Source organism: Chiloscyllium punctatum, chromosome 36, assembly GCF_047496795.1.
Source record: "Chiloscyllium punctatum isolate Juve2018m chromosome 36, sChiPun1.3, whole genome shotgun sequence".
Lineage (NCBI taxonomy): Eukaryota > Metazoa > Chordata > Chondrichthyes > Orectolobiformes > Hemiscylliidae > Chiloscyllium > Chiloscyllium punctatum.
The window spans coordinates 44192064-44264152 of record NC_092774.1 but is presented as its reverse complement, the minus strand read 5'-3'; the positions used below and the strand labels follow the sequence as shown (position 1 = coordinate 44264152).

Below are 72089 nucleotides of genomic sequence, written 5' to 3'. Positions count from 1 at the left end.
ACATTTCGTTAAGAATACTATGACGTTGGTGAGGTTTCACCTGGATAAATGTGTCCACTTCTGATCTCCCTGCAGAAGAAATTATGCTGGGGATGATTCAAAAGAGATTAACCAGACATTGCCTGGAATGCAATGTTTGCGTTCGCAGAAGAGGCAGCATCGGCTGGGGCCTTTTTCTCCCCCAAGGGCTTGAAAGTTGCAATTACAGAGGTGTACAAAAACATGAGGGATATGGATAAGGTTAACAGCAGATGTATTTTCTCTTGTGTGGTGGATTTCCAGACTAGAGGACATTTTTTTAAGTTGAGAAATTAAAGGTACTAAAAAGATATGAAAAGAAACTCATTTACACGAAGACTTGTTCACGTGTGTGATGAATATCAAGAGGAAGTGATGAATGATGTTTCGAAGGCATTTAGATACGTATACGAACAAGAAATGCTTGGAGGGATACGGGTCGCGCACGGGTAAGTCGGCTCGTTCAGAGTGGGATCATGTTTTTGTGGACTGATTGGAATGAAGGGTCTGTTTCCATGCTGTCTGACTCTCTGACTCTACGACTCTGACTCTACTAATATAAATGTACTGGTAAACTACAAAGGCAATATTACAATCTGAGCAAACTTTTCTAAACTTAGACTTCTCATTCTATTCTTTGTATGTCAGCCCAACTGACCCGAAAACAGCTTATCGATTGTTTGGTAGGTTTGCTGACTGGTTGTTTTTGGCTTGTATCTAAGTTCATCTTTTGTCTTTTTTCCCCCTTCATACTTTCTCCTCCTTTGTTTCAACAAAAGTATTCTGAATGTACTTTTCCTGATTTGAAGGGGGCTCGTTCATGCATTCTGGTTTGGAACTACTTCTGCCAAGTTTTCAAAAGTGCCACTTTCTTTCTCTGCACCTTGTTTGAAAGCACTCGTTTCCTTTTGTAAACTTATTGTAATAGCCAAGAAGACCATAAGTTAGGTCATTACGCCGACACAAAAAATATCCTGTATGTAGAATCTGAACCCATCAACCATACACAGCCTATTTACGAGTATGAAAAATGTGCTGCTTTCTTGGAAATTCAAATTCATCCGCCGATGCATTGCCATTCAAAAACAACGACTAGCTACACTCTTGTCATATTCCAAGATAATCACCAAAGACATGCCGGCATGATATCCTCCCTTCTTTGCAAGGAATCTATCTTTGTACATTGATATATCGTACCCCACGCAAGTCAAAACTAATTCAGGTTCATAGCTCAATCGATTGTGAAGAAATGTGAGCGAAATCATGATACTTTAAGAAGTCCTACAAATTTGCAAACGCGCGTTGCAAAGCTTATACTATATCTCAATCATCATTGAAAAAATCAAAGGTCAAAATCATTTCTTACAGTTCCACTTTTGTGCAATCGCTTGAAATTTCATATTTCTGTATCTGACCTGTTCAGTGCGTAAAAAATTCGGCAGAACAGTTTCTTTTTTTCTTCTTCAGCAAGACACAAGCTTTTACTTAACACTAGCTAGTCTGACTTTTGTGTACACCGAAAAACGCAACACTTCGACCAATCTGAAAAATTGGCATGCCCACCATTTCTATGATCGTTGTGTTATTTTCCCACGGGGAATGGTTATTTTTATTCCGACATTCTGACCTTTTTCCTTGAAATATGAACCTTCCTATAGTAAGAAAGCCACATCGTAATACCAATTCAGAGCACACAACTCTATGCTCCCTTCATAAGCTTCCTGTATTACTTCATCAAAATGAAATCAAAAATAGTTTCTCAAGCATTGTCTGCCTTTTGCAAACCTGACTTGCAATTTGCATTTCAAGCTAATCTACGGTGTGTTTGTTTTATTTTCTCCAAATATTGGTTTTAAGTATTTTTGCACCACTGATATTCAACGATGAGCCTGAAGTTGTGACGAGTGACGTGTTTCCCTTTCAATTGTCAACCTGCCAATTTATTGCCTTCGAACTAATTCTGTAATTCTCCGTTCTACAATTATTTCAATTTGACACCAACTCATTGTCGCTACTAATACATTTCTACATTTTCGTTCTTAGAGGGTCCATTTCCTTTGCAGGTATCTATACAATATAAGCATTAAATGCATGACAGTGCATCTGAAAACATATGTCATCTATATATCTGATCTTATGTCATCTACTAAACTGTTTTTGCATCATTAGGATCTGACTGCCATCTGGATGCTTTTCTTTTTTTAAAAAAAAATCATTCATGTTGACCTCCTTTCCACACAGATATGTTTTGATGCAACGAGGTCATCTTGAAGTAGGTCATTTGAGATGCAGTATAAAATCGCATCTTCTTTTCCTCCTTAGAACAACAATACTACAGATTTAACAGGTGCATTTTGACCCTTTTTTGTGAAACAAGGTTGAGATCAGAGGTGCCATCTGACTGCTTCAAAGTCTATCAGGTTAAAGGCTTGTGAAACCTTAAGGCGATATTATATAAGGGTTGGAACAATAAAAGTAGCCTGAATATTTTTGGACAAGCTTCCACAGAACCAGGATTTTCTTGTTTGAGTTTTTCAGGAGAAATTCTAGCTGGGGTCTTGAAGCTGGGTTTGGAGCCTGCAGTACAACTCATCCTACTACTCTTTCTTTCAGACATTTTTCTTGATGTTTACTTTCTTGAAAAGGAGAATTGCCTCGAGAAATTCGATTGCTGTGTACTTGGCCGAGCCAAGGTTTTGGTTTTGGGATACTACGATTTTGGTCCAGTAAACTATGAATGGTTAACATATTTGTTGTTGTGTTAAAAACTTCACTACAGTCACAGTTAAGCGAATTATTTATTTTACTTATATTTTATTTTCATTTTAACGGAACTGTAAAACTCAATATCGTTTAGCTGGACCAATTGAATTTTATCTAGAGTGCTTGAAACATCCATTTAAAAAGAGAAAAAAAATTCACGTGTCGAATATCTTCTCCACGTATATTTGAGGGAGTTTGGTGTGGTCCATTACAAATTCCGGCTGCTATCGGAATCAAAATCCTAAACGCCAGATTCCATTTAGGATTGCTGGACTGAAAGGTAATAAGTTTTGCGAGTTGGCATCTTTCATTTTCGAAGTTGCTTTCGGTTCGTTTAAATAGACATTGAGTAATCATTGCTCTTTCAGTCGTCAAGTGTTTCCCGGGGGTGGAGGAGGTTCACTTACGGTGTTTTGCATAAAGTGAGCGAGGCAAAGCTTTCAGAATTGGCAAACGACTTGGAACTGGGTTTGTCAGTGTCTGTGGGGAAAGGGGCGATGATTGTGATAACCACGCAACGTCTACAATTTCCAGAGTATACAACTGGAATCGTTAGAAATGGCGACTATTCAACTGTAAGTGTCGCAACCTGAATTAGGAGCAAAGGAAAATGAACTAACAACACTGGCAATTGAAAGAAAATAAAATGGACCCATTCAATTGCAATTTAAAGCAAATGAAAATTAAACCGAAATGGAGGCCCGAACATGATACCTTGGTTCCTTGCCAAGAAAAATCCTTCCCACTAGCTGGTCGACCTCTTGCTACTGCCTCACCTGCATCGACTCTCATCTCCATTATACAGCTCAGGTCACCACCCCCCTGCCATACGAGTTTAAACCCTCTCGAACTACTCGTGCAGAACTTCCACCCTGGACATTGTTCCCCTTCCAGTTCAGATGCAACCCGTCCTTCTTGTACAGGTGCCACCATCCCCAGAAGTCATCCAAATTATCTACATATCGGAAGCCGTCCCTCCTGCACCAGCTGCACAGCCACGTATTAAGCTGCGCCCTCTCCCTGTTCTTGCCTCGCTATCTCGTGGCACCGGTAGTAAACTAGATAACACTAATCTGTTCATCCTGCTTTGCAGCTTCTATCCTAACACGCTGAAATCACTTTTGATATCCTCGATCCTTTTCCTGGCTGTATCATTAGTGCCAATATGTAACAAGATTTCTGGATGTTCGCCCTCCCGTTTTAGAACCTCATACACCCGATCGGAGACGTCCCGGACCCTGGCACCAGGGAGGCAGCAGACCTTCCGGGAATCCCGATCCTGAGCACAAAATCTCCTGTCGATTTCCCTCACTATTGAGTCCCCTACCACGAGTATTTTTCTATTCTGCCCCCTCCCCTTTGCCACAGTGTCAGGCTCAGTGCCAGAGAACTGACTGCTCTGGCTTTCCTCTTGCAGGTCACCCCCCGGCCCCCAGCAGTATACAAAACGGTGTACTCATTGCTGAGGGGAATGTCCACAGTGGATCTTTGCACTGTCTGTCTGTCCCCTTTCCTCCCCCTAACTGTAACCCATTTATCCTTGTCCTAAGCCTTCGGAGTGACCAACTCCCGGTAACTCCTCTCAATTACCCCCCCCAACATCCTGAATTATCCGCAGTTCATCCAGCTCCTGCTCCAATTCCTTAACACGGTTTTCAAGGAGCTGGAGTTGGGTGCACTTCCCACAGATGTAGCCAGCGGAGACGTGTGCCATGACCAAAGTAGGAATTGATAAAATGCCGCATGGATTATTGACTGCTGCATTGATTTCCTGCAGTCTGTGTGCTTTTTGAGCAAAAATAGAAAGTTATCCGTAAATACAGTTCTGCAAATGTAAATTCACCACATAAACCTCCGCAAATACAGTTCTACAAATATAAGATTGGGATACAGACAGACTCAAACCTCTCACGTTTATTACATTGCCCTGAGCTGAGATGCCACTTTTTAAAATAAAACCTTAAGCTACCGTGAGAATGTGACTTAAAAGAAGTTCTGCAATCTCCATATTCATGATTCGAAACCTGCAACACATTCTAAAAGTTGGAAGACTTAACAACAATCAATGTTTGCTCAATATATCGTTTTCATTGCATGACACTATGATCTTTTTCTATGACTTCTGCGTCTTGTGATCCTGCCCCACTAGGTTACCCAATGGATGAGCAGCGCTCTGAAAGCTCGTACTTCCAAACAAATCGGTTTGACTATGACCTGGTATTGTGTGATTTTTAAATTTGTCCACCCTAGTCCAGCATTGGCTCCTCCACGTCACAGTTTTAACATAGATACTGAAAAATAAAGGAGATATGCAGAGGTTTAGGTGCTAAACTGGAGAAGGGCCAATTTTGGGGCCATTTGGCATGATCTAGCAGAGGTTGATTGCGTGGGTCTGTTTCAAGGATAAGTAGCGACTGGCAAATTGGAAGCTTTTAAATGTGTGATATCAAGAGTCCAGGGATAGGGGTTTTGAGGCTCTGGTCAGGAAGAAAGAAGACATAGATAGGGTTTAAACTCTCACGCTCAAGTGAATCCGCAGATGACTATAAAAAACTACAGGAGTACACTTCAGTGGGAAGTCAGAAGAACAAAAAAGAGGATATGAAATGGATCTGGCAGATAGGATTAAAGATATTCACAAGAGGTTATATTGCTATATTAAGAGTAAAAGGGTGGTTAGGGAGAGAATAGGTTTTCTTAAATATCAGCATGGCATCAATGTGTGGCCCCACAGGAGATGGGGGAGTTTTTTAATGAATATCTGTCCTCAGTGTTTATTGAGGAGAGAATCGTGGATGGTAAGGAAACAAGGGAAGCAAGGGATGATGTTTTGGAAACCATGCATATTACCAGAGAGAAGGTGTTTGCAACCTTAAAGCGCATTATTGTGGATTAATGCCCTGAGCCTGATCAAGTCCATCGTCGGGATCGTAAGAGGCAAGGGAAGAAATTGCCAAGGCCTTTGCAGAGATTTTTGCTTCATCATTATCCACTGGTGAAGTTCTGGAAATCTGGAGAGTGGTTAATGCTCTTGCATTGTTTAAGAAAGGAGACAAGCCAGGGAACTACAGGTCAGTGAGCCTGCCATCAGTGGTAGGCAAATTGTTGGAGACGATACTGACGGACAAGATCAATCAACATTTCGATAGTCCAGGTCTGTTAGAGACAGTCAGCGTGGACTTACACATGACAATTCATGTCTGGCATACCTTTTAGAGTTTTTTGAAGAGTAACCAAGAGGATATATGAGGGTAGCGCAGTGGCTGTTCTCCATATGGGCTTTCATAGAGTCTTTGACAAGGCCTGCACAGCAGGCTCGTCATTAAAGTTAGGTCACATGGGATCCAAGGAGAGCTAGCTAATTGGATTCAAAAATTGGCTTAATAGTGGGAAACAAAGAGTGATTGTTGAAGGTTTTTTTCTCAGACTGGAGGCCTGTGACCAGTTGTGCGCCACAAGAATGGGTGCTGGGATATATGTCATTTGTTATTAACATAAATGACATGAATGTTCAAGGCATAATCAGTAAGTTTGCAGACGTTGCACAATTAGTAGGTGTCATTGACAATGAGGAAGGTAATCTAAAATTACAGGCAGATCTTGACCAGATGGAGAAGTGGGCTGAGCATTGGCAAATGCAATTCAATCCAGATAAGTATGAGTTGTTGCAATTTGGAAAGTGAAATCAAAGTAGGTCTTATACAGCACACGGTAATGTCCCGAGGAGTTTTGTGGAACAGAGGGACCCAGGAGTACTAGTACATAGTCCATTGAACCCGGCATCACAGGTAGACAGTGTGGTGAAGAAGGCGTTTAGCATGTTGGCCTTCATCTGTCGAGACACTGAGTGTAGGAGTTGGGACATTATGTTACAGTTGGAGAAGTCATTGGTGAGCCCGCGCATGGAGTATTGTGTACAGGTTTGTTAACCCTGTCATAGAAAAGAAGTAGTTAAACTGGAAATAGTGCAAAGACGATTTTTGAGGATGATACCAGGACTCGTATGCCTGAGCTGTAGGCAGAAGTTGCCATGATAGGATTTTATTCCTTGGAACGTAAGAGAATGAGGGGTATACAATCATGGGGGACATAGATAGGATGAATGCAGATAGTCGTTTTTCCCAGGGACGGGGAATTGAAAACTAGAGGGCATAGTTTTAAGGTCAGAAGAGAAAAGTTTAAGAAGGACATGAGGGGCAACGTCTTCACGCAGAGTGCTGTGTATATGGAAAGGGTTGCCAGAGAGAGTGGCTTCGACAGATACAATTGCAACAGTAAAGAAAAATGTGTTTAAATAGGTATAAGGTTGGGAAGGGCTTAGAGAGATATGGACTAAACGCGGGCAAATAGAATGAGCTGAATGGGCACCACAGTCAGCATGAACCTGTCTGGACCAACGGGCCTGTTTCTGTCCTACGTCATTCTATGTTTTAGATTAGATTACTTCCAGTGTGGAAACAGGCCCTTCGGCCCAACAAGTCCACCCGACCCGCCAAAGCGTAACCCACCCATACCCCTACCCCTACATCTACCCCTTACCTAACACTACGGGCAATTTAGCATGGCCAATTCACCTGACCTGCACATCTTTGGACTGTGGGAGGAAACCGGAGCACCCGGAAGAAACCCACGCAGACACGGGGAGAACGTGCAAACTCCACACAGTCAGTCGCCTGAGGCGGGAATTGAACCGGGGTCTCTGGCGCTGTGAGGCAGCAGTGCTAACCACTGTGCCGCCATGCCTCCCACTATGGTTCTACTGAAGACATTTTCTTTGGAAATCCCACTACCCTCGTTGAGCTTCTCCAGTGCAGTGGCAACGCTAACACCCAAAAACGTGGAAGCAAATGCCCATGTACGTCCTTTCCAAAAAAAAAGGCAGAACCAACTCACCCAATTGCCAAATGGTCAGTCTCTCCTGTTCACTGATGCATGACGTCATCAATAGCGCTATCCAGACGCACCTGCTGATCACACTAAATTGCTCACTGGTGCTCAATTTTCATTTAGCTAGGATCATTCGTCTGCTTGCTACATCACAGCCCTGCTTTACTTACTCACTGATTCCACCTGCTGAAACCAGTAAATTCACACTAGGGACAGGTTGTTGACCTGTTTTGCGCTTGTGAATAAGTTTCCTCATTCATTTTTAATACTTCCTCATTTTTAATACTTCGTTTAATTTTCATTTTTCTTAAGTTTAGCCTTCATCGCAAAAATAGTGTGAGTGACACAAATACATATAATTTTCAACCAAGGACACCAAAAGCACACACAGTACTCGAACTGTGCTCTGCCCAAGGCCGTGTACGAGGCATAATTATTTTTGCACTTTTATTGTGCAACAGTAGGACACATGTTGCCACTTGCCTTGCTAAGCTGTTGCAACACCAGTATGATAACTTTTTGTGGTTCCTGTATCAGAGTTCTCAGATTCCACCGTACCTCTGAAATTTACAATCTTCCTTTAAAAATTAAATAGTGAAATGATGCCCGTTAATGTTCCCAGCAGAGAAGTCAGATCCCAGAGTTTCAGAAAAATATACTATTGTCACAGTCTTTCATGAACTACAAACATACAAAGCAGCAGATTTGGCCTCATTACTAAGACAGGAATTTATTGTATAAACGCATGAAACAAAAGAAAACAAACTAAGCTATCCAAAACATAGCTTAGTAAATTTCTATCTGCTTCCAAACACTCTACAATTAATCCAAATACAGGTACAGAACAAAATCCCTTCCCTATCAATTCTGTGGGTTGAATTAAACAGTCTTTTTCCGGTTCTCATCCGGTGAACTGCGAAACCCTTTTCCTTAACTCACACAACTGCCGTTGAGTGAGCCCTTCAGCCCTCCTAGGTTGCTCCACCATTCCAGCTGATCATGGCTGATCATTCAGCACAACAACTTTACCCCATTTTCTTCATCCCTTTTGATCCATTTAACCTTAAGAGCCATATCTAGCTCCTCGAAAACATTAAATATTTTAGCTTCAATTGTTTACTGTGACAGAGAATTCTGTCGGCTCACCAGTCTCGAGAGAAATAAATTTCTCCTCATCTCAGCCTCAAGTGGCCTTCCCCGCGTACTTCGACTGTGATTTTCCATTCTGGACACCCCAGTCACCGGGAAGATCTTTCTTGCATTTCCCCGTCTAGTCCTGTTGGAATTGCATTGATTTCAGCATGAACCCCTCTGATTTTTCTCCCTCAAATATCGTCCTAGGCAATCCAGTGTCTCTTCATGCATGAGTCGTCCATTCCAGGAATCAGTCTGGTAAAGAGTCAGTGCATTATATTCAGGGCCAGAGCACCCTTCTTCAGGTAAGGAGACGAAAATGCGCTCAATACTGTTGGAGTTAGAGTCATCAAGGCCCTCCAACTGCAGTGAAACATCTCTGCTCCTGTACTAAAATTCTCTTGTTCGGCGGACCAACATACCATTTGTCAGCTTCACTGTTTGCTGTAGTGATTCTCGCTTTCTCTCCTCAATTTGTCTTCTCAGTGTTATTGTTTTTTAGTCTTGCACGTCAGCTGAATGCCTGAAGTGTCATTAACGTCATGAATACACACAGGATTCCTCAACAGTGCGGAATGTACCTTTTCTTTCCAAGGTGAAAAGCTGGTGACATTTAGCGACTGACGAATTATGTGCCTCTATTAGCTCACTGTGTGTCATTTCATCCACAAAATCTTCCTTTGCAACATTCTGGAAAACGAATTGAAATCAGAAATGAGAGCGGGCTGAGAAAACACAAAGGCAGCTTGTGAAATTGATTAACATGTATATGATAAGTCGGAAAAAGCAAGCGCAAAAGCTGATGCATTTCCAGAAAGCCACAGTTATTCAATAATATCCATGAGGGAAGGTAATTGGTTTGATCTTCCACTTGAATGTTAGATGTGCAGAAGAAAGAGAAAGGGAATAAGTGTGAGAGAGGGAAAAAGATTGTTGGAGACGGGCAGAATGAGGGGCATGAGACAGAGAGAGAAGGTGGTAGAATGAGAGCGAAAGGGAGAAAGGAAGCAGTGAGAAATGGGAAGATGATGAAGAGAGAAAGAGAGAGAAATGAAAGGAGAGACATCAAAGAGGGAGGAGGGATGAAGGGATGAGCTTGAGCCACGCACAGAGAAAAACAGAAAGAAATGAGAGTCTGTAAGCGTGAAAGAGAGAGAGAGAGAGAGAGAGAGAGAGAGAAAGACAGAGAAATGAACAGTGAAATGAGATGAGAGCGAAGAAGATGTGTTTCATAAATTTGGAATTCAATCAGAGCTTCTGTAAAATCTCTCCAATGTCTATGCACTGGAAATGAAAGGCAGCAAACACGCATGAGTGCAATCATTTCCAATGTTGCTTTCAAGTTACTGAGCATTGTGCCTTGCAATAAATAATCTCTGGTCCTTCTTTTGCTGAGCCACAGTCCTTGAACGTAGGATGTTGCTGAATGAAATTGTCGAGGTACCTCCACCAGATGCCGTCCAAGAAGAAGGTGATCTCCCTGAATTGTTCCGTCGAAGACTGTCCGGGGATCAATGATAGCGTTTCTATTAAAGCTGCACGGGAGATCGTGAGGAATAGAGACGCTGGAGAGTCAGATCGATAAGTGTGCCACTGGAAAAGCACAGCAGGTCAGGCAGCATCCAAAGAGCAGGAGATTTCAAATTTTGGGCATAATCCCTTCATTAGGAATGTCAAGATCACATCCTTAGAATTAAAAGCCTTCACTGCATTATTTGTTCAAATACAAATTGCCACTTTACGTTGTTTGGATCGTGCCTGTTGATTCAACTATTTTCCCCTGAAACTAACAATGTTGGGAATGCTTGGCAGCTTCTGTTGCGAGTAAATGAGCTCAGGTTTAAGGCTTTCATGGTTCGTTAAAATTAACATGATACAAAACGGCAGTAGGGGTGTTTCACACAATCATATTCAAGCATTTTCAAATGTCATTTATTAATATTAACTCAAAAGTTTGACTCCACTACCAGTTTTGTGCAGAATCCGAAACCGTGAAACTCCACTTTCAGTTAGGAATAGATCACAGTTTTACACGAATCTCGGATTGGAAACCCAATTCCAGAATTTCCCATTGTCCAGTTGTAAAGGAACCAACACTGAAAAAATGCAGAAAATCAACAAGTCTGACACATCCTAGAGTTCTGAAGAAGGGTCATACTGGATTTGAAATGTTACCTCTGCTTCTGTCTCCTCAGATGCTGTCAGTTAACATTTCCAATCTAGTAATCTTTTATTAAAGATAAATGTGGTTGTTTTATTGTTGCGAGCTGATACTACATGAACGAGACTGCAACTGACTATCTGCAACTGGGAACATTAACAATTGGAAATTCTAATTCAAACCACTCACTATTCTGACTTGGAAATGCGTTGCTATTTCTTCAATATTGCAGAGTCAATATCCTGGTGTTCTCTCCCTAACGGCATTATATATCTACCGTCAACACATTGACTGCATGATTCAAGATGGTAGTTCATCATCCCCCCTCTCCTTTATGGACTGGAAATGACCACCTCAAAAGAGTTCAAGTAGATAACCTGGACCTTAACAGTTTATGTTAAAGGCAAATGTGAAGTGACTATTCCAGGTGTGATTCAGCTGGTAATAACAACTTCACTTAAAGTAAATCAATATTTTCTTTAAAACTATAGTTGAAACACAAACAAAAGAAAGCAGAACTTAGAATAACTTGTTGGAAAACAGAACCAATCCAACACAGCAACTTAAGTAAGAAACTTCTCCAATCAAGCAACAGCCCAAAAACACACCCGTTCGCAAAAGGGGAATTCAAACACAGGTTCTTACCAGTTGGAGAGAACAACCTCCAGAGATTTCAGAGAGGTACGTCAACTTGAAATCATCTTCTGAAGTTTGGAACCCTGTTACACTCCATCTGCTTCTGTCTGTTACTGTGAAACCGAAGTTCAAAAAGCTTGAACATGGAGAACTGTTAACTCCCTTGCGATTATTAAACTAAGCTTTTCGGAAGGATTTTGGTACGTCTGTCTTTACAAAATCTTTCAAAAGAAAACAAGGATAAAATAATCTTTTTAAAGAGACATCATTGTCACACCTCCACCTTCTCAAGGAGCAACGAGGATGGGCACTAAGCACTGGATCCAGATAGCGATGTCAAATTCCCATATAGTGAAGTGCTCCCCCAGCATTGTAAATACATGAGCACTGCCAAAATCAGCAATAACATTTGAGGTAAACACTGAGTATTGCACTCTCCAACTTCTTCCTTTCCGAAAAAAAAGACTAGTCACTGCAACTACAATTTTGTTTGGAAATTAACGCATGCCTTTCTGCCAGTACCCCTATCCTGTGAACAATTGAAAAGAAAAGCCAGGAACTTGCTTCCATTGAAATCCTACTATGAAGACAAGAGTTCCATTTTCCATGAACGGTGCAACTTGTAGATAGGTTTTTGAGTGCAAGGAATGAGGAGCAGGCCATAAAGACAATTAATTTTCTCAGTTAAGATTTGCAAACTGGTACTAACCACTGAATGTGTTAACTCATTGTCTTCCCCAGTGAGCAGTGAAGGCTGGCCAATTGCATATTTTTTGCATTAAAAAGGAAATCATGATTTTGGGAGAGCAGTCTGCAATTGGAGTTAGGCTGGAATCAAATGAGCCGTCGTCTTACCACATGGCAGAACAGGTTCAAAGGAGCAAATAGCCTACCGCTGGTCCTATTCCTTATTGCCTCACTTGGGATTACACAAATCCAGTCAGTTTTACAGTAATGTTACAGGTATGGCGGGTGAAGGTATGACTGTTGAATATGTGTACAAGGCAAATCAGGAAGAATCACTGCCTAGGTGTCTACACATAATTGAAGATCACAAAATTAAATATGCAGCTCGAAATGGTTGCAAACTCCCTAAGATCAAACGAAGGAGAAAGTTGCGCTGATTAATTGGTTCATTAAAAATGATGGTGGAGAAAATATTCTTTTTCACTCAGTTTCCAGGGTTCTTGCTCAATGAGATACAAATGTGCTGATTTGGCTGTATCAGTAGAGGGCGCAGTTTATAGACAGGCCCAGCTGTCGTCTAATTTTCGACTGTCAGCTGGAAGGACTAAAACGAGCAAGTATTATTTTCATTCATTCAAGAGACAGTGAGATTCAGTAAGTATGCAAGCATTTTATCGCCCATCCGGAGCTGAGATGGTGTCAATGATACACAGCAGTCTCTGGTCTTGAAGAGACACTGACAGTGGTGTTGAGAAAGTCGGTCAAAGACTGTACCCTCAGGAATGAGCAACACTGCTGGAGCTGCGATATAACTCCAAGTCAAGACTGTGAGGTGCTTGGAAATACATTGCATTTATGTGTGTTCCCATGCATCTACAGCCCCATCCTTCTCAATTGCAGAGGTCATTTGTAAACCATATATTGTAACATGTCTTAATGAGAACAAAGGACACAACATATTACAGTAAGGTACGGGGTTTGGTTACCTCGGTTGGCTGAGTGTTCAGTTTCTGATGCAGAGGGCAATAGCATTGGTTGAATTCCCTTGTTAAATTTGCATTTACTGTCAGGGAGGATACAATCGAGAATCTGATGGTCTGAACGAAGAAAAAAAAGAGGACTGAAAGGAAAGACATTTGACATATCGACGTTATACAACCAAGACAGGATGTATGCTATTTGAGAAGAAGGGACGTGAGGTGAGGTTGATGGAAATTCTGACCACAGTGTTCCAAATGTAATGTTTTGAAGGACCTTCCAGCAGGAATGGAGGATTGTAAATGTGAGCCTTTTGTTTAGGATCATGGAAGGGGCGTGCAGCAAGCACCCAAATGCCAGTAACATCAATTGGAAGCATGGTCACAGGCAACGTAAAGAATACTTGTACAGAATATGGGTAAAAACCAACATTTGTTGTTGACTTGGTACCGACCGGGATGTGAATTTCCAATGATATTTGTCATTTTGCAAGGGCTGAAACCTCGCAAAATGGGTTGGAATAGACCATCAGCAGTAAACCGTATTATGGCTTCATAGCTCTAACAATAACCCGATTGCTTTATTAATACAAGATTTATTTTGTCCTGTTAAAAACACGGAGGACATCAATCATTTCGAGACATGCAGTCATAGAGTCATGCAACATGGAAACTGCCCACTCAGCCCAACTGTTACATGCCATCAAGGGTTCCTAAACTGAACTTTCCCATTTTCCTGCATTTCAGTAAGTTAAACTCCATCTGCCATTCTTCACATCATTGGCCCAGTTCTCCTTGTAAAGAACCTTCTTGACTTTGTATTTAATTTGGAGTTGTTCACACACTCATGAACGATGCCTCAGATTTGCTTAACGAAAACGTTTACTTAACTTTTGAATAACAGTGAAACAAACACCAGTCCTTGAGGCACACCACTGGTCATAACCTCCAGTCTGAACCACAACCTCTATCACCACCCTCTGTCTTTGAGCATAAAGCCAAATTTTCCAATTCGCTACCTCTTCCCATTTGTTCTCATGTTATTATCCAGTCTGCCATGCGGAACCTTGTTAAATGCCTTGCCAATGTCCATGTGCACAATGTCTGCCATTCTGTCTTAATCTACCGTCTTGGTCACCCCTCCAATGATCTCAGTCAAATTAGAGAGACACGATGTCCCACGTGCAAAGTCATGCTGAGTGTCTCTCATTCATCCTTGCTGTTCCAAATGCTCGTGGATCTTTTCTCTCAGATTCCCCTCTAATAACCTGTCCACCACTGACGTCAGGCTTCCTGTTATATCGTTCCCAGGCTTTTCCTTTCTGAAACAATGACACAATACTTGAACCCTTCAGCCTTTTCGCAGTTCACCCGTCGTTGTCCATGTCACAGATATTTCTGCCAGAGGCCGCAATTAAATTTCAAGAGTCCCACAATATACTAGGATACACCTAAGCATGTCCCACGGATTCGGCTACTTTTATGCATTTTAAGGCCTTCAGTATCTCCTTGTCAGTGATGTGGAGTCTTCTCAAGAGATTAATATTGATGTTGCTGAGTTGCTTGCTTCCATGTCTTCCTGCATTCTGACACAAAATATTCGTTTGGGACCTCGCCCATTTCCTGTCGTTTCACACATATATGTGACCCTTTCTTTAAGGGGCCATATTCTCTCCCTAGTTACTTTTTCGCCCTTAATATACATGTAAAATCATTTTGAAATCTCCTTAATCTAAACTGCCAAAACTATCTCCTATCTCCTTTATGCTGTACTCGTTTTTCTCTTACGTATGCCCCTAAACCCCCTTTACTCTCAAAGGATTGACTGATCTCAGATGTTCATAACTGAAATATGCCTCTTGCTTTTTCTTGACCAGAGCGTTAACATCTCTCCTCAGTCAGCGTTCCCTACTCCTGTAAGCTGTGCCCTTCCCTCTCACAGGAACGTGTTGTCTCTGAACTCTTGTTATGTCCCTTTTGAACGCTTCCAATTTGCCAGATGTCCTTTTGCTTACGAAAATGCCGACCCAGTCAATTGTTGGCAGTTTCTATGTAATAACATCAAAATTGGCCTTACCCTGATTTAGAATTAAACTTGTGTATTAGTTGTATCATTTTCCATTACTATTTTAGGAGAATAAAATTATAGTCACTGGTCCAAACGTTCTCATCCACTTGCCTGACTTATTTCCCAAGAAGTAGTCGACTTTTGCCACTTCTCTGTACATCCATCTACATATTGATTAAGAAAACATTCTCCCTTTTAAGGTTAGCGTTGCTGCACCCGTATCAGTGACATGAGAGGATGAATAATAATCCATACGAATCACTCCATTGACAGTTGAACAGAATCATAGCACCATACAACACATCGATAGACGAATCTGTCAGTTGTAAATGCGTGCTCATTACCTTGAAAGAGACATCGAATTTGTAGCACTCTAAATCACTTGCACACTCATTATTTTATTTGCAAACTACCCATTCTCTTGTTTTTTTGAATGTGTTTTCTGTTGCCCCTTGTTTTAAAGCAAATATCTTACATTCATGTTTAGCTATTGACAGAACTGACAGAGAAAATGCTTTATTCCCATAACCAACCTATAATCTTTAATCCATCAATTAAATAGTCTCTGCAACTACAGAAATACGACAAGAGAAAGTAGAGTTGCATGTCGATAGGTCAGTGAAGAAGGTGTTTGCTATGCTTGCCTTTATTGGTCACTCCATTGAGTATTGAGTTGAGGGGTCCTGTTACGGCTCGACAGAACATTGGCTAATCTAGTTCTGGAGGACTATCCACAATTTTGGTCTCCCTGCTGTCGGAAGGATGTCGTGCAACCTGAAAGTGTTCACCAAAGATTTACAAGGATTTTGCCATGATTGGAGGTTTTGAGCTATCGGGAGAGTCTGAAAAAACTAGGGCTATTTTCCTTGGAACATTGGAAGCTGAGGGCTGAACTTACAGAGGTTTATAAAATCATGAGGGGCATGGACAATGTGAATACTGAAGGTAATTCCATGAGTTGGATGAGTCCAAAAACGGAGGGCATACTTTTAAGGTCAGATGGGAAAGATTTGAAAGGAACAAATGGGGCAACAGTTTCACTCAGACAGGTGGTGCCTCTATGGACTGAGCTCCAGAGGAAGTGGTGGAGGCTGGCACAATTGCAACATTTAAAGAGCATCTGGATGGGTATACGAATAGGAACCGTTTAGAGAGATATGAGCAAAAAGTTGGCACATAGCACTAGATTCATTGAGGTCATCTGGTCAGCATTGACAAGTTGGGCTGAAGGGTCTGTTCCTGTGCTGTACTTCTCCACGAATCCATAACTCTTGCTGTCGGATCGTTCATTGCAGTAATGTATTTTCTACCATTTTCAATATTTACAATTCTTCATAATTGTGGTAATTTCAATAAAAGTGACACTATCAAGGGCACGATTTATAATGGCAAAGGCTGTGCACTGGCACAAAACAGATCTCTGACTGATTCAGTGATTTGTGAAGAATGACCATGGCTTCATGATGTACTTTCTCACTTCCCCTTATAACCAGACCAGAGGTTTTAGCTATAGCATTGAAAAGTCTCCTGTCCCTTCTCAGATTTGTTCGGAAACCTCAAGGTTCATATCTTTGAAATTCCTTTGCAAATTATTCGCAAAAGAAACAAAAAATAAATCTTTCCTTCATGTCGCAGAGCAATGTTTGTATGTTTTCTTGAGCTTGGTCTCGAAAACCACACATGTTTTCGAATATATCAACCATGATTTTGTTACAGACCACATATTGACATCTGCTCTCCACTGTTCACCTCCTTCAGCAACCTTCTTGTTTAGAATGTGAAACCTGGAGCAGAAAGAGACCACTCAGTCTGTCGAATCTGTCCCGCTATTCAATGAGATCATAGCAAATCTGATAAACCTTGGCTTCAATTTCCTGACTTTTCCTTTTACCAATTGATTCCTTTACTGAATAAACATCTATCTGTCACTGCCTTGAATATTTTAAATACCTCAGCATCGACCGCCCTCTATGATATGAAATTCAACAGATTCGTATTCTTTTCATAGAACAAGTACCTCACCACACCTAGGTTAAATAGGTGAATCCTTACACTGATTGTGTCCCGTGGTCCGAGACAGTCCCACAAGGGGAAACAGTTTCTCCAAATCTCTTTCTGATTACAATTGGTTTGATAAGATCGCCTTTCATTCTTCTCAACTACAAGGCCCAATCATTTAATTATGTTTCTTAAAAAAAACCCTTCATATCCACGATTAGCTGAATGAAAATTTTCTGGACTCCAACCAGTGTCAAAATATATTTCGATAGATAACGGTACCAAAAGTTGTTCACGGTTTTCCAACCGTTTTTGATTATTGCCTTCTATAGTTTCAGAAAGCCTCTTTCCACAGCTCATAACGAAGATGACCAAATATGAGTTAATTTGCAGGTGCCGATACTTTTAAAGTGAGACAGGTTTTGTCCCCAATTTGCATAATGACCTACTTATGGAAAGAAGAATTGAGAGGTTAGTCATTCACCACGCCTTACTTAAAAATAACGACGAGCTAATTATAAAGTATGCCGTCATCTTTTCAGCTGGATTCCAGCAAATGTGAGAGCGATTGGTCTTTATACTAATATCGCAATTGAACAAATAGAGAGTCAATGATCTCGACCAAAATTGGAGCCACTGAGAATCAGGTGAAAAATCAATGCTTTGCGCCATTCCTGGCAAATGGAAAATGTTTGGAGTTGTCGGAGATCAGTAATCTCAGCGCCAGGACATCTGTGCTGAAGTTCTTCAGGGCAATGATCCTGGCTGAAATATTTTCATCCGTTTCATCAATGACCTCCCCTATACCAAAAGATCAGGAGCAGGGATGTTTACTGGTGACCGCACAATATTCAGCACCATTCATAACTCTCAAATACTGATGCAGTCCATGTCTAAATGTACCACGATCTGGATCCATAGCACGTTTTGGGCTGACAATTGTTAGTGAAAGTTCCTGCCACTCTAATACCAGGCATTGATCATCACCAATAAAATTACCCGGAGATATTCAGTGATGTTAACTTTACAGGGTCACCCAATATCGACAACCTGATTGTCACCATTGACCAGAACCTGAACTTCTCTCGTCATATAAGTACAGTGACAGCAAGAACTGGTCAGTGGTCAGAAGTTTGATTCACTAACTATAGGATGGTACGTTGCCTCCTTGGAAGGGAATGATATTATGATGTGGGTGCGGAATTCCTTCTCGGGAAGATGGCACTTTCAGATGTCACTGCCCGTATTGGTGCTAACAACATAGGCATGAAGAAGACTGAATCCTGAAGACAGATTTCAGCGAGTTAAAAATGAAATTGAAAGACAGATTCTCAAAGGCAGTAATCTTTGGATTTCTCTCTGCCACGTATCAATGGGTAAAAGAACAAAAGGAGTGATTGGTTCAAAACGTTTTGAAGAGCAGGTGTAGGAAAAAGCGCTTTGGATTTCTGAGGAATTAGAATGGATTCTGCAGCAGGTTAGGTCGGTGGTATCTGATCCTGCTACATCTTCACTGGTTAGTCTTCTCAGATGCTGGAGATTCAGGGTCGAGAAGTGTGGTGCTGGAAAAGCACAGCCAGTCCAGCAGCAAAAGAAAAGCAAGAGAGTAGATTTTTCGAACATGAGCACTTAATCAGATGAAGAGCTTATGCTCAAAACGTCGACTCTCCTGTTCCTCGAATTCTGCCTGAAAAACCATTGGGTACGAAATGGAAATAGCTAGATGTCTTGTTGTGTCGATGATCATTGGATGGATCTCAGAGCATTTGAAATCCACCAAAAGTACCAGCAAATTCGGTGAAAATATCATGTGACAATTGATTCCGTCTTGAATGAGGCAGAGGTGCAATTTAGACACGAATACGTTTATACAAGTATTTGATGTATATGTATGTACATTTCTCTCTGCGTGTGTGTATATAGAGTCATAGAGTCATAGAGATGTACAGCACGGAAACAGACCCTTCGGTACAACCCGTCCATCCCAACCCAATCTACTCCCACCTGCCAGCAACCGGCCCATATCCCTCCAAAACCTTCCTATTCATATACCCATCCATGCTTCTTAAATGTTGCAATTGTACCAGCATCCACCACATCCTATGGCAGCTACTTCCATACACGTACCACCCTCTGTGTGAAAAACTTGCCCCTTAGGTCTCTTTTATATATTTCCCTTCTGACCTTAAACCTGTGCCCTCTAGTTCTGGACTCCCTCACACCAGGGAAAAGACTTTGTCTATTTATCCTTTCCATGCCCCTCATAATTTTGTAAACCTCTACAAGGTCACCTCTCAGCCTCCGACGCTCCAGGGAAAATAGCCCTAGCCTGTTCAGCCGCTCCCTGTAGCTCAGATCTTCCAACCCTGGCAACATCCTTGTAAATCTTTTCTGAACCTTTTCAAGTTTCACAACATCTTTCCGATCGTAAGGAGACCAGAATTGCACGCAATGTTCCAACAGTGGCCTAACCAATGTCCTGTACAGGCACAACATGACCTCTTAACTCCTGTACTCAATACTCTGACCAATAAAGGAAAGCATACCAAACGCCTTCTTCACTATCCTATCTACCTGCCACTCCACTTTCAAGGAGCTATGAACCTGCATTCCAAGGTCTCTTTGTTCAGCAACACTCCCTCAGACCTTACCATGAAGTGTATAAGTCCTGCTAAGATTTGCTTTCCCAAAATGCAGCACCTCGCATTTATCTGAATTAAACTCCATCTGCCACTTCTCAGCCCATTGGCCCATCCGGTCCAGATCCTGTTGTAATTTGAGGTATCCCTCTTCGCTGTCCACTATATCTCCAATTTTGGTGTCATCTGCAAACTTACTAACTGTACCTCTTATGCTCGCATCCAAATCATTTATGTAAATGACAAAAAGTAGAGGGCCCAGCACCGATCCTGGTGGCACTCCACTGGTCACAGGCCTCCAGTCTGAAAAACAACCCTCCACCACCACCCTCTGTCTTCTACCTTTGAGCCAGTTCTGTCTCCAAATGGCTAGTTCTCTCTGTATTCCATGAGATCTAACTTTGCTGATCAGTCTCCCATGGGGAACCTTGTCGAACGCCTTACTGAAGTCCATATAGATCACATCTACTGCTCAGCCCTCATCAATCTTCTTTGATACTTCTTCAGAATACTCAATCAAGTTTTATGAGACATGATTTCACACGCACAAAGCCATGTTGACTCTCCCTAATCAGTCCTTGCCTCTCCAAATACCTGTCCCTCACGATTCTCCTCACTTCTGTCTACTTCAGACCCTGTTTGGTCGGTACCTTATATCCATTGACTTATGCTGAAATAGAGACATCGAGGCCAATAAAATAGTAAAAGTCCAGTCCCTCAATCTTGGGCTGAAGTGTGGTTTATCCATCGTTGCTCTCCCTCAATGGCTATAACATATTTTCAGCAATAAGGGCTTAAAAATTCACACAATGCTCCAGGTGATGTCTAACAAAGCTGCTTTACAAATGAGGCCACACTTCACTACTCCTGCATTCAAATCCTCTTGTGATGAAAACTGAAATTCGATCAACCTTTCTAATTGCTTGCTGCCTTTAGTGCATAATTGTGAAGGGCACCCAAAGCCTTCTGTTCCTCTTCTTTTACAACCTTTCATCGTTTGACAAATAGTAAGCACATTGTTTCTTTCCATAAGAGTGGGTAATCTCTCATATTCCCAGGATATTTTCAATCTGCTATTATCTGATCATTGTTTTAACATGAATTACCATAAGCTCGCGGGCGATTTTACTTCGTGCCTCCAAAAAACACAACAAATGTTTTGTGATTAATATTTTCTGAATATTTTAATTTTTATGTCTGTGAAATCCTTGGTTTCATTTTCTTTGAGCCGTCAGAAAAAAAAAATCCCCTGACATTGTCTATTTGATACATAACATTCCAGGAAAAGAAAACTTCCTTCATGTTACATCGAGGTGTTGGTCTGATCAGCCATTTCAGACCATCTGGAGATATCAACCGTGATCTCGATACTTTGCACCTTTCGTTATTTCCTGTACGTTGTTTATCTCAGTCCACACATTCCAATTTTACATGGTTGGGCACAACCTTGACCAGAGACATCTATTTTAATCAAGAGTCTGGAACCTGCTTTATGCTGAAAGGGGGTTCGCCCCTAATTTTCAGAGCTTTTTTACTTTTTGGATTTTAAAGAAATAATATTCAATAAGTATAGACGCCTCAAAAGTTCGATTGCCTGATACAGATGAGTACTTCCATTCGTGCGGTTGAATTGTCATTCTTTGTTCAACAGGAAGGAACAGTTGTTAATCTGTCAATAATATTTGTGTCTCTAAAGACAGGCAACAATTGAGAACCTGTATTTTATCATAGAAACCTGGTTGTTGCAAAACATCATCAAGTTTTGAGACTGCAAAATACTGATCAATTTATGACACGATGAGCTTGGATCAGCCATCTGTGAGGTTTCAATAAATTGTAACATGTATTTGCATAATGCACGTTATTGTGCTGATTAATATTTCATATTTAAATTCAATGTTCTGCTGTGTCTCTTATTTGTAATACTTTTAGGAATTTGTCAAGAATAATATTCATTGCCATAATTCTATTAAAGATGATGCTTGTACACTTACACAATGACTGAATGATGTTGATTTTGGTTGAACTCCGAAACACATTTCTGATTTTTTTGTTTTAAACATCTGTTTTACAGGAAGGTATGGCAGAACTGAGATGACTATCAAGCAGATTTCTAATGCATTTCCTAATTTACTTGATTCAACAACTAATTGCTTTGAGAGCAAATTCTGGCTGAGACACTGAGCTGCAATCTGAATCAGTGGAGTCTTGTGCAACTTGATTTCTCAGCTGTATCTGCAACAAATAGCTGTCAACCAGATTGCAATTGACTTAAAGTGAACTCAGTTGCGAGGGACATAATACACAACAACTTCGTGGCGTCACGAAATATTTGAAAGTACTGGACACAGCAAAGGCTATTTTTGCTGCCAAAGTCCATGCAATAGTTCCAAATTTAAATGCTCCATATCTTTCCAGTACAAGCGCTTCCAGAACAACTACATTGCTGTCAACTTCCAGCAACACAGAACCCTTCCCACATGCATCCTGCCCAGGAATATAGGGCAATACAAAAACAGAAAATAGCACAGCATTTGACTGCTGTTAGTCATTATAAACAAAAGGAGGGCAATCTCAGTGATACAGGGGAATTCAGTGAGTGTAATGGTATCAAGTGGCGATGGCAAGATCCTTTCTTGTTGCACATGGTTACTGGCTGACCGTGTGAGGTGCTAATATTTGTCATTTCTGAGCCTAAACCTGGGCATTTTCCAGGTCTTACTGCATTTCGTCACGTGTGCCTTTTCCTTTCTGAGGAGTTGTGAATTGTATTGAACATTGTGTCTTCTTCAGAAAACATCACACTTCTCATCTAAAGATGATAAATGAAGTAGCTGAAGATGGTTGAATATATGACATTACTTTGAGTATTTCCAACAGAGATGTTCTGGAGCCGAAATATCTGCCATCCAATAGCCACAGCGATCCCTCCTTTGCAATAGGAATGATTGGAACCAGTGGAGAGTTTTGATTCTGATCGATTTCAGTTTTGCGAGGGCTTCTTCATTCTACACGCGATCAAAGGTGGCCTTGATATGAAGAATTCACTCATCTGCTTCACCTCTGGAATTCGGCTCATTTGTCCATAGTTGAACCAAGACTGCACTAACGTCAGTATCTAAGCAGCCTTGGCAGAAGTCATTCTTACTGCAAAGCCATTGGTTCTTTTTAACTCTGCTGAAGAGCTGTACCATCACATTTCCAGTGATCAAGAGTTTACTGATTGGGTAATAACTCTTCGGAATGGATAAGGAAATAACGAGGCAATGTTCATCATTGCTGTTTAGATAGCATTATTTCAGCTTCACCAGAACAACTTGGATCGTGGGACAACAGGTTTTGCAAAATTGAGTGCATTTGGAGGAACGTTGTAAGTCCTCATTGAATTATCCGGAGCCTCCAGATATTTGATGCTATGATCAAGAATGAATCGAAACTGAAGACTGGCATGTTCGATTTCTGGGGCCTCTGCCAGAACAGAAATTTAAGAAGATTACTGACCACCTTCTGAAGGGCAAGAAGGAATGAACAATAAGTGCTAACCCAACCCTGTCTACATATCCCATTAATTAATCAGTTATGAAATAGCAGTCCTTCAATTTTCAATGCACATATTTACTTTGACAGAAATAGACAAGGTGTGTTTGGGATGACAATAAGCTGCAAGTTTCCTTCCGAGCTTGGACTACTATTATGTTCTCTCACGAATTTTAAGAAGCTGAATTGGAACATTCTGACAGAAATGTGGGAGCTTCTCCTGATAGTATGAAGTGATTCAAGAAGCTGTCAGTCCATTATCTTCTCAGGAGTAATTTGGAACTGTCGCCAAAACAGGACGGACAGTTCTCACTCTTGTATAAATGTCGAGTTGTATTATCAATGAAAAGAAAACGCTTATTACTCGATCTAAAAGACGTTACGTAGCCCATGTGCAGCTCGTGATAACTGAGGTGCATTGTTCCCCTTAGGTATTGATTTGTGGCAAATTCTCAGTTGTTATAAATTGAAAATATTGTTCTGGAGGGTAACTGATGTGAGGAACATTAGTTATTCATTTTACGGGAGCGGGAAGGTGGAGGCAATAAGAGACAAGAAACGAGCTAGTTCCTTCTTTTAGTTCCCTTATGATACAGAAATATTGGGCCATTTGTGGCATCGGGGCGAACCCGACTGTATGTTGCGGTGAACACTGCATTTATTGATTGGCTGAACTGCAGTTATTATTTATGTTTAGAAAAGTTAAACATTTGAAACTGTGTTCATGCATCTGGTGGACTGCAGTTGTTTGGTTTCTTTAATTGCAATCTCGCATAAAATATATCAAGTTGTGTGCATGAAGTAATGACGGTCATTAAATATACAACAGAGCTTACATTTATATAAGTGTTTCCCTGTCTCGTGCCGACTACACAGCTTCACAAACAACGTTTATTCTCGTAGGCACTGCAGTGAAAGATATATAGTAGTTACATTGTTTTAGTCTCGACAACTAATTCTAAATATTATTTCCTGATACTTTTTTTATGCATTCCATGTTTAATATTCTTCCAGCACCACCCAGAATGCATATTGCATTCAAAATTGCTCTAGCATTATTAGGAATTCTAAGCGTGAGTATACAACCATCAAAACAACCTGGTGTGGATTCTGAGTAGAGACCAATTTATGTGCATTCTAGCGAAAATGTGACACTTCTTCTGCTTCAACATGTTTTGTGGACTAATGTAACTTTAGGGTTATGTGTGTGCTTTGTAACAGTATGAATAAGTTCTCGTAGAAGATAGAGGAAATTTAGAGAGAGTTGAGAACCCCCAACTGACTGCATTCACAATACTGTAAAAGACTCTGCAAAATGTGTCAATATTAAACTGTAAAACCTTCATATGTGTTGTATTAATACGTTCATTTAGAATACTAGATCTGCTCCGTCATTCGACCATTGCTGACATGCCTCTCAACCCCATTGTTCTGCCTTCTCTCCATAACCCTTGATTCCCTTCCTAATCAAGAAACTAAATCTGTATTAAATGCACTCAATGATTTAGACTCCACAGACATCTGTGACATGGAGTTATACCATTTTGTTGAATAAATTCCTCTCCATCTCAATTTTGAAAGATCGTCCCTTCACTCTGAGGCTATGCCCTCGGGTCGAAGTCTGTAGTGCGAGGGAAATTATCTCCTGCTCATCCGCTGTATACAGGTTTCTCAGTATTCGGTATGATTCACTGACACTCCACCCTTATATTTCTAAACTGCATTGCGCTCAAAGGCAGAATCTTCAACTGATCTTCAAAAAATAAGCCTGGTATCCAGTGGATCATTGATGCAAAGCCTCTGTGGACTCCCTCCAATGCCACACGTCCTTCGTTAGACAGGAGTCCAAAACTGCTCACAATATTCCAAATGTGCTCCGAATGGACCCTTATACAGTTGGAATTCCAACTCCCGTCATGCTTCAGGTTTCAGAAGTCATTCCCCATTTAGGAAATATTCCTCATCTTTATCCTTCCAACCAAAATTCGTAACCTTACACTTCCCCACATGTTGTTCCATCTACCACTTCTTTGCTAATCCCCCCGACAGTCGAAATCCTTCAGCACAATCCGTTTCCTCAGCATTTCTTATCCCTCAAACTATCATTGTATAATCTGTGACGCTGGCAATAATGCCCTTAGTTTCTTCGTTTAGATCATTTATGAATAAAGTGAATAGTTGTGGTCCCAACACTGACCCTGCAGAAATCCAGTAGTCACTGGCTACCATCCTGAAAATGACCTCTTTATCCCCACGTTTTATCTTCTGCCAGTCAGCCAATTCTCCAGTTATGTCAGTGAGTTATGCCAAACACTATGGCTCTTATCTTAATTATCAGGCCTCTGTGCTTGTCAAAATCAAAATACCTCGTGTTTACTGGGTCTCCTTTGTCTTATTTGCTGGTTGCCTCCTCAAATAATTCTTTCAGATTTGTGAGGCATGGCTTCCCATTGAACAACCCTATTTTACCAATCACACGCAAGTGTTCTGCAATCTCACGTTGAATAATGGACACGAAAATCTTACCAACGACCGAGGTTAGGCTAACCAGCCTGAATGTCACAGCTTTTGAGTTAACTAATTCGTTGCAAGAGACCGGGCATTAATAGAATACCATTTAGCTCTTTCTTAGATAAGCTTTCTTAGAGAAGCAATATAAAATGACAAAGCCATTATGGCTTTAATTAGAACAAAGAACAAAGAAAACTTACAGTCCAGGAACAGGCTCTTCAGCTCTCCAATCCTGAGCTGATCCAAATCTATTGTCTAAACCTGTCGGCCAATTCCTAAGCATCTGTATTCCCCTGCTCCCCACCTCCTCACGCATCTGTCCAGACACATCTTAAATGAAGCTACCATGCCTGCCTCTATTACCGCTGCCGGCAGCACGTTCCAGACACCCACTGCCCTCTGTATGAAGTACTTGCCGCGTGTATCCATCTTAAACATTTCACCTCTCACCTTGAAAGCATGACCTCTCGTTATTGAATCCTTCACCCTGGGAAAAAGCTTGCCTGCATCCACCCTGTCTATACCCTTCATGACTTTGTATACCTCAATCAGGTACCCCTCAATCTCCTTTTTTCTCATGAAAACAATCCTAACGTTTTCAACCTCTCTTCAGAGCTAGAACCATACCAGGCAGCATCCTCGTAGAACTTCCCTGCACCCTGTCTAAAGTATCCTATACCCTGGAATATTTAATAGCCAATCATGACCTTCTTTCAACCAAGTCTCTATGATTGCAATACGTCATACTCACAGGCACCAATCCAAGTCCTAAGTTTATCTATCTTACACACTATACTCCTATGCATTAATGTAGATACACTTCAGGTCACCAATTCTTTTGCATTCATCTGATCTGCCTACTCTTCCACTTATTAATGCTATCTTTATGATTCTTACATCTCTAATATACATATCACTGTCTAATTCTCTTCTCTTCTGGTTCCCACTACCCCTGCCACATTAGTTTAACACCTCCCCAACAAGTAGCAAAAACTCCCCCAAGGACATTGGTTTCAGTCTGTTTCAGATGTAGACCGTCCATTGTGTAATAGTCCCACCATCCCCAGAACCGGTCCCAATGTCCAACAAATCTGAATCTCCTCCCTCCTACACCAACCCTCAAGCCACGTGTTCATCCTGCCTATTTTTCATTTCTACGCTGGCTATCAAGTGCCTTGTGTCGTTTCAGAATATTCTCCTGAATCATTGGAAACAACGGATCAGACTAAATTCGATAGAAGGCTGAGTTTCAGCCCTGGTTTAATTAAGACGCTGTTATTGAGGAAAACTCAGCAAATAATGAGTGACTACAATAAAATGAATCATTGCGATCCAGGATAAAAGATAAGACACACTAATCAATAATAAATCCTATTATCATGACGTTAATAAAGTGCAACGTTCTCACATGCAGAGAGATCTGGCTTTCAGAATGGACATTAATCAAGAAAGTTAAATGAAACTTGTGTGTTTTTGTGACAGCAGTGCACTGCAACAGTATAACAGCTTCTGTTATACAGGGCATTGGTAAGATAAAAATCAGATATATTTTGGACAGTGTTGGTCACTGTGCTTATGGAAATGTTAATGAGAAAGAAGAGAAAATAGGGGAGAGAGGCGAGGTGTGTACATTCTGGAGTTAAGCAGAGACAGAGGTCAGTTGATTGAAACATATGGAGTGCTGAGGAAAATAGGCGGGGTCGATGATGAAAGATTGTTTCCTTTTTTGGGGGAATAGAGAAAAAAAATCATAGTTTTAACACAAAGACTTGCCCACTTCAGACAGACATGAAAGGGAAATAATTGCTTATATATTTGTGAGTCTTTGGAATGCTCTTCCACAAAGATAGAGTAATCAGAATGGTATTAAATATTTATATGGAAAGGTAAATGAATTCTTGATTTCATGGGGATGAAACATTATTCAGAATGCAGGAATGTGGAGTTGAGGTTAATTTCAGATCAGCCATCATCTTCTTGAATGCTGTAGCTGGGCTAGAAATGCGGGGGTTGGGGTGGGGGGCATTCTTGTTGCCTCTTCTGAAGAAATAAACGGATAATAATCAGGGAGAAATTAGATATTACTCAGTTTCAGCCAAGCAGCCACAAGAACTCCGATTCCCTCCACTCCACCTCCACATGGCAAACAGCATGCGATGATTCTGAACGTTTTGCATTAAAACCGGGCAAATAGAATACACTGAAAATGCTGAACAACGTTAGCAGTCTCTGAGAAGAGCAGAACAAAGTTAAGACTTCACGCCATGTGTTTTAATCGGAGCCCATCTGATGAAATATCATGATATGAAAGTACAACCCTGGTAAAAGTTTTCACAGCATCATAACGCTGTCTGCGAGGGTGTGCCTGCTTCCCCCGACAAAGATTTTACATTTAAACGTATATGCACGGCTCCTGTTTCCAGCTTATGCAATCTCTCGAAGTTCTCTTTCTCGATGCAAACATTTTCCGCCTGTTCCGCATATTATGTGGGCCAACAATTGCAGTTCTTTGAACAAAGAAAGCTCGTTTTCCATGTAATCATCATATTATATTTCCACGTCAGTCAACATTCTGGATAACCGTTGGTGCAAGCTTTGAAATCACAGCATGCAAACTCTTTGGTGGGGTCAAAAGCTGATCTGTGATTATAGTGTTGGGATTTATCATTTGCACCATTTTGAATTGATTTAACAAGCATGACCTGGAATTTCATTTGACTCTTTGTGAAATCCTACCAAGCTCTAACGTTCCTCAATGAAACAAGACACTTTTAACAATTCAACGCATATCGAATCCTCTTTTGATTAACAAATGCCAAAAACATTTTATACTTGCTCCTGAGTTCTATCTGCTGCTTTTAAACTAAATCACATCAATCTGTAAATATCGCTTTGATCTTCTGAATTGAGAGCCACATTTGCAGTTGACAGAACATTCAAGTTTCAGCAGCACCATCTCGAAGATTATATCCAAATGGATGATGTCAACGTGACGAGAAGCTTCTATCCATTTTTAAACAGGCTGAATTTCGTCTCTTTTTTCGTGTTTTCTCTGTTCTGAATTCTTGAATTGACTTCACTGACCAGTTTCAAATTTTCGAATTCTGCAAAATCTGTTCTAACGTTCATAGCTACTAACAGTCAAAGACTTTCAAATATTGACACACATTTCACGCGAAATTTTCAAGGAACGAGAGACGCCAATTAAACCTGATGTTTCTAATTTTATGGTTCTAGCGAGCATTGCATGCATGCATAAGACGCGTGGCCACTCGGTTGTCAGAGGTCACCATGTGTGGGTTTCAGTCTTAATTATTTAAGTGCCCCCTTTGTTCATGAATTCACTGCCTGAACTTGACAAATGTTCCCGGATAGGAAATCAAAATGTCACCAAGTTAAACATAAGGAAATAAGCACATGCTGTTAATCTATCAATTCTCAATTGATGCAGATTTCCATGATGTGATGATGGTTCGTCTGCATAAAGCTCAGCCCATCACAATTCGTGAGTTAGCATCAACCTGATTGGTTTCTCGCTCCACATGATGCAAATGAGCAGAGTCTCCCGTGGTTTATAAGGTCGGTGCTCCGACACACACTGTTACACAGAACAGGTTTTAATTCCAGCATTGGCTGCGTATGAAGTTCTGTTTGTTGGTGCAGAAACAATGAATATTTTCTTGTTTTCGTGCCTTTTAGCCTGGTTACCAAGTAAGTACGGTTTCTTATAGATGTTACTCGCATGGAGACCGTGTTTTTATTATTGAAATGTATTTGACTGAAACTCTCCCGATGAGAAATAAATGTCATGTACTAAATATATTTTTCTCCGCACAGATGTCTTTACTCAACGGGTTGAACAAACACCGAGTACGGCAACAAAGGAGGCAGGCGAATCACTGACCATCAATTGCGTCCTAAGAGATTCCAGCTATGCATTGTGTAACACGGGCTGGTATTTCACAAAAAAGGGCGCATCAAAGAAGAGCTTATCAACTGGCGGACGATACTCGGAAACAGTGAACAAGGGATCAAACTCCTTTTCTTTGCGAATTAGTGACCTAAGAGTTGAAGACAGTGGTACATATCAGTGTCGAGCATATAGTTATCACAGTAATAAACCTGATCTTCTACCAAAACAAAAACACCTTCAGATCTTCCGTGAAGCAAATTTGCCTTGTTTTGTCTTGTCAACGCTCAACATGCACTTTGAGGCCACTGTTCATGATACCGAACAGCAGGAGTCAAGTTCTAAAAGGTAGTTAACAAAATTCAGCAGGGAAATGCAGAGAAGGTGCACTTGGATATTCAGTGCAGTTGTTGAACTTACAGTAATGTGCGAGCATTTGTTTTTGCACTGGGATGTATCACTGTGACAGCTGGTATGACCACAGCAATCGAGAACTCGACGTCTGTCATACAGAAACTACCAGCACACATTGTTACCAGAACCTCAAACACTTTGATTAATTGGTTATCAGGATGGCTAGCTATTCCGGAGTTTGGATGGATATCAAATTTGGTTTTCTGAAATAAATGTGAGAAGGTGCACATTGATAGGAATCCAGATTGCAGTTTGTGCATCGACTTGGTGTTTTTGTACGAATGACAATGGGAAGTTTTTGCATTGCTGTGTGTGACTGTGTGACTTGCTACCACAGTGACTAATCTGTGATTCCCGCAATACAGAAACGTCCTGCCACATGTGAATCCACTGCTCATATAAATTATTATCTGCATGCTTAAGGACCTCATACTGAAATATTTCTTGCAACTTTTAGTGCCTGGCAACTGCCATAGACCGATTTTCATACTTCTTTAGCTGATTATTATGCGACTGCTAAAATCATATTCACAAAGCAATATAGATAAGTATTCAGGATTTGAAGAGTGGCTGAGAATTATAAACGTGCCTGGGAATACAATATACAAAGGGAGTGATTTACGTCACACTTGTTGGATCAATCAATCAATATCCTGGAGCATTTGAAGAATCTTCACTTATGTTTGCAACAATTGATTTCTTGTGCTGGTGTGAAACAATGTGTAGCTGGGATTGCACAGTGACACAAGCCAGATCACAAACCTCTCGGACAGTTATTCCTTTTTCTGCTTCTGATGAACATGATTCTATAATCAACTTTCTGTCATGAATGCTGCTTAATAGAGTTAACATCAATTCCAATTCGTTCCATTCTGGAATTGTATACAAGTTTCCCGTTGATTATAGATCAGCATGCTAACGTTTCCAATGTCACCCAAACTGGCATTGGAGATAGTCGGTTTATGAATGGATTTAAATTGTTACCAAATGAAGATTTGTTAATGCTGTGAATATATATGGAAAATAGCGGAGAGGATTTGTTTTGGTATATTGATTCTAGGACTTCTGCTTCACTGACACTTTTTGCATGGCGTTGAATGGGAGCTGATGGACTGTGACTACTACTTAGATGGAGACGGCACCATTCTGACTGTGAAACCTGGTAAGTGACCCTCTTGCTACTTATCACTACGATTTTGCAGTTGAGTTATTTTTAAAAAACGTTTTCTCGTTAAAACAGGCTCAACTGCACAACGTGATATTCAGAACGTTTACTAATCGACATATTTTGCGTGCTATAATTTATGTGTCTTCCATTTCAAACTCATTTGCAGATTTTGTTTGAGCAAATTTATGCTAATATACAAATATAGACGTAAATGTAGCTGAGAACAAGCCAATACAGTATCGAAATGTTTAACTTGCTTGGCATAGAGTATATAAGATTTTATTTGCGCAGATGATGGCTTTAGCTGTTTAAGCAGGAAACTGCCCACGATGTGAGGCTGTACTAAGGAATGCCAGTGTTTCAATGGTATTCAAAACTTCTAATCTGAACAATTAATGCCAGTCTAGATTGAGGAAAACTTTCTGCTAACATTAATGTTTTGGATTGTGTCCAAAATCAATGTTTCGAAAGACAAGCCTCATTCTTTAACATAATTTCGATTACATTAACATTATCACAAAATCAGCAAATGGACCGTCCAGTTTTGAAACTGGAACAATTGTAGCTCACCAAACGTGGGCTTGGTAAAGGTTGATTGCAGCTTACGTTCTTCTGCTCCAGTTCCACAAAATGGTGAATAATTGTGCACTGATTTTACCAGAGCCCTATTTCAGACAACTAGCGGAGAGTAATTTCTCTGTAATTTAGCAAAAATCCAGATTATCTGAAACATGCTCTCCCAGATGCATGTCCATCTGTGGATCGAAGTTTGTTGTGTTTAAGAGGGAGTCAAATATTTGAGAACTTTGAACCCACTATAGCTTTAGTGTAAAATGTTTACTTGACATTAAAGTGGAAATCATGTAGCCCTTCTATACGATATTAATTCCTAGAGTGGAATATTCTTTGCGTTACTGATAATATTCATTGCTATCCGATTCAATTCTTTTAACCACATCAAGCAACCTGTCTAAATAGTCTTTGCCTTGCCCTCATGGATCCTCAGGACATCATACCTAACGAAATAGGATCAATAAGTCGATGTGTGCACTACAGCATTGCTTTTGTGATGCAATCACCTTGCTGTCGTATTCTTGGACAGGTATTTACGATTGCAGGAAAAAATAGGGGAACCCCAAATCAGTAGTTCATAATTGACAACAACTAACAAAATAAGGTCAGAAATCAGGCTTCACCTGACAAAGGAGCGAAGATCAGAAAGTTTGTGATTTAAAAAGAAGACCTGTTTGACTATAATCTGATGTGGTGTGACTTTTGACCTTGTCCACCCAGTTCAACACAGGCACCCTCAAATTAAAAGAAAAATGCAGCTTTGCCGTGGTGTCAATCCCAAAACAGGAAGCATTCACTGCACATAACAACTTCTGCAATTTGGGCATTCTTAGACTAATGTGCGAACATAGAAAAAGATTTTAGTGCATCTAGAAGGTGCGTAGAATAGTTTGCCCAGGCAGAAGGTACTGTCATTTTAACTGATAAGAAGTAATACTTTCCACTGTGATATTGTTCGTGTCGTGGTAAATTTCCAGAAAATAGCTCTGTCTCTTTGAATGAAGTGGAATTGGGTGTGTTTACGCCATGCAAATTTAATTATTTTACCTGATACTTTTCACGCCAATGGAAAGTTTTTTTTAAATGCCATGTCACGTTTCCCTGCAATCGTAAAAAACTTCACATATTTTATTATTTTGTTTTCTATTATACAAGTCTGTGTAAATTCACTTTGACTCATACATTAATAGCACTATGTTTGCCAGTACAGTGATCACTTGTTCAACTTCAGAAACTTCTTCTAGGCCAAAACTACCAGACTCTGTTATTTTGCCTGCAAAAGGCTAAAATATGTGTAAAAGCAAATTGCGAAAAAAGTTTTACCCAAAATCAAATCTGAACGGGACGATCTGAGAAATTAACTGTTCTCCACCTTCCCGTAAGGGAAATTATGCAGTGAAGTTTGGGGGACAACAGGTCAGCTGGGAACACTACCAAATTATATTAACCTGAAGAATAACCATCAGTATGAAACACGGAAATTCAGAAAATCGGCGTCACAGAAGCCCAGACCTTTTGAAATTACTCCAACATAATTAAGATAGAATGACTACAGTGTGTAAGCAGGCGATCCGGCCCAAAAAGTTGACACTGACCCATTCACGAGTAACCCACCCAACACTCTACATTTACACCTGACCTACACACCCCTGAACTCGATGGGCAATTTACTGCAGCTAATTGACCTAACCCATAGATCGTCAGACCGTGGGAGTAAAGTGAAGCACCCAGAGCAAACCCATGCCTACACGGGGCGAATTTACAAACGCCACACAGACAGTCACCAAAGACTGGAACTAAATCTTTATCCTGGGTATGGCGAGGCAACAATGCTAACTACTGAGCCATGATGACGTCCGACCTTCTGTCCGTCCATCCATGATGAATCAGTTAACTCAATCTTGTATCCGGTTTCTCCGAAGCTGTTTAATCCATTTCCCCTAATTCTATTTTTGAATTGGTCTCAAAAACCATCAATGGTTTGACCTCAACAGTTTTCTCTGACAGCGAATCTCATCAGTTCACCCGTCTCTTTGTGAACAAATTTCTCATGATCTTATTAGAATTTTGTGACTATCTATGAGCGTCCCCTCATGCTTTTGCTCTCCAGTGAATATGGTCCGACTGAATCTAATCTCTATGAACAGATCAGTCCTGTTGACCCAAGAATTAGTTTGGTACTCCGTATGGTCAGATGAACTCTGTGCATAAAGGAAAATAATGCACGCATATGGTTTTGAAAAAAAAGTTTCGGAGTTTCAAGAATTTCATCATCAATACAGAAAAGTCAATTGAAGATAGGACACGTTCTAGTAGGACAGAGAAAGGCTCAGTGAGACAATTATTTGGCTTGGGTAACTTGTTCCCCTCTGAAATCCTCCAAAAACAATTATTTTCCTTCCTGCTTGAAGAACACTAAGACTGTTTTTAATTTTGTATGCATGCTATTTTACCTCGGGGATTGGATTACCCGAGTTGGCTCAATTGTTGGTTTGTAGAGCAATGTGATACCAGCAGCATGGGTTCAATTCCCATTTTTGGTTTGAGGTTATCGTGAAGGACTCTCCTTCTCAGCCACGTCCATCCCCTGAGATGTGATGGCCCTCAGGTTAAATCACCAACAGTCATTTCCCTCTCATGAGAGAGCAGCCCCTGTGGTCTGGCAAGAGTATGCTGTCCCAGCCAAGAACTTTATTTCTTTCAGTTAGTAGTGTTTTTTGGGCATTCCATGGAATGCTGAGATGATGAAAACCGAGGTTCAAATGTATTTAACTGAAATAGACGAGAGAAATTTTGTGTTTTACTTTGACATGTTTCCTCAAACTGTAAACTTTGAAAAAAAATTGGATACTTCTATGCCAGTTGCTTTGTCTTGATAAAAATATGTTTAATATTCCAAGTTTCCCAGCAGTATGAAGTTAATATCAACATTAATGGCTATCTTATCGCTAATTAGTGTCACTGGTTCGAACTTGTTATTTCATTGCTATGTCTGTCAGTATTTACAGAGTTCTGTCATTTTTATAGTTCTGCCAAATATTAACCACTGCACTGCACCAGTTTGTCTGGGAAGTATCCATTATTTCATGGAAATTCCTTTCCTTTCCATTAATTCTGGGAATTCTGCTTTTATTATGAAACTTGCATGACTAAAGCATATTTGTTTAATAGTTTTTTTTAAAAAAAGAGGGATATGGGCTTTGCCAACTGAGGCAGCTTTCTTTTCGTTTCAACAAAGTCAGGGTACAATGCACTTTACCCTATAAAATACGGTGTAAACCTGACTAAGTTCTTCATTATGATTTCGCAATGTTATTGTAGTTATTGGCAAGTTGTACCAAACACATCGTTCAGTCCGACATGCAGTTTTATAAAAAAAAAGTTACAACCTCCGGCTGCTCCACAGGGTTCATTAATTCTGCCTTTCCTTGAATGTCTTTCATATTACTGGGAAATTGTACCCTAACTTCATATGATTTACATTATTTTTTAATCGACCTAATCATGGCATATCCACGTACATATGCAGCATTCAAGTATCAATTCCGTCAGGAGGGCTGTAAAGCCATTCCGACAAAGGCAATTTTTCATTCCATGGAATTGTCAGGTAACCCTTTCCTGAACGGCCTCTGATGTGTTTACATCTCATGTGACTGAGATGACCAATCAGACGCACCACACAGTCCAGGAGGAATCTTTTATGTACCTGGTTTATCTGGAAAAAAGCTTCTGCACATTTCCGTCCAGTTTCCCATTTGATAAATGATATCATTGTTTTAGTTTCCTTAATTATTTGCTGGCCAGATGTGCTAACGTCAAGTGATCCATCCTTTTGAACACCATCAACTTTCTGCAACTCAGAGCTGCACGAAATGTCATCATTTTGATTGTTCTTTTCTATTCCTCTTGCTAGATATTCACCCCTTTCACCAAATTACTACATTGCACGTCATTTTCCGTGTTCTTATTCACACGTGTCAAGATATTCTTATAGTTTAATTAGACCCTCTGATGACTTAATGCCTCTTTTTATTTTTGAGAGTTCGTTATATTGGGCAAATGGAGCATGTCCCACTTAATCCAACACATAAATTACGAACAGTTGCAATTCCTCCAACAGTCCCTCTGGCACATCAATTGCCAACCTTAGGATTACTCCTGCACACCTACTGTCACTTTCAGCTTATTCTCCTTTCCATTTCAGAATTGTACAGTCCTCTGTCTTTCAATATCCACTATCAACTTTGATTTGGAATTTTATTGAATATTTACGGAAAATCAACACACACTGCAACCGACGATTCCCCTTTTATCCAGTAGATTTCTTAAACATGATTTCCCGTTCATAAAGCCGTGATTGTTTTGAACTTGTCCAGTTGCACCTTATTTTAAACAGCTTCTAATATTGCAAACTGACTTGTGCCATTTCTTGCTCGCTGTCTCAAAATGTTTTGATAAACATGTTAAATGTGATGCGTTGCAATCTAAAGGGCCTTCCCAGCATTGGAGATAATCTGCAACAGTCATCACAAAAGGTCAGTTATTTGAATGACATTTTCACTTTGGACGCAGGGATAATGTCACGAGGGGGCAGGCAGCTCTCGGACCGCAGATGTAACTATTTAGGCAGGACCGTTTCTCTGTTGCATGTCAATTCCCTGCTTTTGCCCTTCCTTTGGTTTGCCGATTAATTGCAGTTTCTAGAATGCTGCTTGTGTTCTCTGTCATGAAAACTGTTGGAAAATAAGTGTTCTATTTATTTCTTCTCTGCTGCGTTTGACAGCATGATTTGTCAAACATTGATTTCTTGCATGACTAACTTTCAGTTTGTAAATTATTGTATTTTCGAAATAGTTACAGGACCTCGTCCTCTCTCTTTTTTTAACTCACTGGTTAGCTTCCTATCATATTCTGATTATTCAATCTTTTTTTTTTAATTTTCAGACATTTCGTTTCCGAACATTTTAATATTCTGTCTAATTTTCTCACTAACCATCAGTTTATCCACAATCACATACGTTTTCCTTAATGTAGATATTATCTTAAACCACAAAAAGCAGTTCTGAACCTTGCAATATTCCTTACTCTTTGGAATGTGCCTATTTAAGTGATCTGAAATGTCTCCTTACATGTTTGCCACTTTATCATGATCGAATTCTCCTCCATCTGATTTTCCTGTTCACTTCAGCCAGCTCTGATTTCGTGCGCACAGAATATGACTTTTATTTTAAAAAAGACCAGTTGTCTATCTCACAAATTGATTGTATTATGCAATGGAGTTAATGTTGCTGATCCCGAAGGGCGCGTTTGCAATGAGATAATGAGTTAATCCGATCTCAATCCACCATTGCAGGATGTTCAATATTGGTTGAAAACTTGCGATTCGAATGAATGATTGCAAGATCTATTTTTATGAGCTGCACACGTGGGCTGTCTTTGCACATCTAACTTTCACAGTTATTTTGCAGATTATAGCTCGCATACTGATTTTCGTGATTTTCTGACAAGCTGTTGCAATGTCTTCCGTTATGCTCTCCCTATTATATAGTTACACATGGTGACCCAAACAATACTCCCACAAATGACTTCTTGAAGTGGTAATTCCTCAGCTTTACTCAAACCCATTCCACGGGTTGCTTTTCTGAAATGGGGTCACCACTCTCCCTTTCATAAAACTAGAACAGCAAACTCTAAAGAAATTCAGCCTTCCTGGAAGCATTGGTGGAGAGAAAGAGACTGAATATGCCTCCAATCTGATATGACTCTATGAATGAACTGTAGCACTTGTATAGGTATCCTACCCCACCCCTCCCCGTCTTTTCTACATCATCTGGACGAATCCACTCCATATCATCTTGCGGGAAGGATAATGTTGAAGGCCTAGAGTAGTTTCATTATCTTTTGGCCTCGGTATGTGCTGAATATCAGCATGGACATCACTAATGTCAATTCGAACGAATGTGACTCTGATACTTGCTGGAAAGTGTCACAAATTGATGCTTTCACACTGCATGACGGAGAAGACATACGCATACGCGTGAGAATATCAGTGTGCAGGTGGAATCAGTTATTATGTCGGGTATGTTGTTCCCAAGACTGATATACATAGTCATTGCCATGGATGTTATTTATAGAATTTGATATCTTAATTTACAGCAAAATGCTGCAGTTTGTTGACAGTGTGCTTGCTGGAGAGCACGGAACAGTGGTCATGTGTAAAAGGTCCAAAGAATGTAATCAACTCAATATTTCAATTGCGGGTTGATAGCTGCTGCATTCGTGTATTATTTCAATATAAAATTTCACATGCGATATTTTCTCGTGTTATTGATGACGTGACTGCTGTGTAGTGATAAACATTGGGGATTGATAAGAAGTCAGCAACAGCCCAGTTCATAAAGCTAAGAGATTATTTATCTCGGGATTTTGTAATAGCAAAACCATGGCTGTCGTTGAATTTGAACAAATGGAAGAGAAAATAAATTCAAAAGTATTGTCTGACTTTGAGGTAAAACGTTGATGGGTGAACAAGAAGTGCAATTTAGGATATGGGCAGCAGAGTTCAGATCAGATTTACATGAAAGATTTTGAAGATGGGATCCCAGATTTGAGAATTGCAGAATAATCTAGAATACCTTTGAAGAGCTTGGAATTTCTGGTCACAGGTCAGCTGAGGTATTTTCGAGAGAGTAGTTGATTTGATGGAACAAGCAGGTGGTCCTGCTGATGGCTGTATTAAGTAGTCTGGTGACTCTAACAAGGTCACTCGGAAACACCAACTTGTGAACAGTGTGGTCAGCTGGTTGCATTGGTGATAACAGCTTTTGTGTAGAACATATTTGTTCACGTTAGCGATGGAAAGGGATAGGTATATAGGCTAGGAGTCATATCTGGGGGAGAAGCAACTTTGATGAGATTAGGCAAGATTTATGACGCATAGGATGGGGAAGAAAATTGCAGAGGACCAGCACACTTGAAATATGGAGCTTATTCAAGGAACAGCTACTGTGTGTCCTTGTTAATTATATACATGTCAGGTAGGATGGAAGTTGTCGGGCGAGGCAGCCGTGGTTTAGTAACGAATTTGAGTCTCTTGTCAAGACAAAGAAGAAGGCTTATGTTGGGATGAGACGTGAAGTCTCAGTTAGAACACTTGAGAGTTACAAGTTAGCCAGGAAAGACATAAAGAGGGAGCTAAGAAGAACCAGGAGGGTACATGAGAGATCATTAGCGGATGGAATCAAGGAAAACCCTGAGGCTATCATTCAGTATATCAGGACTAAAAGAGTGACTAGAGTAAGATTAAGAGCAATCAAAGGTAGTCGTGAGAAGTTGTGCGTGGAGTCAGAGGAAATAGAGGGCTGGCTAAATGAAACTTTTTCATTAGTATTCACACAGGGAAAATACTATGTTGTTGAGGAGAATACAGAGATACAGGCCACGAGCTTAGCTGGGACTGAGGTTCACAAAGAGGAGGTTATTGCAATTGTGGAATGTTTGAAAATAGATAAGCCCACTGGGCCAGATGGGATTTATCCTCGGATTCCCTCGGAAGCCGGAGAGGGGATTGAAAAGCCTTTGGCTTTGATCCTGGTGTCTCAATTAGATACAGGAATAGTGCCAGAAGACTGGAAAATAGCAAATGTTGTTCCCTTGTTCAAGAAGGTGAGTACAGTCAATTTTGGTAATTGTAGAGCAGTGAGCATTACTTCGTTTATTGGTGAAATGTTGGAAAAGATGATAAGAGATAGAATGTATAATCATCTGGAGAGGATGAAGTTCATTAGGGACAGTCGATACGGTTTTGTGAAGGGCAGGACATGTCTCACAAACCTTACTGTGCTCTTTGAGAAGGTGACCAAACAAGTGGATGAGGGTAAAGCGTTTGATGTGGTGTGTTTGGATTTCAGTAAGGTACTTGATAAGTTTCCCACGGGAGGCTATTTCAGAAAATGCAGAAGCATGGGATTAATGGTGATCCAGTGGTTTCCATAAGAAATTGACCAGATGAAAACAGACAGAGGTTGGTGGTTATGAGAAATGTTCATGTTGGAGTTCAGTTAATAGTCGTGTATCACGAGGTTCTGTTTTAGAGGCAGTGATGTTTGTCATTTTTATAAATGACCTGGACGAGCGTGCAGAAGGATGGGTTAGAAAGTTTGCGAATGAAACTGAGGTTGGTAGAGTTGTGGATAGTGATTAAGGATGTTGTGGATTACATAGAGACATAGATACGCTGCCCGAGCTGGGCTGAGAGATGGAAAATGGAATATAATGCGGAAAAGCGTGAGGTGATTCACTTTGGAAGGAGTGACAGGAATGCAGAGCACTGTGTTAATAGTAATATTCTTGGTAGTGTGGATGCACAGAGAAATCTCGTGTCCATGTCCGTACATCTCTGAAAGTTATCAACCAGGTTGATAGGTTTGTTAAGAAGGCATACGGTGTATTAAATTTTATGAGTGGAGGGATTGAGTTTCGGAGCCATGAAACTATGCTGCAGCTGTGTAAAACTCTGGTGCAGCCGCACTTGGAGTACTGTGCAGAGTTATGGTCACTACATTCTAGGAAGGATAGAAAGGGTTCAGAGGAGATTTATTAGAATGTTGCCTGGTATGGAGGGAAGATCTTACGAGGGAAGGCTGAGGGACTTGAGGCTGTTTTTGTTCGAGAGACGAACGTTGAGAGGTGACTTAATTAAGACATATATGATAATCAGAGGGTTAGATAGGGCGAATAGTGAGAGCCATTTTCCTCGGATGGTGACCGCTAGCACAAGGGGACATAACTTTCCATTGAGGAGTGATAGGTAAAGGACAGATATCAGAGATATTTTCATTATTCAGAGAATAGTAGGGGCATGAAACGGCCTGCGTGCCACAGTAGTAGAATCGCCAATGTTAAGGGCATTTTAATGTAGTTTAGATGGGCTTCAGAACAGTTTCACAGGTCGGTGCAACATCGAGGGATGAAGGGCCTGTATTGCACTGTAATGTTCCATATTCTATGTTGTATAAACTGAAAATGTGGTCTCGTTTCCTGACAGGAATGCTTTAAATTTACGAGGTCCAATCAAAAATTGAATGGAAAGAAATCCATTTGTCTGTATTGAGAACACAGGGAATTATTTTTGAAATTAAAAAACCGTCTAAATTAAGGGAAATATTAAGCGATGTCTTTTATGATCGTGATAAATGTAAGGTTCAAGAAATTTGGCTCCAGAAGGAGGGAGGTTCACAGAAACAGTGTGTACATTATACAACAGCAAGGCGTGATACATTTTGAAAGTTACTTTTAGGAAAAAAAAATGAGGTTATGGGAATTGAGAATAAGATTTCGGCTATAAAATAGGCGTTAACTGTTCATTTCTACTCCCTGGTGAAATTCTGACAACTGTGATAGAAATCACAGTTCGACGATGTGGAATTCATCTATGTGTGCTGCCAACCTGTACAACGTGTTGGTGAGAACCGGGGAAACAGTTTGAGGATTCGAGCTGGACCATTTGGGAGAAATTTGAGAAGACATTTGTTCACCTAAAGAGTGGTGAGAATGTGGATTTCATTACCACAAGAAGTAGTTGACACTAATATATTGAATGTGTACAACAGACGGCGAGACGTAACACTTGGAGGGAACAGGGTAAAATGTTGTGGGGAGAAAGCAGGATTAGGCTATTGATTTGGACGATGAGTAGGATCATGAAGAATGTCAGAGCAGGCTCGAAGGTCTGAATGGCCTGCTCATGTTCCTATCTTCTATGTTTCTATTTTTCGATATAGTCGAGATTCTACTTGAGTAAGGAACAATTTTGCTCCCTCAAGTACTTGAACAAGGCCTCCATATTCCTTTTGTCTCTGTTGTTTAAACTGACTTCTGTTGACTTATCAAAACCACAATGATATCAAAATTAAAAGCTTGCTCAAAATTATTTCCTGATTATGACATGAGATCAAATTGCCTCGTTAGCAAGAAATGTAAAACAGATTATTGGAAATAAATCATCAATATTTCAAGACTTGGTTTTTGTTTTAACAGAAAGAAATGCTTTAATAAGTAGATGGGACAAGGTTTAGGGAGTCGTATACAGAACGTCGATTCTCGGAGGCTGAAAGTACATTGATTAGTTTTGTGACAGTTGAAATGAGGAATTCTTCAGAAGCTAGTGCATCAACAGAAATGTCTCACACGATTTCAGCTCGAGGAAATTTTAGAGTTAGAGTTGAGTGAAACCATTGAGAGGTTGAAGACAAGGAAGAGAATGCTGAAATCGAGGGATTGCTTGACATGGCAAAATTATATCACAAAGCAGAGAGCCGGTCCGACGTGCTTGGCCTGAGATTAAGACATTGGCAGAAGGCGATTAGAAGACCCAAAGTTAGAAAGTGGGAGTTTGGCCAGGGATGCATTTTCTAGATTAAGACAAATTTGTACAATGTTTGAGCAGTAGATAAGCTCACCGTCAAACCAGACAGTGAAGTTAGATATAAAACTAAGTAGTCTTAACGAGGAAGTTGAGTGGCGACCATTTAGAGGTTTATAAAATCATGAGAACAATGTATTACGTAAATATCAAAGTATATTCCCGAAGGGATAGGAGTCCGAATCTAGAATGGATAGGTTTAAGGTGAGACGGAAAAGATTTAAAGGAATCTGTGGTTCAGTTTTTTTTTGCACAGAGTGTGGTGTGTATATGAAATGACCTTTCAGAGAAAGTGGAAGAAGTGGTACTGTAACAAAATTTAAATGATTTTCGGAAGGTAAATGAAGAGGAAATGTTTGTAGAATATGCACCAAGTATCAGCAAATGAAGAAGGCCCTTGGAATGCTTTCCGTTATTGGTCAGTACTCTGAGTATGAGTTGGTAGGTCATGTGACAGCTGGACAGGATATTGCTTCGGCTGCTTTTAGAATATCGTCTGTAGTGCTGGTCTCCCTGCTTTGGGAAGGACGTTCTGAAACTTGAGAAACTTCAGAAACGATTTACAAGGATGTTTCTAGTGTTGAAGGGTTTGAGATACAGGAGATGCTGAATTGGCTGGGACTATTTCCCTTGCTGCGTCAGAAGCTGATTTGTGACCTTATCGAAGTTTATAACATTATAAATGGTAACGTGAACTTAAATAGACAATGCATTTTCCCCTGTGTGAGGGAGTCCAAAGATGGAGGGTGAAGGATTAAGGTGAGAGCGGAAGATATGAAAGACTTCTAAATGATATTTTTTTCTCACTGAGGATGGTGCGTTTATGGATTGATCTACCAGTTGGAGGTTTGCAAAATTCCAACATTTAAATCGCATTTGAATGGATACATGAATAAGAAGGGTTTAAAAGGATATAGGGCATATGCTGGCAAATGGGACAAGACAGAATTTCAGATGTCTGGTCGGCATGGGCGGGTTTGACCAAAGCGTTTGTTTCTTTGTTATCAATGATTCTATGACCCAAATGGCACATGTTCAATTTAGAAAAACTGGTCAGTGTGGACGAATTTGACTGATATGTTTCTTTCTGCTCTTTGGACTCCATCAGCCAAACAAGTGTGGAGCTCACCTCAAGGTTAAATATGACGCCAACGTTACGAGGAACCTCTTATAGCAACATGATAGTCTGATACAATAATATTATTTTCTGGGTATTATTTGAGAGTAATCGATTGTACATGACATCACTGAAACAATGCAGTCATCTATACGCAAGAGAGTAAGTCTTAATTTGTAATTTTAGGCATACAGCCTTCTCCACCAGTCATCGGTCTCCACTACTCTGCAACTGAAGAACAGAGGGCAAACAAATTTCTGCAGCTGATTTGTCTAATTAGCGGATACTATCCTGAAAGAATTGCATTGACCTGGCAGAAGAACGGCAATACCATAAGTTCTGGCTTTACAACTACATCTCCAACGAAAACAGTGACCAATGATTTTAGCTCTACAAGTTTGCTTAAAGTGCCCTTGAAGGAATGGAACAGCGGCTCTGTGTACAGTTGTCAAGTTTCTCATTCTGCTACCAACACTAACCAGAGAAAAGAAATTAGTTCAACATCGGGTAAGAAAACTAGACAACCTCACAAGCTCACATTCATTACGATAATCAGTTTTGTAATAAATATTAGACAAGATGGAAAATTATTTTGTTGTTTTATTACTGCGGACGAAGCATTCTTGAATTAGTTGCAGTGAGTAATATCAATGGGAATTTGTAGTCCAGAGAAATGTTACAGCAAAAATGAGTCGAAATGAACCAGGTACCTAAACCCGCTCTTTCAAAAAAAAGTGGAGAATAACATCTGAAATTATTTCCCTTTGCACTGTATAGGTCTGACTGAAATAACCAAAGTTCTTGGAAGAAGACAGAGGAAAGGAGACAGATATAGAGACATTATGAAGAAAGCAACTGAATGAGAGAGATTAGTGAGCAAACCTCTTAACTGACAAGCTTAGGCAGAGTTTCTGGATATGCTCGGTATTAAAAATTATTTATACAACGTGGTAGTCCCCCGCTTTTTCTTATTTTCCGAGTCAATTCAGAGTAGCAAAATAAAGCCTTGACAATGCACACACTTCATCACAAAGGAAACATTTTCAACAATGCGTATTTCTAAAGCTGTCGCTAGTGAGGATTTAGTATTGTATGTTGCTGATTGTTGCAATGCAATCGTAGAAAGGATGTATTGGGATGTAGAAAGGATGTAGAAAGGATGACAATGTTCAGAGTAGCTAAGGGGAGAGATAAGGTGTCTGGTGGAACAGAGATAAAAATTTGTTATTGCAAGGGGTTTGACAGAAACAAAAGGCATGCGCCAATATGTTTATTTAGAACATTCATTATATAGATCAGTTTTTAGACAGGACTTTAAAACACCCATTGTTGATAACGATCTCAATGAACTTCTGTGCTTAAAATGCATCGACCGTCACGATGTGGTAAACTTTCTGTGTCTCTACCTGTCTACCTTGCTCTAGAACTCTCTTTTATTCCTGTCAGTTCTTTTCCCGCACACACAAACAACACAGGACACACGAGAGAGAGGGAAAGAGGGAGAGAGACGGTTGCATGCTTCATCCCTTCCTTGTTCATTGATTTTGACATTCTTGTTGCACTCCTGATTACATTATTGGAACAGGGACCAGAATCTGAATATCTGATTTCTCCCTCACAGAGATAACTGTATTATTGAGGGATCCATTGGTTGAAGAAATCTGGATCAATAAAAGCGCCATTCTGGTTTGCGAAGTGCTTTCGACAGTTTCCAGTGGGGTAGTTATCTCTTGGATGGTGGATGGAAAGGTGCGGAATGAAGACGTTCAAATTGAAGCAGCGAACATAAACCAATATGTGACAATCAGCCGCTTGACTAGCACCGTGGACGAGTGGCAGAGTGGGGTGGAATACACATGTTCCGCAAAACAGGATCAATCATCACCCGCAATATCAAAACGAACAAGAATGGCAAGAGGTTGGTGACAAGAAATATGCATTTGTACATGTCATTTTATTAAAGATGAAATACTAAAATTGTATGTACTTCTATTACAGTCAAATCAATGAAGCCATATATCCGCCTCCTGCCTCCATCACCAGAAGAAATTAAGAACAGCAGCACTGCTACGATCACATGTTTGCTAAGAGGGTTCTATCCTGACAAAATACGCGTTTCCTGGGAGAAAGACGGAGCTTCTGTCAACGTGAACATCACCAATTTCCCCACTGCTCTGGAACAGGACCTGACCTACAGCACACGGAGCCTCCTCATTTTACCTGCAGCGGAATGGAAAAGCGGCGCAAAATACACCTGTACTGCCTCGCATCCACCTTCACAGTCCACTGTGAAAAGGGAAATCAGGAGCCCGAAAGGTAAGGACAGTGTTCTAGCAAACATTTTCAACATTAACACATTGTACTGAATATCGACAGAACATGAAATCTTAACCAAACATTCTAAGGTTCCAGTAATTTTAAAATGCACAAGATCTCTTGGAATGAAACAACTTTAGCACACTGCACATGGCTATGAGGTGAACAGGAGTAGCAATAACATCCAACAGGCACATGGTCTCAAGTAGTGTGAAGACTGCTGATCGAAAAACTGGAAGGAACTTCTTGTGGCGCATTGCCCTCTTGTGGCATCCTGGACCAAGATGCCAGTGTTTACTTGCCACCTCCTCCAGAGTTGTGTGTTGAGTTATCTGAACAGGTTGACGAGAAAAATAGGTTAACTCAAGACTTATATTAAGAGAAAGGGCTTAACCACAAGATTAATGCTTGAAGGCGTGTTGTCTTTCGAGAACAATGAAATTTGTTGAGAGGATGTTTGTGTCGAAATGATTTTGTGTTTTGCTTGCTTCGGTCACTGCTTCATGCTCCTCCTTTGATACCAGCTCGAGCGGTTGCTGACAGTCAACTGAAAGGTACTTAGAAATGCAAACATTTCTCGACGAGTAGAACTGATGCACATGAATTAACTTGTGCATTTGAAGGATTATATTGTTCAGCCCTCCGACCATGGAGGTCACATGGAGGATAGTGACAAAGGATGTTGTAGGTTACCAAGGGACAGAGGTGAGAGATAACTACCCCATTGGAAACTGTAAGATGGATTGAGGGTGCCAAGTGGAGTTGAATGCGGAAAGGTGTGAGGTGGTTCACTATGGAAAGAGATAATGAGTCAAGAGTACAGGGGCTAATGATAAGATCTTTGGTGGTGCAGATGAGCAGAGTGATCTCAATGTCCATGTGCAGAGATCCTTGGAAGTTGCCATCCATGTTGATGGAGTTATTAAGAAGGCATGCGCTGTTTTAGTTTTGATTGGTAGAGGGATTGAGTTTCGGAACCATGAGTTCATATTGCCTCTGTGAAAAACTCTGGTGCGGCCACACTTGGAGTAATTCGTCCAGTTCTCGTCACCACATGATAGGAAGGATTTGGAAGTTTTGGAAAGGGTTCAAAGGAGATTTGCGAGGATGCTGCCTGATCCAGAGGCAAGTTCTTATGAGCAAATGCTGGTGGACTTGAGAATGTTTTCATCAGAGTGAAGAAGTTTGGGATGTGACTTCATTGAGATATATAAGATAACCAGAGGCTTAGATAGGGTGGACAATGAGAGCCTTTATCTTTGAATGGCAATGGATAGCACGCAGGGATGTAGCTTTAAATTAAATGTGATAGATATGGACAGAGGTCTGAGATAGTTCCTTCACTCACAGAGTAGTAGGGGCATGGAACGCACTGCCTGCTGCAGGACTTGACTCGCAAACTTGAAGGGCATCGACATGGTCATTGGATATGGATATGGACGAGAATGGCAGAGGGTAGGTTAGATTGGCTTCAGAGTAGTTTTACAGGTCGGGGAAGCATCGAGGGCCGAAGGGCTCGTACTGCATTGTAATGTTACATGTTCCATGTTCTAGATGATTAATTTCATTCTGATCAGTTTTTTTTTTCACAATTCCATTCCCGCCTCTATTATTTAATTGTATTAGCTGAAAGGTTTTGAAAAAGCAAGACTATTTGAATGGGACTGATCATGGAACGTAAATTATGAACCACCTATTGAGGAAGAAATGGTAATAGAGCGCGACTGAACTCAGGTTGCGAATCGACAAATTCATGTTAACAGTCTGCTCGGTTGAACAGAGATGCAGTGGAAGAGACGAACTCAGGACAGCCAGAGGAAAAGCAAGTATTTATACTTAAGAGTTTGGAAAGTGAGACAGTAATATTAATCAACAAGGGAGTAGGTTTTGCAATATTCTCCCGCCCAGACAACCTGACAAAAGCAATAACATAACAGAGGAACTGCATAAGCTTTACAATATGCGCACAAAATAAAATTATGCCGTTTGAACTGCAGAATAGACATGGAGCATCATTCCTCACAAGTATTATTGAAACTTTCAGAGATAACCCGTTCTGTGAATTTTGTAACTGTACGAAAATTCAAGGTAACAATACAAGCAGAACATTCAATAACCTTCTTTTCATTTGTACTTTACGTTATGCACAAAGAAGTAACTGTTATTGTACTAAAAGCAACCATTTTTCCTTTAGCAATCTAAAAGCATGCTTTCCTCTACGTTATGAATTCCTTTAAAGTTATCACGATTCTGAATAACTGTTAGTTTTGGCTATTCCCAACACCAGAGTTGAGAACTGAAAGACATGTGCTCGCAATATTTTAGATTTCCTTACTTAACACTCTTCAAAGAAGAGTAATATGAAAAACATCTGTTGAATGGGCCCATGACTGGAACTGAATCATGCAGCAAGTACCTATTATTTTCAAATAAATGCCTGCCGAGGAAATAGGTAGCAAAGTCAGTTGAAAGGATGCAATCAATAAAAATGCAGTTTGATGCCACGTCAATTTCTCCATGAGTTTTTCTGACACAGAGCAAATAATGTTAGCTCATGAACAGGGGACACATATGACACGTGTTTGCTCGTCTGGGATTGGATTCCGATAAATGCAGTTCATGTGGCAGCAACTGTCTTCTGACACTGGTAACTGCAAGAGGTGAAAATGTGCAGCACTCGAGTGGAGACATTAGGCCTCAGTCTATCCAAGGCAGAGCAGTTTCCAAATTGTTCAAGGTTATATCGGAAATATGACTGCAGGCTTATCCATAATATTCAGAGTGAATGCAACCAATGCGAAAAGGAGGACACAGCATCTGATTAATTAAGCCTAAACGATCTCAGAAAACAGATAACAGATCACAGTAAGTAAAACTATTTCCAACTCTAGTCGTGTTTTGGAATTGATTTCGATATTGCAGCCTGAAAACATGCATTTTTTTTCTGATTCCAGGTGAATGCCGTCAGACAGATATTTCTGTCAATCTACTGAAACCTCCGTTCGAAGAGATTTGGACACAAAAGACAGCGACCATTGTGTGTGAAATCGTTTATAGCAACTTAGAAAACATCAAAGTTTTCTGGCAGGTGAATGGGGCTGAAAGAACAAAAGGAGTCAAGACAGAAAATCCTGATTGGAACGGAAGTAAATTCACCATTGTGAGCAAACTTAAAGTCATTGCGTCAGAGTGGGACAGCGGTGCCGAATATGTTTGCTTGGTGGAAGACAGTGAATTACCAACACCACAGAAAGCTTCTCTCAAGAAAAAAATTGGTAAGTCGGATAGTATTGCAATAACAACAAAATTGAATTGATTTCGGAAGTCTGAAATGACAAAAAAAAATGTTTCGAAGAAACAGAACAGGAGTGGCAGAATCTGTGGAGAGAAAAATAGGGTAAACGTTTCCAGTCCAGTATGTATCTTCCTAAAAATATTAATTTATGATACTTTGATATAAGCCTGACTCATACACTAGTTCAATGTAAAAAAAAATCCTGCAAACCATTAATGCGTTACAGTAAATGGCCCCAAATCAGCAGCAGCAAGTGGCTCACTGGTTTGCACTGCTGCCTCAGGGAACAGGTTCAATTCCAACTCGGTGTAGAGGGTTCACGTGGGCTTCCAAAGCGGGCTCCAGTTCTCGTCGACAGTCCAGATATGTGCATGTTAGATGGAATGGCAATGGGGAATGTGCTTTTGTCGGGAGTGGGTCTTGGAGGGATGCCTTTTAGCGTATGGGTATGGACTTGTTGGGCCGAATGGCTTGTTAAAACGCTATGAGAAAATCATGGAAAGCCAATAGCCGTGGCTTCTTCTTTTCTGAAAATGAACGTGAAGAACTGTAAGTGGATTTGCACCACACGAACAGCAATCTTTGCAAAATGTATGATTGGCTCCAAGATTTAAACCAGCAAAGTAAGGGACATAAAATACTGTAGCATTCAGAAATATTTGCATAGTCTGAGAGATAGGAAATATTTTATAAACTATATGCATTACTAGCAATGAAATTCTAATGCAGATGTAAAATGGTCTCAGCTAAACAAACATCTCTCTCTTTGCAGACGACCAAATGCGTCCTCCTCAAGTTTACCTCCTGCAGCCATCGACAGACGAGATTGACGCTGAGAATTCAGCGACTCTGATGTGTCTCGTCACCAGCTTTTACCCAGCTGAGATCTACATTGGCTGGATGGCCAATGACACCCTTTTGGATACCGGGTACCGAACCCAAGTGGATAGCCAGGCGGGGAATGGTTCCAACTTCGTGACCAGCAGGTTGAGAGTCACGGCGGCGGAATGGAACAATGACACCACTTACTCCTGCTTAGTGGGACACCCATCCCTCAGCCGGGAGTTAATCAGAAGTACAAATAAATCTCATGGTAAACCGACAGCAGTCAATGTTTCAGTCGTACTAAGCGATGTTGTTAAAACCTGCACATAACTTGCAGTGATTGACTAACTGTTCTCCATAGATAGTTTAATGTTACTTTGGTAATAACTGTTTAAGTAAGCGTTTAAGCATTTTCAATTCATTGCACGCATCAGTCACATTTAAGATCAGTGATCACTTTTGTAAAAAAAGAAAGTAGCCACTATTCCAAATTGCATCTGTCGGTAAAAGATAATTAAGCTTAGACTCTGAAATGCAAGGAAAGCCTTGTCTTGTAAGTCTGATCGTTCTGAAGATCACTTGAAACGTTCCACCGCGCTACTGCAGGAAAAAATAAACCGTGTTTAAGTCTGTATGTGGCTCCGATGATTGTAATAAATGCAGAATGGAAATACTTTGACTTACTTATTCTTGGTTTGCATGTATAGGACTTCCAGAAAGATGATTTTGACCTTGATTGAAATGTGTGTGATACCCACTTGTGAGACACCAGCACTGCAGCTTGTTTACACGTGCAGACCTTTAGAGCCACTCGGCTTCACTCTGAGTAAACCACACTTATCCTCACCATTTTTGGCTGCACCCCTCCACCATGCAGAGCCCATGGGGTATCACGTGGTTAAATAAAATGATTGAAGATATCATGGTGTCAACTTGTTCAGTGTGCGAATCAGTTCTCCAAATTGGCCTTACCTTCATGTAGCCAGTCTTGCCAAGTACTCGACGTCCAGTCGTGACGTCCAGTCATAGTCTGTCGTATTTGTGTTGCATTTTCACAAGGATCCATGCTTGAGCCCTCATCCAGAGCAGGCTGCACGCATTCCATCACAGATATAATGCGAGCAATCTCAGACTCCACTTCGACACTGATATCACATAATTCTCTCTCACAACCGTCTATTTTTCCTCTGTGTATGTCCAATACATCCTAAGACATGACATAACATCAAATAATGCAGAATCCAAAATCATTGTCCTCTGTTCTGTCGGCAACTCAGGTTCGTCACTCATTTTCATCATTCAGCTTTTGTCCATTTCCTGTGGTGACAGTTGTTTTCTTTTCTGACTAGAAATTCGACATAAATGGAATATCTAAGCCCATCAATCAACCCAACAGAAGACTGCCATATTTCTGGTTTGTCTGCTTTCACCAAAATCATATGATTCAAACTGACTGTTTCACCCATTCGTTGTCTGCTATATATCTTTCACTCTCTATAGTCTTACATTTACACAAAACTTAATTACCAGGCATATGAATTCGCAGAATTTCCCATTTACCCATCACTACTGAACTTTTCAACCATGTCTATTAATGCTTCCCTTGCAAAACGCTTCCTCACTTATCGAAATGATATTCAGTGAGTCAAATTCGTGTTTGGATACCGTTACATTCACTTATCCAGTCTTTCCATATATTCCATAGAACTTAGAACAATACAGTACAGAATAGGCCATTCGGCCCTCGATGTTGCACCGACCTATGGACTTTTCTCAGCTCGCCCCCCCCCTACACTATCCCAAAATCATCCATGAGCTTATCTAAGAATTGTTTAAATCTCCCTAATGTGGATGAGTTGACTATCTTAGCAGGTAGGGAATTCCAGGCCTTTACCACTCTCTGTGTAAAGAACTTGCCTCTGACATCAATCTTAAATCTATCACCCATTAATTTGTAGTTATAATACGGTTATAATTCTGATACATTATGACGAATTGCACTCGTACAGCGTCATTCCTGCATCAGTGCAAGAATCGCTGCTTCGAACGTCACCCATGTAGAATCTCCACACTAACCCTGACTATTAGCAGGCGAAATCAGAATTCACCTGGACAATTAAAGCATCCATTTGAAGTATTATATGCGGATGCAAATCCATATTCAATTAGCTGATCCCATCGTTGGTGTAATAGCATTATGTCATTTCCAACCTGTGCACCAAACAGACCATTTTCCATGTATCAGTAGGTCTCCCAGCATCTGCGGAGAGAAAGCATTATCATTTTGTTCAAGTGACCTTCATTAAAACCAACGAGGAAGGGTCACTCGAAACGAAACCTTAACTCTGAGTTTTCTCCACCGATGCTGTCAGTTGCATTGGTATATAAATAGGAAGGATTTAGAAGATATGTGTCAAGTGCTGGCAGGTGGGACGAGATTGGGTTGGGATATCTGGTTGGCATGGACGGGTTGGACCGAAGGGTCTGATTCCGTGCTGTACATCTCTATGACTCTATGACTGTATGTTGTGAGTCTTTCAAGCAATCTTTGCTTTAGTTTCTGATTTACAAGATCAACAGATTTCTTTTCCTTTTTTAATTTAAAGTGTCATGGCTGAAATATCGCACACAGTAAGCTGAAACCAATGCAGCAATCTGGGTAGTTGTTTGGTCGATTTGTGTCTGGTTTCAACTGCATCTACGATGCCTCTTTCCCCCCAAAAAACTACATTTTAACATGGGAGGAAACAATCTTTAGCAAAGCATTTGCAACATTCCGAATCTGCAAGGCACAAATTTCACATTGGCTGTTCTGATGCGATGTTTTTCGTGATGTTATGTGTTCTGATTAGTTTATGAGGGAGGAATGCAAAGGATTGTGGTTCTGAAATGTATACATGACCACGAAAGCCTACACCATTGATCAGGTGTAAGATAGCACGCTCAGGTAACCTGCTTTGATAAACATACATGTCTGAACAGCTGTTCATGAATGTGATGAAACTTTTTGACATTCAGTAGTTTTCGCAGTTTCATGACATGAGATACTTATTGTCAGTAGATTGCATCTCCGCATGTGACACTCTGCTTTGCTTTTCGATGTGACATAATTCCATGTTGAAAGGCATATCTGTGCGTGGATAGATCTGTTCAACGTGATGTGACAACTGTTCGTGCTGGATTGGTGATTGGAGAGTTCATTTTCAATTGTCTGTTCTATGTATCCTTCCATGAGGCTGTCTCTGAGTGGGGAAATTTCGAAACAATTTTGCTTTTGATGAGTTTCCCCGTGGTAGGCAATTGCACAAAATACTGAGGCATGGGATTGAGTGTGCTTTCACGGTTTGGGTCAACAATTGGCTAGCTGAAAGAAGAAGGTGGTGTTTGATGGGAAATATTCTTCGTGGAGTTCAGTTACTAGTGGTGTACTGCAAGGATAGGTTTGGGATCCACTGCTGTTTGTCATTCTTATAAATAACTTAGATGCGGCATAGAAGGATGGCTTAGTAAATTTGTGGCTGACACTAAGGTTGGTAGACTTGTGGATGGTGCCGAAGGATCCTGTGGATAACAGAGAGACATAAATAAACTATAGATCTGTGCTCAGATGCGACAAATGGAGCTTAATGCAGCAAGGTGTGACGTGATTGACTTTGGAAAGAATAGCAGGAATAAAGAGCACTGGGCTAATAGTAAGATTCTTGGTTGTGGAGAGGAACAGAGAGCTCTCAGTGTCCATGTACATCGATGCTTGAAAGTTGCCACCCAGGTTGATAGGGTTGTTATAAGGTATACAGTGTGTTAGCTTTATTTGTTAGAGGGATTGAGTTTCGGAGTCACACGGTCATGCTGTAGCTGTGCAAAACTCTGGTGTGGCCGCACTTGGAGTATTTTATACAGTTCTAGTCACTGCATTATAGGAAGGATGTGGAAGCTTTGGAAAGGATTCAAACGATATTAACTATGATTTTGCCCGGTATGGAAATAAGACCTTATGAGCAAAGTCTGACTGACTTGAGGCTGTTTTCATGAGAGAGAAGAAGGTTGGAGGTGACTTAATTGAGACATACAAGATAATCAGAGAGTTCGATAAGGTGGACAGTGAGATCGTTTTTCCTCGGATCGCAATGGCTCACTCGAGAGGACATAGCTTGTAATTGCGGGATGATAGTTATAGGACAGATGTCTGAGGTAGTTACTTTACTCAGAAAATAATAGGGGATTGAACGCAGTGCCTGCAAGAATAGCAGACTCGCCAACTTAATGACACGAAAATTGTCATTGGCTCGGCATATGGGCGAGAATTGAATAATGTAGGTTAGATATACTTCAGATTGATTTCACAGGTCGGTGCTACATCGCTGGGCCTGTAATGCACTCTAATCTTCTCCGTTCTGTGTTCTTTGTGGTATCTGGTTCTTCAGTGGTTGTTTTGTTGTATATTAGAAATACCGTGATGTATACTGGTCCAGTTATTCTGTACTGGTGGGGGTGTCAATAACTAGAGCAGATTCCTCAGGTCATGTAATGGGGTATCTACCCATGTCGGAAATTTCGTTTGAGTTGAAGAATGATGCTGCTGCTAACATAGAATCTGTACATGTACAATCTTACGTAACATGATGACAATATTAACGGTGAAGCTTTTTATGTGGTATCTGTTCATGCTAAAAAAAACCTCATTTACTGAGGGTTCCATGACATTACGTGCTGGTTAGTTGTTGAAACGCGTAAGCCACCATTCTATATCAGCTGTTTGAAGCATACGTTTTGGATAGACAGAACTGAAATAAAGTTTTTGAACTGCCTTCTATCCACTTCTCAATTTCGCAGTAAATATCCATTGTGCCAAAATATCTGCTTGCCATCTTAACTCGTCATTTTCATTGTTCTCTCCTCAGTCACTCGATACCAACTCACCCAGCTCCACTGAAGTCTTGTTATCAATTGCATATGCGTAAATTAAACTGATTTGCTTTTGGGTTGCGATCGATGCCAGTTGCAGCTGTTGCTGAGAGCACACAGCAGGTCAGTTCATACCGAAATGGCATTGAGAGACTAAAACCCCAGACGTGAGCTTTGAATGCATTCTGTGAAACAGTATATTAAAGTACGAGACTTCTGCGATCGTGATTGTTTTGGATGAAATGTCCAACTGCCTGAATACATTATGAGCAGTAATTTCTTTGCATCAACTATACTGGTGTGAATTCAAGATTTCTTGATGACAGGCATTATATTGGCATTAATTAAGGTTTCATTAATTTGAAGAAAACATTGCGTCAGTCGAAATGGAATACATAAACTATCATTCTATTGTTGGACGATTGTTACAAGTGAAGTAGTGTAAGGAACAACATTTGTGCACTCGTTATTCCTAAGCTGTATCAATGATTATGAGGACACCATGCAAGATTTCCAGCATTGTCAGTGGCAATTAACTACGTGGTTCGTGATAAGAAAGCAAGGAGGATCCAAACTGATATGGACAGAGATCAGATGGATTATTTTGTAGATTAATTACAATTTTTTCCTCTTTGGCATAACGGCCCTCAATGAGGAGTATCTCTGAAAAGCCAGGAGAATGGGAAATGTTAATGCTAAAAGGGAATTGTGAGTCTGACTATATTAGTTATTGGAATCTAACAAATGCAAGAAAGAGATGGAATGCTAAGAGGGTTGGTGTAACGACAGCAATCGATAAAACGAAGGAGTCGAGCATTGCCTTGTGGAAGTGAAGCCGATGGCATGCCCTTGCCTGCATGAATAGGGCTGAGATGGGGTTCATCCACAGTGTCAAGGTTCTGGAAGTGATTACGACCAACAACCTGTCTGGTCTACCCATGTCGTCTCAATGTTCAAGGGAACAAAAGAGCATCTCTACTTCCTCAGGAGGCTGAAGGAAATTTGATATGTCAACAAGCACTCTTATCAATTTTCACAAATGCACCATAGACAGCCTTCTCTGTGCATACATCATAGTGTGATTTGGCAACAGCTTCTCCCATTACCACAAGAAACTACAAGTGTCATGAACACAGCCCCGTCCATAACATAACCCAGCCTTCCAGCCATAGAAGAGGTGTTGATTTTCCATTGTCTTGGGAAACCAACTAATTGAATCAAAGACTACTTTCACTGCTGCTACGTTTTCTTCCAGCCTCTTCTCTCAGACAGAAGACATAAAAGCTTGTGCACATGAGCAAACAGATTCAAGAATATCTTCTTCCCTGCTGCTATTAGATTCCTGAATGGAACTCTCAAATATTATATTTCATGTTGATCTCGCTGTGTTCCTCTTATCTGCAGCTGTAACGTTTTATGTTCGCTCTGTCCGAGGACCCTATATACTTTGTTTGATATGATCTGCCTGCACTGCACCTAGGTATGTGTCAATAATAATTCCAATCAAATCAAAGTTGTTCGAAAGCAATGAACAGCAACTATGTTTTAAGGAGTTCAATCGCACGTAAATTTAAACATGAATGCACATATTGCTTCAAATTTGTGGCATTGCTAAGATTGGACCGAGACATAGTGCAAAATCTATTACCTTCACTTAAGTTAGGATGCAATTTCCTTTCAAATGAATTGTGATGGACATCCAGATGACAAATTTGTGAGATTGTCGGACCGTCCCATGAAACGACTTTGAAGAGACTGCACTAATAGTCTGAGCTAATCGAATAATGAGAGATTGACCGAGCATGTGCATGACAGAGTACCGTTGGTGTTTGATGTTAACGACATTAGTGGCAATGTGGATGTATGGAAACATTACCCGAGGTAGGCAATCCAATACTATCTAGAATGGTGAATCAGTATCAAGGAGTGGAACGGTCTGCTCCATGCTTTCATATTCCTGTCATCTCAACAGCAGCAAGCTACAGAATCGAAGATAATTAAAGCAAAAAGGACAGTAGCAAATCAACGAGAGAATGAATAAAATGATGGAAAAGTTAAGGCATTCCTAAGTATTCTTTCATTGAGCTATTTCAGGGAAGAAGGGGAATAATGAAAGCATTGGGGCGAACAGGAGTGGCCATTGTAACTGTTTCTGACAGAATTCTTTGTCTTCACTAAGGAGGGAATTAATGCAAAGAGTGTAATTAAAAAAGGATTCCAGTAAAATTTTACTTTAAATAATAATGAGAATGAAAGTATTGTAGAGTCAAACCTCCTGGAAAGTGCATATATATTTCGTGGTAAAAGGAACCCAGTGAGGTAATAATAGATGCTCAAAGGATCATTTGACAGTTCTCACGAAATGTATGTGAGGTAGCAGACGATTATAATTGTAAGTCTACAACTATTCCAGCCTCGAAAATGTCTTGATGGTCGACCAGAAAGTTAAAGACCAGTTAGTCTGTACTCCATGGAGCGCAATTTACGATAACCAATTTTGAGAGGTTTAGGTGGAATGGTACTAAGAAAGAGATGGACTAATCATGGAAAGTCAGAATGAATTTGTGGAGTGAACATCGTGTGTTTTGAAGTTGAGCGATTTCTTTTGGTGCAATAGCATCAAGGGGACTCTTAGGGATAGCATTTCGGTAATGTCTAAATGGATATAGTGAGGCACTTGCCAAGTTCCAACGTCGAAGACTTGACAGAAAAATAAAGCCCATGAAATACAAGAGAATGCCAAGTTTGATTACAAAATTGTGTCACCGACAGGAAGCAATGTTTAACAATGGAGAATGCGTTCCTTTGTTTTTGACCATCTCCAGTGTTGTATGACACGACTTAGTGTTTTATCGCTCGGAATTGGAGGTGTACATTCATGATTTATAGTTTAATGTTAAAGTTTTGATTTGGATTTCGTTGATGATACAGAGGCAGTGGCGTCATTTACATTAATGATAATGGCCGTCAAATGCAGCTCTATATGACTGGTTCAGTTCTGCTGGTGAAATATGATAATTTGAATTCAGTCTGTAAGTGAGAATATATGAAGTGAAGAGGATGTCAGAAACTTTACAGCATACGTCCACCGGTCCATGATTGCTGAAGTACAGGTGCTGAAGTGATTTTTTTAAAAAAGGCATGTGTGAACCATTGAGATGTTTTCCTGCTTTTGATGGAATGTTGAACACAAAATATATTCAATGCTCGAACTCTGTGGTTTGTGTATTGAAGCAAATGCAGCAGTTTTGTGTCGAGTCCAAGTCACCACGTTCGTGGAAAGGCAAAATTGTTCAGGATAGAGGACACCATGTTATACAAGAGTGTTGTGAGAAATTTTAAATGGATGTACCATTGTTGTTTTCCTCCCAAGACAGGCGGCAGAGTTCTAACTACATTGAACAATACAAAATAATGAGGGGTTTATATAGTATGGGCAGCGACGTCATGGTATTATTGCGGGGAAATTCATTAATGTATTTTAGACAAGAAAAGTAATTTGTTTTACAGTCACATTCTGTAATTAGATCAAACTAACTGATCATCGTTTAACCAGAGGGTACCTCTTAGGACGACATGGGAAGTAAGGGAGAGAAAAGCATTTCCATCCGATGTTGAGGGCTGTCTGGGATTTGCTTCCTGGTTTGATGGTTGAGACAGAAATCCTCAAGTTATTTGGAAGCAGTTTGGATGTGAAACTGGGGTGGTGTGTCCTTCAGGTAATGCTGTATGGTTCTATAGTTCTGTGCAATTTCATTCATAACGTGATCACTAAATTGATCTCTGCAAACCTGTCAATGGAACTTTATTAGTGGGAGCTGTTTTGAACTTAGAATGAATCATTTTGGATCAAGGTATCAGTCAGTTGGAGAAATGTGCATTAATTACAGAAATTGAGCCATGATTTAAAACAGGAAAAAAAGGTGGTCAAATAATTGATTGGTTTTTTTACGAGGAAACAAAGTTGAAATGCTGGCCTGAAATTGCAAGAGGAAGAGAATCAGTACTTTTCTACAATTGTCAAGTCACAGAATACATTTCGGAATTGAGAAAACATATATAGTGATCTGTACTGAACAGGCCACTGGTTAAATCTTTATATGAGAACTGGCGTTCTCTTACCCATTCCCAATCGTTGCCTATTTCATGTAATCTTTCATACCTATTTAGCATCTGATTCCAGTTAATGCCTACGAATGTTCTGCACTGAGTGATGTCAAGTGTAATTATTTTAGATGGATTTTCTTTCATTGTTGTTGGTATCAAAAGGCAAGATATTAGTTGGTGGTCACCAGATGCTGTTGTCATCCTCACTTTTTTCTCCGAACGTGAAAAGCGCAATTGTATGGGATATTAATACACTTTACAGATCCATAGATGCACAGAATCATAACAGCACAGAAAAGACTCTTTGCTCAATCGTTTCTGCTCCAACGTGAACTAAACGTGCACTAATTGCAATTTCCTGCACTTGTCCCATATCCTTGAATATTGTGATATTTGAAGTATATTTCCATTTCTTTAAACTTTGCAAGGTTTCCAGCCAACGTGAGAAGTTGTTGACAGTTAGGAACAAGGGAAACTTGAAGACCTTCTACAGGTATATCAGGAATGCAAGAATGACTGGAGTAAGATTAGGCCAATCAAAGATGGCTTTGGAAAGTTGTGTGTGGAATCTGAGGACATAACTGAAGCGCTTAATGAATACTTTTCGTCAGTTTTCACTTTGGAAAACTGAAATATTTGTGAGAAGGCAGAGATGCAGACTATAAGAATTGATGGGATTACCCTTGACAAAGTGGAGGTTTTCGAAATTTTGGAAGATCTGAAAATAGTTAAGACCCCTTGGCCAGGTGGGGTTTATCCTTGAATGCTCGGTGAAGCCAGTGAACAGGTTGCAGAGCCCATTGCTTCGATCATTATGTCACCATTCCTGACAAGAGTAGTGCCAGAAAACTGGATGATAACAAATGTTGTTCCCTTGTTTAAGAAGGAGAGTCGGGACAACCCAGATAATTATAGGCCAGTGAGCCTTACAGTGGGTTATAAGAGCTTTATGATTACCTGGAAAGGAATGATTTGATTAGGGATAGTCAACACGTTTTTGCGAAGTGTGGGTCGTGTCTCACTCACCTTATTGAGTTCTTCGAGAAGGTGACAAAGAAGGTGGATGAAGGTCAAGAGGTTGATGTGACGTATTTGGACTTCAGTAAGGCGTTTGATGGGATTCCACGTGGTAGTCTACTGTACAAACTATGGAGTTTCGGGATTGAAGGTGATTTAACGGTTTGGATCAGAAATCGGCTAGCTTAAAGAAAATAGAGGATGGTGTTCGATGGGAAATGTTCATCCTGGTTCTTGGTTATCAGTGGCATGCCGCAAGGGTCTGGTCTGGGGGCACTGCTGTTTGTCATTTTTATAAATGATCTGGATGTGGGCGTTAAAGGATGAGTTAGTAAATTTGTGGATGACACTAAGGTAGGCAGAGTTGTGGTTAGTGCCAAAGGATGCTGTGGGCTACAGAGGGACACAGTTAAGATGCAGAGCTGGGCTGAGAAGTGGGAAATGGACATTAATGTGGAAAAAGTGTGAGGTGGTTCACTTCAAAGAAGTAACGGGTACGCAGTGTACTGGGTTTGAGGTCAAATGTTTGGCAGTGTAGATGAACAGACCGATCTCGGTGTCCAGGTGCATAAATCCCTGAAAAATGCCACCCAGTTTGATAGGGTTGTTAAGAAGGCATATGGTGTATTCGCGTTTATTGGTAGGGGAATTGAGTTTCATAGCCACAAGATCATGCTTCAGTTGTCCAAGATACTGGTAAGGCCGCACCTGGAATATTGCATGCAGTTCTGGTCACCACACAATCAGAAGGACGTTGATGCTTTGGAAAGGGTTCAGAGGACATTTACTAGGATGTTGCCTGGCATAGAAATAAGGTCTTTTGAAGAAAGGCTGAGGGAACTGAGGCTGTTTCCGTGGGAGAGAAGAAAGTTGAGAGGTGTCTTAATCAAAATATATCAGATCATAACATGGTTAGACAGCAGTGAGAGCCTTTTTCCTCGGATGGTGATAGCTAACATGAGGGGACTGAGCTTATACCGAGGGCTGTTAGATTTAGAACAGATATTCGGGGTAGTTTCTTCACTCAGAGATTGCTAGAGGCGTGAAATAGACTGCCTGCAGTAGTAGACTCGCCCAAGTTAAGAGCATTTAAATGGGTCATGGGAATACGTAGAGATAATAATGGAATGGTGTAGGTTTGAAGGGCATCAGAGCATTTTCGCAGGTCGGTAAAGCATTGAAGCCCGAAGGGTCTGCACTGCGCTTTAACGTTCTATGTTCGATGTTCTATGTTCTATGTTACCTCGCCAATCTGTGCATTCCAAATTCTCTTGACATGTTGAATGACACTCTGAACCTCATGCCCCTGTCGTGATTGACTCCTCAACCAAGGGGAGCAGGTGTTCTCTATTAAAACTTTCCATACCTCTCGTAATCGTATACACGTAAATCATTACCCCTTCTGTCTACTCTGTTTTGAAGAAAATGATCCAAACCTATCTAGGGTCATAGCATAGCTCATTTTCTCCGTCCCAGGCAATATCCTGGTGAACCTTCCCTCTCTCCCCTCTGATCCTATCACATCCTTCCTGCCATGACAAGATCAGAACTGGACATCGTACTCCAAACCTGGCCTGACTGAAGCTTCGTACAAGTCCAAAATTACTTCTTTATGCTCTATGGCACAACAGATGAAAACAAGTGTGCCCTAACACTACTTCACCTTGTTTCTTCTTCCAAAGCATATTATCTCGCACTTATCAGCGTTTATTATCACCTGTCTTAGTTCTCCAATCACCCAATAGGATTTTCACTATTTACTACTCTTCGAAATGTGGTATCTTCTGCAAGTTTGCTTCATATTCCTCCTCCCCCCACATTTTTATCTGAATTTTTTGTGTATCTAACGAACATTAAGGGTCCTTAAACTGCTCGGAGTGGTGTACCGTTTCACACAAGGCTCCAGTGATCCAAACAGTCTTCTATCATTGTCTTTGGGTTCTATTACAGAGCCAGTTTCTGATCTGGCGTGAACGTTTTTGCTCAGGTCCATGTGCTTTAACTGTCTCTAATAATGTGCAGAAAGAGGTCTTTCAAAAGCTTTGATGCAATCCATATATAAACTACATCATCTGATCTCCTGTTGTCCAAACATTTTATTGCATTTTCAAAAATTTCCAACAAATTTGTTAGACATGACATCCCTCTGAGAAAGTCATGTTTACTCTTCTCTGCCCTCTATTGCCTGTTCTCACAACTATATAGTCTACTCTGTCATGGAAGTTCCATGATAGAACATTAATTTCTTTACTGAAGTTTACTCAGTCTGACAAAGAATGTATTAAATATCACACAATTGCCAGTGCCTTGATATTAGAGAAAATTTACCTGGATTATTTTTTGTCGCCGTGACTAATTTTTCAAAAAAATTTTTCCAGTAATTGCAGGTATTCCTGAAATAAAAGAGGACCCGGTAGACTATGACATCGAAGAAAATGAACAAGAACATTTCGATGGAGATGCCAACAGTTCATTATCCATTATGACGTTTGTCGTCCTGTTTATTCTCAGTACGCTGTACAGCACATTTGTAACTGTGCTTAAGGTAATAACACATTTTAATAGCTGTGTTCCATTCGGCTTTCATAGATGAAATCATGCTAATCTGCACATAATAATGCAGAGCTATTACTCAAAAAATCATTAATCCTCTTCAAATTGATCTTGAGTGATTAACTGCCGTCTTGAATAAACGTCCTCATGGGATGATTGCATAGAGGAATGCAAGCACACATTTTAAAAAAATGCGGGATTTAGGAACCAAAATATGTCAGTCATTGAAATAATGCTTCACCCGTAGTGTCAGCTCATAAAAGGGTAGAAAACTTGTTTTTAAAAAAAACGGCAGTTCATACTTGGTGGTAATAAACTCGACACGGTGAAATATATTGAGACCCGAGAGTATAAAGGTAAAAAAAAAATCGAAAGAAGTTCAGCACAAATTGTTTGAAATAATTCTGCATCTCCATGAACGAATGAGGAAAATATTAGTTAATGAATCAGATTAACTAATTAGTTTAGTTTAGATTAGTTTAGTTCAGATTAATTAATGAATCAGATTAACTAGTGACAGATCAAAGTGAATTTATAGGAAAAGCATGAGAGGCGAAAATATTTGTAACACGCAGGATTCTTCTAGATCTTTACAGGATAGTTGCAGAAATATTTTAAAAAATATACCTTATAAAACCAGATTCTAGTCCACCAGTTGCATTTGGAACCAGGAGTTTTCAGAGCACTGCTCCTGTGAAGTGTGATTTTTAGCTTTATCCACCCCAGTCCAATACCAAATCCTCGACATCATGCAGAAAGATTGTTTGACTTGGTGGTGGATTAATACAGTCACAGAACGCACAAACGCAATTTCTGCAGAGTTGTGCCGATCGAACTATTCTACTCGCACATTCCAGCATTTGAGTTGTATGTTAGAATTCTTGAAGTGGTCATCCACGTAAAGATTTAAATATTAAAAAGTTCTTTTTCTCACTTCTACTACCCTCCGAGGCATTGCCTTGCAGATGCCCAGTACCGTCTGGCTGAACAAATACTTCATAAAGTTCATTCTGACACACCGACCCATCATTTTCCATTATGTTCCTTCCTCACTGAGCACCTAATTAAAGGAAACAATAGTTTCCCATCTACCCTGGCCATGCCACTTGTAGTCATGTACATCTAAATCACGTTCCCCCATCTCTTTTCTCTGTTGTAAAGAAAACAACCAGGATGAACAAAGCATCTGTTAATATTTAGAGCTCTCCAGCGCTGCTTAATCTTCTACAAACTCCGTCCACTTAAAAGAAAATTCCTTGGTGTCGTGTTGTAAACAGAACTACACACAGTAATCCAGCTGTGGACTAACCAAAGTTTTGTAAAACTCCAACATAACCGCCCTGATCTCACATCTCTAAAATGCGCACTGATAAAGGCAAGGGTCCAGAATGTCTTCTTAAAAAAACGGCACTGGACATCCACACAATTTTGAGTGGGCAACTCTAACATCTCCAGCATATTTGTAAAGAGGAATTGGTTCATCACATCACTCCCAATTATGTTGGCACTAATTAATACTGCTACCAAACATACTTCTGTACTCTGTGACCATCATCATCAATATCACCATTAGATAATGATGATTGAGTTACCAGTTCAATACATAGGTTTGATGGATCTCAAGAGTTATTCTGTTTCACTGCATTTCGCTCAGAACTAATGTCAACCACCTTGTATAATCCACCTTAATAGAAATTCACCATGATCACTGCAACCATCCAAAATCCATTTGATGTTTGAAGGCACGGCATCGTTTGAGTGACTCTGCATCATGCAGAATCTACCACCAATATATCCTTCTTGCCATGTGCGCTCTGCACCCAAACACAAAGTGAGGAATTCGGTGTAACTATAACAGGATGTCCCGCTCATTGTGTCCCACACATAGCCTTGAATTATTAATCTGTAATCTATTAATGAAATACAGAAGCTCTGAAGAAAGTTCACTGACCTGCAGCATTAAATCTGGTTTCACTGTACAGATGCTGCCGGAGGTTTTCCATCAATTTCAAAATTTGTTTTTGATTTCCAGTATCCACAGAACTTTAGCTTTTTGATTAATGAAAATGCTTTGTCTGAGAGAAAAAAATCCTGCATGACAATTGGTTGCTTTGCAAACAGGTGAAAGCCTCATTTCACGGGGCACCCGATTGAAATAGTGAAGAAGATTCATAGATTTTGTTTTGGGATTTTCAAGGAGTAGTCAAGGGCCTTATTATAATTTTATGTTTTAATCTCTTGTGCTTAAATAATACACACAGACATATGGTGTCGTCAGTTCATTCTTTCAGCTTTGCTAGAGCATTGAATACTGCAATTTCCCACTCTAACTTGATTCTCAGCAGTTTGCCGATATATGCTGCAGAGTGCACTTTTACATTTTGTCCTTAACTGGCCTCTGAAACACATAATTGCCCCAGCATTACTGCACTAGCGATCGCTTTGTCAACTGCAAGCTCGGTTTTCAGTGAGGCCATTCTAAGTTGCAAGCAGGATGATGGCGTCGAGTGAAAATCAATTCAATTAATTTATAAACAGGAACTCAGAATTTGCTGATGTTTTGTAATAAAATTTGAACTGTCTTCGCCAACTGTAAACGACCTTACATTTGCCCAAAAGAGAGAAAATGCTTGAAAATATCAGCAAATTTGGCAGCATCTGTGAGGAGAGAAAAGAGCAGACGTTTCGGGTCTAAATGACCCTTTGTCAAAGCTAAAAAAAAGGGAGAAATAGGGAGGTATTTATACTATTCTGAGAGAAGGTGAGTCGTGGCTCCAGAAGCAAAGGTAGCAATAAAGAGGTGATAATGACAGTACAGAGAGAGATTATAGGGAGATTAGGAGCTGTGAATGACCAAGGCTGAAGCCAGAACTATGTGGCAAAATATGTGAGGGATGGGGTGGGGAGGCGGGGGGGGAGGGGGCGTGGGGGGGAATCAGAGAAGCAGAGGCAAAATGGAAAACAGGGCGGAAGGGTAGCAAAGGGGGAAGAAGAGAGGAAAAAGATGATGAGAGAGTGGGGAGCGAGAGAAAGAGAGACAATCAAGCAATAATAGGTACAGAACAGTGAAAAAATAGAAAAAAAGAAATAAAATAAATGAAATGAAATTATGGAGCAAAATGAAAACAGAGGGGTCGAGATGTTGAATGTTGTTGAATTCAATGTTGAGATCGGCAGGCTGTAACATGCCGAGTTGGAAGATGAGCTGTTGTTCCTCCAGTTTGTGTTGAGCTTCACTGGAACATTGCAGCAGGCCAAGGACAGACATGTGGGCATGGGAGCAGGATTGTGTATTGAAATGGCAAGCCACGGGAAGGTCCGGGACCTGATTGCGTCCAGAAGAAAAGGTAGCAACAAATAGGTGATAATGACAGTGTAAATATTATAAATACCTCTCTATTACTCCCTTTTTTTTTGCTTTGAGAAGGGGTCAGTTATACTCGAAACGTCAGCTCTTTTCTCTCCTTACAGATGCTGCCAGACTTGCCGGGATTTTCCAGCATTTTCTCTTTTTTGGTTTCAGATTCCAGCATCCGTAGTATCTTGCTTTTTTCTTACATTTTCCCACGCGGGCCGTGATCTGCCTTTATTTCCTCGTATTCGCTATGCTACTGAACTTAATCTCCTCTACAAAACATGAATCTATGCTTCATTTATTTTTCTTCCAAGTCCAAATTTCTCTTAGTACGTTGCATACATGAAGAAACGTCTAACCAGAGTTGAGGTTACCTGGTCATGGAGTTTTGTCAATCCTTTCCAGATCACAAAACAAACCACTCGATTTCATAATGATAGTCTGCGATTTGCCTCTTGTGTATGCTTCAGAATATTAAACGTTTTTATAGATTTTCTTCTCGTAATTATTGGACTTTTGCTCTCTGCAGGTGAACTGACCATCACTGATGAAAACAATTACTTCTGACTTCATTGAAAGCTTGTGTATGAAGCTCCATCAGATGCTGATTAGAAATGGCATTGAATTGATTTTTGCTCTCAATCAAAATGGCCCTTCCACGGTATCACTTCAACGTGTATTTTAATGTGATCTCAACTCAGGAATGAGAACTATTTGCATATTGTTGGTCCATAACGTTTATCTTCACCCTTTCTTTTTGAAGTGTTGGTGTTAAACAAATTTAATGAAACTGCCACAAGCTGAGCAAATCACTCTTCCTCATTTAAATAAGCTGAAGACGAATCGTTGAAAGTTGCCAATTGTCGGCAACATTTGAAAAAAATGAAGTGTATCCTATGTTACTCACCTGCTAGAGATGTGTTCAATACATCTTTGAGAAAGGTAACCAGAGAAACCTTCCAAACAGGCACGCAATCATGTATAGAATTCTTACCCAAGAGCATGAGATAGATAAAAGCCTATTAATTTGACAGAATGTCGAGTCATTACGATAGAAGACATAGAAAATGTATTTTCCAAGAATTGGAAACGCATCTACAAGTATGAGTATTTTTCTCCCCACTGTTGTTATTAATTATCTGACAGTGAGAGCCGAGATTTCCTCTGTTCAGCATTTTTATTTGCGAAGTGATAAGGCTATCAATGCTGAGTTTGAGCATTGAGCTGGAACGATTGAGAATATCTTCAGGATATTTCGAGATACAGAGCCCAGCGAACACTTAGTAAAAATTCTTGAGTGTCGCATACAATTTGTTTAGACCTTGAAAAAGTCGCAGGATTTCACATTCTCGTAGAAAGTCAATGGACACTGCCATTACTATCCGTAATACCACATATGTGGAAATGTGTTCCAATATAATTGCCTATTTCAAACAATGGTTACGAATTCCCAGAAACATTGTTGTTATGAGACAATAGGTGCACTAAAGCAATTTCATGAAGGGCTATTTTCAAACAGAGTTCAAATGATTCATTGTCTCTCTGTACGAACAAAAACAAAAGAAGTCTAATTGGCACCAGATACTGTGTAACATCACAGTTAAAAATTAGCTGATTTCTGTGCTGTTTATTTTGCTGCAAACCTTCCAAGTTGCAATGGAAGTGATTAAATGTAAGAGAATACATTTTCTTTTGAGTGGATCAGATATTCATTCTTGAAATTCATGAGCCATTCAAAGCCTTGTAAGCTCTTTTGCTTTCTCAGTACCTTCACTCTATTCCCACATGTGTTTTCAAGCCTTTGAGTTACTTTTATTGACAAGCCTGCAATTCTTATGATTTTCAAAATAAATGAAGTGTCAGAAACAGATGAAACTTGCACTCATTTATGCAAACTGCAGAAATGTAATGCTGCCAACAATAGATATCACTGTTGTAATATAATTTAGTTATTGCCTTTCCACTGTTGTAATATAATTTAGTTATTGCCTTCCTATTCTGTCAAGGCAGTGGTGTGAAATGTACTTGCTATTATCTACTCCATATTGCCAATCATTTCTATGTTGTTGAAATCCTGACCTTCAATCTAACATGTTTTCAAAATGTAATGTTATTCAGTTCGTTCCACTGATAACGTCAGTATTCACAGATTTTCGCCTCATAAATGATTTTCCTTTTGCAAATAAAATCAGTTTTTAATTTAGCAACCGCTGTGCAGAGCTTTATTCATTTACTTTCAGTTTGCTGGCCGTAACAATCGTCAGATTGAATTGAAACTCAGTCCTGTAAAGTAGGAAGCATTGACACTCTCAAACCTTATTGCCCATCTGCAAACTCTCCTTGCGAGATCAGACGTTTTCATCTGCTACAATCTCTGTTACATAGGCGACTGCAGAGTATGTCAGGATGTTAGCTGAATTGAAGGAGTATTGGCAGGCACTGTTTGATCCCTTGCAATGTATGTCCTTGCATGTATGCAGAGTAGAGCAACGAGGTTTGATAATTATCATGCAACAAAGATGAGGAATAAAACGTCATTGAATTACTGCCACAGATATGAGTCATCAATGGAATCTAGTTTTCAGTTCTAAATTCTTCCTGAAAGACAGTCAGAATTACATCTATCTGTACTGACTCAAAAACGCTATTCAGTAATGAATGAATCAATTATTGAATACTAATCAGCAGATCCTGATACCTTGGCACTGGAAATTACTACCCAAGATCCATAAACCTGACTACCCTGGCTGCCCGATCATCTCAGTTTGCTCCTGTCCAACTGAACTGATCTCCACATACCTACTTACTGTCCTGTTCCTCTGGTCCAGGAACTCCCCACATACATTCGGACACCATCCATGCCCTCCAACTCTTCCAAGACTTTCACTTCTCTGGTCCCCGAAGCCTCATTTTCACCATGGTCGTCCATAGGGAGAATGGAACTCCATCTGCCATGATGAAGGCCTCCAAGCCCTCAGTTTCTTCCTGTACAGGTACCTCCACTAGTAGCCTTCCACGAACACTCTCATTGATTTGGCTGAACTGACTCTCACCATGAATAATTTCTTCTTTGAATCCTCCAACTTTCTCCAGTCAAAGGGGCACCCGCATGGGCCACAGCAATGCTTGTCTCTTTGTCGGTTATGTTCCACAGTTTCACTGGTTCCATTTGCCAACTTTTTCTCCGCTACATTGATGAGTGTATCAGCACCACCTCGAGCCCCCACGACGAGGTTGAACAGTTTGTCAACTCCACTGACACATTTCACCCTGACCTGAATTTCACCTGCATCATCTCCGACGCCCCACCCCACTTGCAGGACATTTGCATCTCCATTCACGGTGACTGACTCAACACTGACATCACCTACAAACCTATCGACTCCCACTGCTTCCTGGACTAAACCACCTCCCACTTTGCCTGCTGGAAAATCCCTAACACTTATTCCCACTTGCTCCGCCTCTGCTGCATCTGCTCTCAGGAGAACCAGTTCCACCACAGAACAAACCAGAAGGCCTCCGTTTTTGAAGACAACAACTTTCCCTTCCATGTGGTTGAGGATGCCCTCCAACGCATCTTATCCATTTCTCGGACCTCCCGACTACCCCACCCCTCCAACTGCAACAAAGACAGATACTCCCCGGTCCTCACGTTCAACCCCACCAATCTCTGTATACATCTCATCATTCTCCTGCATTTCCATCACGAACAAATGAACCCCACCAACAGAGATAAATATCCCTCCCCACCCCATCCACTTTCCAGAAAGACTGTTCCCTCTGCAACTCCCTTGTCAATTCCATGCCCCCTTCAACACACCTTCCTCTCCCAGCACCTTCCCGTGCCAACGCAGGAATTCAAAACTTGCACCCACACCTACCACCTCACCTCCGTCCAACGCTCCAAAGGAGCCTTCCACATCCATAAGAGTTTTACCTGCATTTCTACACATGTTGTTTACTCTGTCCTTGCTCACGATTTTGTCTCGGTGACATTGGAAAGACAGGAGGCCTACTTGCAGAGCACTTCAGATAACATCTCCAGGACACCACAAGCAACCAACACCACCGCCCCACGGCTGAACACATCAACTCCCCCTCCCACTCCATCAAGGACATTCAGGACCTGCGCCTCGTCCATCGCCACTCCTTAACCACCCGACGCATGGAGGAAGAACGCCTCATCTTCTGTCTTGGGACCCTACACACCACACGGCATCAATGTGGATTTTACCAGTTTCCTCATTTCCCCTCCCCCACCTTAACACTGTTGCAAACTTCCAAATCAGCAGTACGCTCATAACTGGTCTGGTCTGGTCTGATTTATTGTATCCATTGCTCCAAATGCGGTCTCCTCTCCATTGGGGAGACTGTGCGCCTCCTAGCAGAGTGCTTTAGGGAACATCTCCGGGACACCCGCACCAATCAACCACACCACCCTATGGCCCAACATTTCAACTCCCCCTCCGACTCTGCCGAGCACATGGAGGTCCTGGACCTCCTTCACCGCCGTTCCCTCACCACCAGCCTGGAGGAAGAACGTCGCATCTTCCGGCTTGGAACACTTCAACCCCAGGGCATCAATGTGGACTTCAACAGTTTCCTCATTTCCCCTTCCCCCACCTCACCCTAGTTCTAAATTTCCAGCTCAGTAACTGTTCCCATAACTTGTCCGGACTTGTCCTACCTGCCTATCTTCTTTTCCACCTATCCACTCCACCCTCTCCTCCTTGACCATCCCCTCCCCCACTCACCCATTGTACTCTATGCTACTTTCTCCCCACCCCCACCCTCCTATAGCTTATCTCTCCACGCTTCAGGCTCACTGCCTTTATTCTTGATGAAGGGTTTTTGCCCGAAACGTCGATTTAGAAGCTCCTTGGATGCTGCCTGAACTGCTGTGCTCTTCCAGCACCACTAATCCAGAATCTGGTTTCCAGCATCTGCAGTCATAATTTTTACCTTTAACTGGTCTGACCTGTCTGCCCTCCTCTCTGACCGATCACCATTACCCCCATGTTAGTCTATCTATCACACTCTCAGCTACAGTTCGCCCAGCCCATCTCCCTCCCATCTATCTCTCCACCCCATCGGCTCACAGCCCAAAAACTGTTGAAGAGCGTTTGCCCGAAACCTTAATCCTCCTGCTTCTCAGCTGCTGCCTGACCTACAGTCATTTTCCAACACCACACGTTCGACTGAATATTATGCATTGTGTTTAATGAATTATTTTACATTGTATGAGTGCGATTGTGTTTATCAATGGGAGAACACAGAGATTGTATATTCTGCAGTGGGTAATTCCTGCCTTCCCAAAGCTGAAAATTCTGATCAATAAATTTGGCCTGACTGAGAAAGCAATGCTCCCGAGATGATATTTAAAAGTGTTTTTACAATGTCTTGTGAACAATCGTATGAGATTTCACCCCACAGTGTTACTGCAATTAGCCACATTGTCAGTCTTCAGTTGCCTTAGACAAATCGTGAATTTTCGGTGGCATATCTTGCCATGATCAGAAAGCTGAGAGTCCAAAGATTTCTTGACAGTATTAAGTAGCTCATTCTTAATGAAATTCCTTACTGCCTTAAGTCTGGTTTCAAGGCAGGCCTCATGTCAGCTGTTTCCAACATAATAACGTTTGCAACAATATCTTCATTTCATGCATTTCCTGAGCATTGGAAATGGTTCAACAGCTCTTGTATCGAAACATTAAGAGATTGAAGTGGTATCAGCCTACCAAATCAAATTTGAGTCAATGATTTTCAATAGTTATTGGTGATGTATTCATTCAAGCATCATCAACTTTATTGGAACAGGTCAAAGTGATCGTCCATTATACTTCATGCAAACAAAAACGTCAACATTACACATGAATTGGCTTTACTGCCTACCATATTTTAGCGGAAAATGGGCATAAGTGACATAATATTGGGCTTCAGAGAAGTGATGTTAACACCTTACATAGCCCAGTAATACACGTGCAAAACAACCGAATGGGTAACATTAATTTCAATAGCATGAAAACAATGCAAATAAATTCAAGAAACAATGAAGTTGAATCTTCCATACGATGTCCCTGATTGGTGTGATGGTC

General features: G+C 40.6%; 1 gene segment (V, D, J or C); it reads left to right on the top strand.

Moving 5' to 3' along the window:
• The first annotated feature begins 29630 nt into the window (after positions 1-29630).
• On the top strand, positions 29631-68146 carry LOC140460455 (Ig heavy chain C region-like). The segment is given in 9 exon segments: positions 29631-29727; positions 29854-31502; positions 43808-44128; positions 45243-45539; positions 45620-45937; positions 48892-49212; positions 50005-50325; positions 62465-62631; positions 66524-68146. Coding segments are annotated over 8 exon segments (1809 nt in total).
• The last annotated feature ends 3943 nt before the right edge of the window (positions 68147-72089 follow it).